At 45.3% G+C, this 60948-nt stretch overlaps 2 protein-coding genes across 2 annotated transcripts; one reads left to right on the top strand and one right to left on the bottom strand.

The window, feature by feature from the left end:
• Positions 1-4773: 4773 nt before the first annotated feature.
• Positions 4774-15626, bottom strand: CLRN2 (clarin 2). Its single transcript, XM_080797166.1, has 3 exons — positions 15095-15626; positions 9090-9269; positions 4774-6759 (listed from the first exon to the last, which is right to left on the bottom strand). The coding sequence occupies exons 1-3, from the start codon at positions 15345-15347 to the stop codon at positions 6494-6496; spliced, it is 699 nt and encodes a 232-aa protein (XP_080653292.1). The 5' UTR covers positions 15348-15626; the 3' UTR covers positions 4774-6493.
• Positions 15627-18584: 2958 nt separating this feature from the next.
• Positions 18585-37511, top strand: QDPR (quinoid dihydropteridine reductase). The gene is made up of 7 exons (XM_080796479.1): positions 18585-18774; positions 20974-21066; positions 25984-26080; positions 28942-29082; positions 32965-33073; positions 34467-34550; positions 36822-37511. Exons 1-7 carry the CDS (start codon positions 18676-18678, stop codon positions 36925-36927), a joined length of 729 nt encoding a protein of 242 aa, XP_080652605.1. The 5' UTR covers positions 18585-18675; the 3' UTR covers positions 36928-37511.
• Positions 37512-60948: the final 23437 nt, after the last annotated feature.

Below are 60948 nucleotides of genomic sequence, written 5' to 3'. Positions count from 1 at the left end.
CCCAATAGCCCAAATGAAAATGCTGAACTTAGGGCCTGGAATGGAGTAGGTGCTCCGTTTGTGATAAATCCGAACATATTACTTCCCATTAAAAATAACATTTTAGAGTGGGAAGAAATATTGGAGACTATCTTATGCAAGCTGGTTATTTTACAAATGAGAAAACTAGATTTCTGATTTTAAAACCAATAATTAGAGTAAGTACTTCTCAGGACTCTGGTGAGGCTAAAATGAGATGAGACGGGTGGTGTGTTCCGCACAAAGCCTGGCCTGTGGCATATGCTCAGTAGGGATCAAATGGTATTCCTGACAGGTGGGGACTCTCATTTGCTGACTAATTGTTGACATTGTGGTAGAAGAGAAAATGCAATTATAGGAGCAAAGGAGAGTGTGAATCCTAATTTATTTGCGAAGAATTTTGTTTATGTCATAATTACATAGGTTTCTTATGACGCTCCGCTTAGTTTAACAACCAAAACTCAAAAGGAGAAAGAGGAGGAGGAAGGGGGCAGAAGGAGGAGGAGCCACAAGAAGAGGGAGGGAAGGCGGGGGAGGGAAAAGAAGAAATCTTTCACATATCGAAATTCGTCTCAAATGGGCACAGGTCCTCAGGGTCCTGGGACCAAGATGCCTGCTCAGTGGGGAGTCTGCTTCTCCCTCTCTCTCTGCCACTCCCCCTGCTCATGCTCTCTTGCTCTCTCTCTCTCTCTCAAATAAAAAAGTAAAATCTTTAAAAAAAAGTAAAATGGGCACAGGAACTTCTCTGAGTGGCTGTTTCCAGCATCATATCTTGAGATCATGGTTTACTTTTGAGATACCTTGTGCCTTATCTAGTCTCCTTCTGTCCCTCCATGACTTCCAAAGATGTACCCCATGGATTGTATAAGTATTTGAACTCCATGTGGGTGATGGAGGTGAGCACTGCGCTTTCAGCAAGAATTTTCTAAATTATGATGCCAGTCTAACAGTGTTGACTAATAATAACACGATATTGTGCTCATTTTTTAACAGATTTTATTTATTTGACACAGAGAGAGAGCACAAGTAGCCAGAGAGGCAGGCGCTGAGCAGAGAGCCTTATGCAGGGCTCGACCCCAGGACCCCGAGATCATGACCTGAACCGAAGGCAGAGGCTTAAGCCACTGAGCCACCCAGGCGACCACTCATTTGTTTTATATCTAAACCTTATTTATTTATTTATTTATTTTTTTCAGGAATATTGTGAGATCAAGAAATTCTGGATTTGAGTAACATTGCTCTGGTAGGCAGAAAAATGTCCCCCAAAGATGTCCCAGGTTAGCTGGGTGGACCCAATAGAGTCACAAAGATCCTTATAATAAGAGGGAGGCATGAGGGTCAGAGTCATCAGAATCATCATCTGTGTGATGGAAGCAGAGGTTGGAGGGACATCATTGCTGGAAAGAGCCGGGAGCCAAGGAATGCAGGCAGCCTCTAGAAGGTGGGAAAGCAGGAAAACACACTCTCCCCTAGAGCCTCCAGAAGAAAGGCAGAAGAAGGCCCATTGAGGATTCCTGGCCTCCGAAACTTTTTTTTTTAAAGATTTTAAAATTTATTTATGAGAGAGAGAGAACACACACAAGCAGGGGGAGCAACAGACTCCCCACTGAGCAGGGAGCCCAATGCGGTACTCAATCCCAGGACCCCACGATCATGACCTGAGCCAAAGGCAGATGCTTAACCAACTGAGCCACCCAGGCAGCCTGGTCTCCAAAACTCTTCAGATAATAAATGCATGTTGTTATCAACCAGCAAGCTCGTGGCAATTTGCTTCAGTAGCAATAGGAGACTAATGCAATTGTCATTTTGGATTATGTTGGAAACTTTTGCTATAGCATGCATTGGTTCTCACTGATCACCAACTGCTGCACAGCAACCTTACAATTTAGAAAACAGTTAATTCCCCCCCACCCCCAGTGGAAGTGCAAGCTCATTACATTCTTTGGAAGTGTGAAGAACTGTTTAATTCGGGGCGCCTGGGTGGTTCAGTGGGTTAAAGCCTCTGCCTTTGGCTCAGGTCATGATCCCAGGGTCCTGGGATCGAACCCCGCATCGAGCCCCGCATCGGGCTCTCTGCTCTGCGGGGAGCCTGCTTCCTCCTCTCTCTCTTTGCCTGCCTCTCTGCCTGCTTGTGATCTCTGTCAAATAAAAAAAAAATCTTAAAAAAAGAGAACTGTTTAATTCCCTTTTCACAGGTTTCCTATTTTTCTTGAAAAAGAGAGGAGTGTGTTTGTAACATAACGCTGTTCTGATTTGACATGGAAGGGTTCTTGCTATCCAAAAGTCTTTGATTAATTGTATACTTTATTGGTATGTTTTCATTAATGAAAATCCTGTTTTATGGCCTGAGTGTTTGTGTTCTCCCCAAATCCATATGTTGAAATCCTAACCCCCAATGTGATGTATTTAAGAGTGGGGACTTTGGGTGGTTTGGGCCATGAGGGTGGAGCCCTGATGAATGAGTTTAGTGTCTTTATACGAAGGAACAAGGGTCTCTGTCTCCCTCTCTCTGCTGGCCCCCTGCAGGCCAGGACAAAGGCTCTCACCAGCTACCAGGATCTGCCAGCACTTTGATGGTCAATTTTAGCCCCAGAGCTGTGAGAAATCCATTTCTGTCGTGTAAGCCAGTTGATGGTAATTTGTTATCACAGCCCAAACGGACTGAGACATCACGTATTACCCAAATGTCACAGAGTGAACGTGAAGTAGCACTTCGTTTTGCTGATAATGAATTACTTCTCTGAAATTAGCTCAGTCGCAATGGCTTTGATCTCCCCAGTGAATATCAGTTATATACCAGTGTATGCATATGCTAGCTACCTTTAAAGGACATATGAGAATTAATCATCATTATCACACTCTAACCCGTGTTACAGAATAATGTTATGATTAACAGTTTGACTTCACATGGACTGCTAGCCTAGAAGGAGTGGGTCCTGGGAGCCCATCAGACACTTTGGTGAGCATTAGAAGACACCCCCTCTGGGTGGAAACTTTCCTGAAGTTGCAGGCCATTGCAAGCCAGGGGACCATGGGCTAGATTACAAGAGCTACCTGTTGGGCAGGGTGTAACCCTCACAGCCACATGCAGAAGCCCTGGGAAGGAGCCTTAGAGGTCTTTCAAGAAAGGTAGTCACGGTGCAGCAGGGAAACCAATGGCCTTGGCATTATGTAGATGGGGGTTGAATCCTTTCTCCATCACTTACTAATAGGGTGGCCTGAGCAAAATACTTCAGTTCTCTGGACCTAAAATTGCTCATCTGTAAAACAAAGACAAAGATACTTATTTTGGATAACTGTCAGAAGGAGGAAGAAAGTATGGAGGGTGCCTGGCCCACGCTAGATGGTGGTCATTGTCATGTAGTTTGGAATTTCTCGTTTTGTAATTGAGGAATGGAGACCTTGAAAGGGCTGGGCCTCACCTAAGGCACATTAACCTCTTTCCCTTGTTTGACCCCCAGTTGCTACCGAGGGTGACTTGAAGCATTAGGCAGGAAGTGAGTTTGGTGACTTTTTTTCTAGGTGTGGGAAAAACATAACCATTTCGATGGGCTCTGGGCCTGAGATTTTCCATTCACACCAATGATATACTTACAGCCCATTTTGGTGACTTTGAACATCAGACACTTAATTTTTAAAGAAGGAATATATTTCCCATTTAGACCGCCATTAGCAACAAGGAACCACTCAAGTCTGCAATTTGGAGGAGGGGGAATAAGAGCCTATGAATCACCTTAGTTACTTCATGAGAGGAGTGGACAGGGGTCCCCAGGACCTCATGGAACACGATGCTGTGTTTATACCAGGTCGGCGTCACCTGGTGGTCACAGTTTGAAACTTTCAAGGTGTTATAGATGCTTCTGAAGCCCTTGAAAGCTCTGGACTCAATTTCCAGGAAAATTCACAAAAGCCTGCAGTTGGACTCCCTGGAACCCACTATCTTGGTCCAGGTTAGCATCTTGATGAGGTCATTCCACTGTTAGAGGCAAAAGTGAATTTGCTCTGCCCGTGTGCCGCAGTCTGCACACCCCTGAAGCAGTGATCACGTTGAAGGCTGTGGCCGGACTAATGTTGTTAGTCCAGTGTGAATCACAGGGATTTTTGTCTGTCTGTTCTCTGCTCTACTCCCAGCCCCTAGATCAATTTCAGTACTCACTGAATGAATAAATGTACCAAGACTCAGATAGTTATCATAAATAAACTTGCCAGTCTTCTGTATGATTTATTTTTCAACTGTCAGGAGGACTTTATGATAAATTTAATAGGACATGGATATTTCCACTTGTTTTCAACTCAGCACTGCACTCTGGCACTATCTCTTGGATCCATCTCCTATCACGTTAACCACCCCTTCTAGCCCTGTGCCATCTGCATATTTGATGAGTGACATCAGTCTGGTAAACAGTGCTGTCCCTGTGTGTGGGATGGGGATAGAAGGCTGGAAGGGACAGATGGGCCCAGCAGGAAATCATGACCAATTAGAACAGAAAAGATGCCATGGAAGCCTCCAGAAGCTCAGCGTTAAGCAAAGTCAGGTGTCATTTTAGATGGAGCGAATTTAGGGAATGGGACAACTTTTACTTGGCATGAAACCAGGAGACCTGACAAAGGAGTCACCTCAGCTGGCATTGTAGGAAAGTGAATTAATGGAGTTTTATACCTGTATGAGCAAGGATTCTCCAGACAAATAGAATCAATAGGATGTGTGTGTGTGCAAAGAGAGAGAGAGACAGGCAGAGGGAAAGAGAATTTTTTAAAAAGATTTTATTTTATTTATGAGAGAGAGAGAGAGAGAGAGCATGAGCAGTGGGAGGAGCAGAGGCTGAGGGAGAAGCGCCTGCCGAGCGAGGAGCCCCATGCGGGTCTCAATCCCAGGACCCTGGGGTCATGACCTGAGCCAAAGGCAGATGCTTAACCTAATGAGCCACCCAGGCACCCCAGAGAATTTTTTGTTTACACTTGATCTTAGCCAAAAGGCCGAGAAACGATGAGAATTTTTTTTTTTAATTGGCTCACATGACTGTGGAGACTGGCAAGTCCAAAATCTGCAGGCTGGGGTGGCAGGCTGGAGACCCAAGAAGAATTGCAGTTTGAGTCCCCTGGCCGCTTGCTGGCAGAATTCCCAGTGTCTTGAGGGAGGTCAGTCTTTTTGCTAAAGCTTTCAACAGATTGGGTGAGACCCACCCACACGCTGGAGGGCAACCTCTCTTACTCAAAGTCTACTGATTGAAATGTTAATCCTGTTCAAAAAATACCTTCACAGAATCGTCTAGAATAGTGTTTGACCAAATATCTGGGTACAGTGGCCTAGCCGAGTTGGCACATATAATTAACCATCATAGTACCGCTGAAGGGAAACCCAACACAAAGCAACTGCCTTTATCTAACTGGTGAATTAGAACAACATTCTAATCTGTCTGGGTATTCTCATGTCTCTAGGCGTGCTGTGTAATTCCATCGCTTGTGCCTCCCCCTCATTGCTGACTCATCCCGAAATGCCCTTCTCCAAACCTGCTTCCTTCCCCACTGGAAAAACTCTACTCATCTTTCGAAGTTCCGATCAAATGTCAGCTCTGTGATACTTCCTTTAGTACCACATCCCATGCAGGAGAATGAATTCCTTCCCTCAGTCCTTCATGCACCTACTGTCATAACATTTATCACATTGCATTCCAACTGCTCGCCCATCCAACAGCAGATTAGCAAAGTGGTTGCAAGCATACAGTTTGGTTCCAGACTTCCTCAACTGAATTCTGGACCTCAGCAAGTTACCCGATCTCTGGATACAGTAGTTTCTTTGTCTATAAAATGGAAATAAAGTACCAACAATCTGAATTTATAGTGAGGACCCTGTATATGTAGGACTCTCAGATCAGTGTCCAGTATATAGTAACCACTAAAAAAAAAAAGGCAATTATTTTTCATTCTTAGTGTTATTGTTGCCATCTGATGCCTGTCATGTGGAAGGATTAAATGTTTCTGGAGGGCAGGGGTGTTACCATATGCCTCTTTACTTCCACCCTTCATATTGTGTGGAACAGAACAGGGGTCTATAGACATTTATTGGAGTGTTCATTACCTTATATCTGTAGAACACTCTAATCCCAGATACATATATTGATTCAAAGGTTGGCAACATATTGCCCATTTAAACCTCATCACAACCTTGCAAGGTCTTATTACCTCCATTTTACAGATGAGGAAAGTGAGAAGCAGGAATTAAGTGAATTGTCCAGTGTCCACACAGCTGGCAAGTAGCAGAGTCTCTAACTCCAAGGTCAGTGAGAGGAAAGGGCAGAGATGCCAGGAGTATGGGAAAGCTTTTTCTGGTCCAGGCACCGCCCTTCTTCTCTCCACTTTCTCCTTCTTACCTTCCAGAACAGGGGCGCTCTGGACTGCGAAGCCTGTGCGCAAAATGCGGTGTGGGTTCACACTGCAGAACTGACTTAGGAAAGGGTGTGAGCCGCAGAGGACATCAATACAGGATATCCTCAGCCGTGACCGTGGCCTCTTCGATTTTGGTCTTAATCTCCGGGAGCGGAATTTGACTGATGGCCACCACTACCAAGTTCGCAGCGTGGGCGGAGGCACTGGCCACACAGATCCAAAAGGACTCTTCGTACCGTTCCTCCACCACCACGAAGCGGAAGAGCCTCTCCTGGAAGTTGGCGATGCGCTCGGTGAGGTCGTGAAACTTGACCGCGGCCATGAAGCTGGTGATGGCCAATGCCACGACTCCACCTGCAACCCAAAACGTCACCCTCATTCAGCGCTCCTTGGTACAGCTGTACTGGCCATCTGCGAGAAGGCACTTCTGTAGCACATGCGACACGTTTGCTTTGGGTTGAAAAATTCTTAGGGTGACACAACTTTTTTTTTTTTTTTTTTTCCTCAAGCAAACTTTACCCCCACCGTGGGGATCTACCTCCGGACTCCAAGGTGAGAAGTCTTTAATCATCCTTAACCACCCTTTAATCATTCCCTTTCCATCTTAAGGGTAAGAAGAGGAAGTAAGAGAAAGAGGAGAGGAAGCAGACAGGGGAACCTGGAACGGTTCCAAACTTCACTCACTTTCCTACCTGTTGCTTCCAACCTCCGTGTTCTGGGCGGTTCTCTCTCTTCCTTTTTGCTTTTCTACTGGTTGGTTTTAATTAATATTTAAAAAACACATTTATCATGCTTTTTGCTTAGATTATTATGTCTTTGATAAAGGAAATTTTGACACCAGAGAAAGTCACAAAGATGAAAATTCAAATTCACTTTTATCCTAAAAGCTGGGTATAAATACTTTGAACATTTTAATGTGTTTCTTTACATTTCTTCCTCTTTAACAAAATTGTATTCTGAAGCTTTTACTCTGTAATGCTCTTTTTCCCCCCTTTACTTGAACATTTTTCTATATTGTTAAGTATTCTGTTATAGTACCACTTTAAACCGGTGCATAATGTGTTCTTCAAGCAACACACCTAACCAATTTAATTAAGTTTAATTGAGTATGACTTTATTTCTGGATATCTAGATTGCATCTAAATTTTGTTACTATAAAGTGCTGCAATGAACACCTTTTTATATACATCTGTGTGCTCTTTTCCAGTTATTTCCTTAGCATAAATCCCTATTTAGATTGGTTTAATTAAAAAATATTCATATTTTGGGGGTGCATGTGTGGCTCAGTTGGTAGAGCCCCACTCTTGGTTCAGCTCAGGTGGGGATCTCTGGGTCATGGGAAAAAGACCCGTCGCAAGCTTCACGCTCAGTGGGAAGTCTGCTTCTCTCCCCACCCCCTCTCTGCCCCTCCTTCTGCAATATTTAAAAAAATATATTATTTTTATGCCTTTTAACACTTTTAACACTAAAGTTTTGTTGAACTGCCTTTTTAAAATATTCTCATCAGTAGTGCTTGAGAGCGCCATCTCTCTGAAGCAATAACTTGACAGAGAGGAGCGTTTATTTAATTGTAGGACTGAGCACTTTTTACATGTCAGCCGCTAGGAGGGTTCATGCGGATGGAGCCAAGACACCTGCAGTCTGAAAGGGGCCAGCCATGTATATAAGTAATTCTATAGGATGGTCATGGTCTGCAAATGCAGGCAAATACACAGTAACTGATCTTCTGACATTATATTACGATGCATGGTAAAACAACATTATCTCTTTGTACACTTTTTGGTCACCCTGTGTAAGGTAAAGATAGGGATGGGTTATTGTCATGATGGTCCTTGACCATTTGACTGAGGTTTTCGGAAACAGCTTCATTTCTGGGAATCTTGTTATTTTTTTGCATATGGCTTTTTAAGTGCATAACTAAATGCTAAACATGAATTAAATATATATAATATAAGATATTATAATATAAAATATTATACATAAATATATAGATATACATATATCTATATCTATATATATTTGGGAGTAAAACATAATCCCAAATCAACACACACTTTTGTTTTTTGTCTCAGAAAATAGGTCATGATGGTTATAATTGATACCATGATTAAAGAAAGACAAAGGGCTTAGACTTAGTTGTACATTGGTTGGAATCCCACCTCTGCTACCTATTGTTGTGTGGCCTTGGGTAAGGCTTTTAACTTCTCTGAGCTTCAGGATCTTCGTCTGTAAATATGGGTCTAATGATACGGCCTCATAAGGAGGTTGTGAGCTTTAAATGAAAAGAGGCCTATAAAAGAGGCCAGGTGCCTCATCTTCTGTCATTTGGAAGGCTCCCTCCCACCCTCACAGCTGTGGCCTCACCTCTTCCCCTCCACCCACAGTGCCCTCTCTTCCCCCCTCCACCCCCAGCTCTCTTCTCTCTTCTCCTCTTACTCCCACCTCTCCTCTTTGCTCCAAGTCCTCAGCCACTCATGGAAGCCACCAACTTGGCTCTTTACTGTGACAGAGATTCTGCAACTTTCAGTCAAGAGGACATTCATGCCCATGAGGAAGGTTATAGATCAGGGAAGTAAAGACTGAGGTGGGCGTTCTAATTCCTGCACACCTTCCACCTACCTACTTGGAACTCAGCCTGGTGGTGGCAGTGGACATGAATTTCTCCCCCTGGGGGCCTTCCTTACCTGCAAGGACGTTCCATAGGCAGATGCCCCCGGGGCCATTGACTGCCCTATATGGAACCTGGATCATGTTGAGAATGGCAGAGCCCATGCTGACCAGAGCCAGGGTCAAGGCCAAGAAGAGGAGCAGCAGAATTGTCACATGGAGGCCTGCATTGAGTTCCTTCACCAGGTGTGGGAAGACTGGGAAGAGAAGACACAGCCAATATTTCAGTGTCAGAGCTGGGCTCAAGTTTATACAGTCCAGGCTTGCTTACCCCAAGGCTTTACTAGAGTGGAGAGAGGGCAAGGCAGCAAGGTCTGGGTTTTCAAAAAGCAGGAGACTTCTTGAGATGAACGCATGGACCCCAGATTTGCCACTTCTCATTTGGCCAATAATCCTCTCTTTCTTGCAGTGGATGCAAAATCGGAATGTGCCCTGGCTGGCAATTTAAGTTGCACTGGCTTCAAAGCCCTGGGATCTGGTGTGAGCTAATGCACACAAGCCTTGGATGGTGGCTCTTTAGCAAAGGAGGTGGGCAAGAGAGTCAGTCAAAGAGGGCCAACTGAAAAGATTTAATCTGGGTCAGAGAGTTGCTTTCATTAAATCAGACAGGTACAAGAGGTTTCAGGTACATCTGTGAAGAGTGTAGAAGGGCATAGCAGAGTGAAGCCTAGACCTGGCATCCAAAGATCTGGGTCCAAATCCCAGTTTCGCTCATTTGCCACAGGTATAAAATAGAATCCTCTGAACCCTGCCTCCCCTACCCATGTTACCAGATTGTGGAGTGGATCAAGTGAAATGCGTGGGAATAATAATAGCACTTAATAAGCCCTGGTAGGAAGCTAGGAACATCACCTTGGATCCCTTGGCAAGGTACTCATTTTTCCCCACGTATGACGGACACTTACTTTTCATGTGCACCATACTCTATTAGAATATTAATTTTCCATATTCATGTGGCAGGATAATTTAGTGAGATCTTAATTTGTATCTGTTTCCCCTATATTGCTCACCACACAGTAGCCATGAGAAGTAAATGATACAGTATGGCAGATACTGCCTGGGAAAGACTGAGTTCTCAAGATGGCGGCTGGGGCTGTTGCAGTTCTATTGTTACTCTCTGACTTAGGAAAAGTCACATGACTCCAAAGAGCCTCAGTTTGCTCATCAGTATAATGGGGTAGCAATAACTGCATATGAACTGAGGGTAACCAACATTTGCTGAGCACAGCCATGTCAAGTGCCAAACCCTTTACATCATTATGTCATTCAATGCTTGTGACAAGGATGTAAGGTAGATTTTATTAAACTGATTTCCATATAGGCTTGGGCATTAAGTCCCTTATCTTTGGACAAGGTGACTCTGAATTCTATATAAGATTATAATCCTGGATGCCATATGATATATGGAGTTAAGGTCGCGGTTTTCAGTAATCACACTGAAGAATTAAAAATGATGGAAGCTAAAGAAAGCCCGAGCATACCCCTTCTTCTGCAGCTACTCCAGGGTTTCTACTGAGCACCTCCTGGTCAAATCAGGGTCCACTTTGTGAGTTTGAACTCCCTGCTTCATCCTTTGATGTCACGATCAGCCCCTTCTTGTCCCCCCTGGGGAGCCAGGACTCAAAGCTTTCCTGGTTCCACTTCACTCCCCTGAATCCCATCCCCCTCTGGCTCTTTGCTGGTTCACCTGCCTCCTTGTAGTCACAGAAGGTTGGTGCCTCCCAAGCTTGAGAACTAAATATTGGTCCTTCTCCCTTCAAAATTCTTTCCACTGAGAAGTTTCCAGACACTCCACATTTGTATCCTAGTTCTAATCTATCTTTCTTTCCGGTTCTGTATTTCCATTTGTATTTATCTCCAGGTGGTTATCTTGTGGGCATCAGAAACTTTACCCTGAGCGTCTTTCCAAGGAATTTTTCTTGCAAGGTTTCTCTTTAACCATTGCTTCTCTCCTTTCTTAGTGTCCCTTAGGTTTTTTTTTTTTTTTCTTTTCAAATGTTCAGCCCTGCATGAGTGAATGTTGTGATAGACACAAGTCTGTCCTTGACCCGCAGCAGTACAAAACCAGCCAACACAGCGTAACTCAGCCCCAGTGAACGTTTTCAGAGAGAATCAAACCCAAGGTGCTGTGAATGGAAGTTTATATTCCCTTCTCTGGGACACCCCAGGGCAGCTGGGAAAGCTAAACGTTCTTGAACGTTGTTTTACCCAGAGCTGGTACTAAAACATCTTTTATGATTCTCGCACAATTCTGGTGCTGCAGAGAGCAGACCGTGTTAGATGAACCCCCAGGGGGCTGTCTCCTGTGGGGGCATCCCTCTGGGAAGGAAGAGGAGGGAAAGGCACATTTACTGAGTTCCTCCAGTGGACAAACAGAAAGTGCTCCTTTGCTCTGGCTTCTGGCAGAGGGAGTTTACATTCTTGTGAGCTGGGATGGCAGGGGTTTAATCAGCACTGCTGTTGAAGGGTTCAGTCTTTGTCTGTTCTCCTCGGGGCTCCTTCTACTGCAAAGCTGGTATCTGCCTCAGCTCCTTCTCCGGAAATGGTATTTGTGCTTGGGGATTCCTAAATTATGCCAGACCTACCCACTGCCACCTCACATCCTCTATTATCCATTGAACTGTGCTCTCCCTGTCATCCCCCACAAAAAAGAAAGGTTGAAGTCCTAATCTCCAGCATTTCAGAATATGACCTTATTTGGAAATAGGGTATTTAAGAGCTAATTAAGATGAGGTTGTTAAGATAGGCCCTAATCCAATGTGATTGGTGTCCTGATAAAAGGGGAAATTTGGACACACAAACACGTGGAGGGAAGACCATGTGAAGAGACACGGGGAGGATGCCATGTGAAGACTGGATGACATGGCCACAAGTCAAGAACACTCAGGGCTACCAGGAGCTGTAAGAGGCTAGGAAGGCTCCTTCTCCCATAGGTTCCAGAGGGAGCATGGCTCTGTCCACAAGCTGATTTCTGAGTTCTAGCCTCCAGAACTATGAGAATACATTTCTACTGTTTAAGTCACCCAGTTTGTCATAGTACTTTGTTACGGAAGCTCCGGGGAACTAATATACTTCTGTTTGTTGGAGTAACCACTCAGTCATTTCTAGTGGGATCTGCCCACCCTGGAACCTCGCACCCCTAGGAATCCCCGTTCACCCACCACTTCCCCACGACCCTTTGCTGGATTCTAGGAGAACAGTAAGGACTACTAGGGAGATGCCTAGCTTTGGGAAAGTCACCGGTCACAAATTCCAGAAGGAGCAACATGGTGGAAAGTAGGAAGTCTAGGATCAGACTAACCTGGGTTGGGGTCTGGTTCTAGCATTGAGGGCTCTGTGACCTTCAGCAAGTTGCTTAACCTCTCTGAGCCTTAGTTTTCTCCTAACTGGCAGGGTTGTGGAGGATTAGTGTAGCATGGGTCACAAGTTTGGTGTCTTGCACGGGAACATTCAGAACAGATGAATTTAAAAGTACTTTATTGTTGGGGCACCTGGGTGGCTCTGTGGGTTAAGCCTCTGCCTTCGGCTCAGGCCATGATCTCAGGGTCCTGGGATCAAGCCCCGAACTGAGCCCCGCATTGAGCCCTGCATTGAGCCCTGCATTGAGCCCCGCATCGGGCTCTCTCCTCAGCGGGGAGCCTGCTTCCCCCCGCACCCCCACCTGCCTCTCTGCCTTCTTGTGATCTCTCTTTCTGTCAAATAAATAAATAAAACCTTTTTTAAAAAGTACTTATTGTTGTTCATTTGACCAACGTTTTTGAGTGCCAGTGTTTTGAAGCATTCTTCTGGGGGCATGAGATCACAACGAATAAGACAAGATCCTTGCCCTCGTGGCACTACATACTAAAGGAGTGGAGACAGATAATAAATAATAAACATAACAGATAAATTATCTAGTATGTAAGAAGGCAGTTATCATGGTTATATGACACATCATGCTATATAATTACCAGGGGCTATTTTTATTATATTCCCTAAGGACTGTCTGACTACAGTCTCTGGAATCATGCTGCTTTTAATTGTCACTCCCTTGTTCAAGCTTGAGAACTTCCTTCATGAAGTTCTTTCAATTCCATTAATGATGACTATTTAAAATTGTGTCTTCTCTCCCTCAGTTGTGTATGTGTGTGTGGTTTTTTTTTCTCCTTAAAGATTTTATTTATTTGACAGAGATCACAAGTAGGCAGAGAGGCAGGCAGAGAGAGATAGGAAGGGAAGCAGGCTCCCTGCTGAGCAGAGAGCCCGATGCGGGGCTCGATCCCAGGACCCTGAGATCATGACCTGAGCCGAAGGCAGAGGCTTTAACCCACTGAGCCTCCCAGGCGCCCCGTGTGTGTGGTTTTGAAAGAATCCCAAACTTCCAAAAATTGTAAGAATGGTACGAAGGAATTTTTTTTTTTCTCCTGAACTACTGCAGATAAATTGTCTCTGCATCCCTGAGTACGTTAGGGTCTATTTTGTTCAGAAAGAGATTGCCTAACAGAACCATAGTCCCAAAATCATTGAGTTAATGCTAGCACATGACTGCCACTTAATCCTGACACTCCATTCAAGTTCCACCAATTTTCTCACCAAGTGACATCTTTTAAAGCAAACAGACCCAATGCAGAATCACCTAGTGTGTATCATTGTCATGGTCTCCTTTTGATGACCTTTATTTTTAATTCTTTATGTATATGTATTTTCCATTTGTGTGTGGGTGTGTGTAATGTTTTTAATAGAACTATTTTTCCAATACCCTTGGTCCAATTTAATTGCTGGATAAATATAAATATTCCCAGAGATTTTTTTTCCTGAATATCCGTAACAAATATGTATTTCTTTTATGTATATAAGTGATGTCAGCTCATATTACCATATTTGTTAATGGTTTTAGCTTTCTATCTTTATGTATTTTTTAAAAAAGATTTTATTTATTTATTTGACAGAGAGACAGATCACAAGTAGGCAGAGAGAGAGAGAGAGAGAGAGGGAAGAAGGCTCCCTGCTGAGCAGAGAGCCCGACGCAGGACTGGATACCAGGACCCTGGGATCATGACCTGAGCTGAAGGCAGAGGCTTTAACCCACTGAGCCACTCAGGTGCCCCTATCTTTATATATTTAATAAGATACTTAACCCTGGGCAGGATTCTAAAAACTACAATTCTGAAATATATAAATCAAATGAGTAAAAGTCCTTATCCCCTTGCATTGCATTATGTTGATGAATTATGTTTGTGTAGGACACTGTTCTCATGAGCGTTCTAGTTGATTTTAAAAACTTGCAGAATATTGACTTTTTCCTTTGTTTTTTAATTCCCAGAAGACCCTTTATAAAGCTGGGCTTGGATTTCTGCTCTATTTACACCCAGAGCAGCTCTGAGGTCAGCCTGGATGTCAGCATATGACCCTGACTACTCACGTTCATGGAGGGCAGTCAGTGTCTTGCCCCAGGGCTCCCCTCCAGGGATCACCCAACTTGGGCTCTCAACCCAAGTAGTGTGATTCCAGAGCCCGGGCACACAGCCTCTTTGCCTGTTCTCAGCCTGTGGAGGTTTTATATAAATAGAAGTGGAAACGTGCTGGGCTGGCTGAGAACACCCCAGTCACGTGGCAGGTGTCTGAAGTCTGGCTCTGCCGCTTCCTGGCTGGGGGACCTCAGGCAAGTTATATAACCTCTCCAAGTCTCAATGTAGTCCTCTGCAAAATGGAAATGTTAATAATTCCTTCTTCAGAAATTTGTTTTAAGGCTTAAAAGAGAGAAGCCATGTAAAACATTTAGCAGAATGTCTGATCCAATAAACGCTCAATATTTTAATAGTTATTTCTAATAGAGGTGAACTACAGAAGTATACAAATCCCCCTTTTTAATGTTTCTATAAGCCTCTGCAGGAAAGAAAGAAATGTTCTTGGTGCTGAACAGGAATGTCAACGTGCCTTAAGTTGAGGCAGAAGTCAAATTCCACAGTTAGACATAAGCACTCTTACAAATTAAAAAAAAAAAAGTGTCCTAAAACAGCTTGTGTGCCCCAAATATACTCACTCGTGAATTGGGACTGGCGGCCCCCGAGCCCGCACTGTCGCACTTTACATCCTCGGAAGAGCCCGTAGTAAATATCCCCAATGAACTTGACCAGCTCTGGGTCGGTGGCGTTGACCAGGTCCACTCCAGTCTGACAAAGGATTTTCCCACTCAGCCAGTGGGGCGCTGCCAGGGCAACGACAATCAGGATAAAGGAGGAGAAGCTGAGTAAAGATGCCAGCCCATACCATGCCTTCTTGAACCATCCAGGCATTCTAGTGGGTGCAGGTTATCCTGCAAGTGTCCCAAGGGCAGTGAGGGGGGTCGGCATTCTCTGGACACTCTGCAGTCTCCGGCTCCAGGGTCAGCTCTTCCAAACACGGCATTTCAGGATTTCGAGTGCATCTCCTGGTCCTCCCTCACTGCCTGCCTCCACAGCCTATGTTTACTATCAGCACATCCGGAAGTTTCTACAGAGACCGCCTTCACCTGACTCAAGTGTAGAGGAGTGTGTTACTGAGGGAAGTAACCGTATATCTCCCACTAGACTACTATTTCAACAGCGGGTTTAATTGTTCCTTTCAGGTATTTAAATAACCCTGGCGTGGACCTCTTGATGGCCAGGAAGTTATTAGCAGGCAAAAACTAGGTAGATCTGACTATAAAGAAACACTAACTATTCTCAAAAAATGCATGCAATAGAAGGAAACTGAGCATGTAAGGGTTAGCACTTGAATGCCGCCCACAACGCGTGGTGTCAAATGTCGAGCTCGGGGCTGTGTGCCTGGGCATTTCTTTCTGTGAAATGTCACTGCTGTCAGGATCTCCAGAACCGTTATTCGTACCTTGGGATGACCTCTGTTCTCAAGGCTTTTAATTGAAATGTGTAGACAAGGCTATATGATGCTTGGATTTATCACTGGGTGAATCTGCTGTGGGTAAATTGCAGCAGAAGTCAGCTTGTGGCTGGACTGGGACAGCCTGGACCCCAACACTCACATTCTTGTCCTCCAATAGCACCTCCCCCACCAAAAACCTTGTGTCATCTGAAGTGGGAAAGAAAAGTCTTTTTCTAATGTGTTAGCGAATGATCGCCTTGTCAGGGGCTTTACTTCTAATACTGAAAATTTGTGTGTGTGTGTGTTTTTTCTTTTAATATATAGCCACTAGGAATGAAATATTTCCTACTTTCTATCTTATACCATGGCTTTTCAATTTTGATTTTTAGTCTATTACTGTAAGCCAACTTGACGTCATGTGAGACTGATAACAGCAACTCTCAATAGTTTTGGGGAGTCATATTTGGCAGAAGTGGCACAGGACATTGTTTCTTTGGTCACAGAGGTCTGGAGGGGGGTTCAGGAGTTTGCATTGTTAATGGACAGGTGTTCCAGAAACCTCACTTGGAATGCAGTGAGGGGCCAGAGGGACATGGGAATGGAAACGTTAGTTTCCTTCCCTATAGTGGGGTTCACTTCTGTGGTCTCTCCATAATGAAAATAAACAAGAGTGTCTCTGAAGCTTGTGTAGAGCTTTTCCTCATACAGAAGGCTTTTACTAGATGCTTGTTCTCCCTCCCGCCCCGGCCCCCACAATGCTGCAACAAGCCTACGTGGCAGGCGAGGGTCGAGGGATGTTCTATCCTAATGATTCCTCTCATGAGAAAACTGGATGTCAGGGCTGGGGCTGGAGTTCAGGTCTTTGAAATATAGCAGCTCATCTTCATCACAATGACCCTGAAATAGCAAATGTTTTTCCGGTAATGAAGACATACAAAAGGCTGAGAAGAGGAGTTGGCATATTAATAAATGACCAATAACGTCTATTATTCTTATAGTAATGTTAAGTATGCTTTAGACCTGTGCAATACCTTTGCATCATATTTCTCCCTCAGATGATGGACCTATGTCAACTATCGGTGTTTTAGGGATTAAGCAATTATTTTTAGAATGATTATTTTAGAAAAATATGGGAAACAAATGATTCCCAATAAGCCTTTGAGATGCTGAATGGAAGTATGGTTAAGTATAACTCTACTGAGGACCTGAGTTCAAATTCCTACTACTCTGGGCAAGTGCTTGAGGCTCTGGTGCCTCAGTTTCCTAATCTGTCATGGGATTGTTGTACAAAGTAAAATGAAATAGCACATTCAGATTATGGTATACAGAAGGCATCAAATAAGTGGTGTTAACCTACTCATCTAGTCTTCTAGTAATTGTTCTTGGTAATGACGCTTCTGATAATAAATGGTGTTGCAGTTGGCATCCTGTTCTCCAAGAAGGTATTTTTGTGTGCGTTATCTGGCACAAGTGTACTGAGCAAACATCTGTGTGTCTGCTATATGCACAACACACTGAGTACAGGTGGAGGGTGACACAAACATGTATAATATTGCCAAAACAGTGGTACAAAAATTGTAGTATATTGTATTTTAAATGTTTAACACTTCACAAATTAATGCTTTTAAAACAGAAAAAAAGCCCCATGAAAATTATTACAAGAGTTCTAAAAAATATGACTACTTATGGTACAACAGGCCTTGGTCTGCTGGAGACACAGTTAAAGATGTGAGTCCAATAATGGCTCCTTGGACCTCTGTGACCATATGTAAGACCCCATTTGACAGGAATGTTAAAGGTCCACAGTGAAGCCCCACCAAATGGTACCAACTGGCCCCACCGACAGAGCCTGGCATTTTCTTTCTTGTAAACTCACAATCTCTAAGACGTGCAGTGGTGATAACAGAAGGAGTGGCAAAAGTAATTATATTAATAATGTCAATGGGCATTTATTGAGCTCCTACTACTGGCCACACACTGCTCTAAGTATTCGAGTTTTTTTTTTTTTTAGATTTTATTTATTTATTTGATAGACAGAGATCACAAGTAGGCAGAGAGAGGGGGAAGCAGGCTCCCTGCTTCAGCAGAGAGCCCTATGTGGGGCTCGATCCTAGGACTCTGAGATCATGACCCGAGCCGAAGGCAGAGGCTTTAACCCACCGAGCCACCCAGGCGCCCCAGTATTGTAGTATTATTTTAAAAACTCCTTTCCAGAACTCTAGGAGGACAGACCATTGGTATTCCCATTTCACTGAGAGGGGACTGAGGCACAGAGCAGTTAAGAAAGTTGCTTAGGGGCACTCAGCTATTAAACAGGGAAGCCAGGCCGTCGAGATTCAGAGCCTGCATTATTTATTTATTTATTTATTTATTTAAAATTATTATTATTATTATTGCCTGCACTCTTACTTAAAGGTAAAATATATACATGTTTTTGTTTGTGTCCCCAGTGGACTCTGAACATCGTGGGCGCACACCTGCTCTCCACCCTCCCCACCCTTAGCCCTGCGCCCTGCACGTCGTGGGTGCCCGGCACCTAGAGGCCGGCGGGCCGCGGGGCTCTGCTGGCGCACCTGCAGGGTGTCGGTACTCGTCCAGTGTGGCCGCGCGCTAGGCGGCAGCAGCGGGCCCCGCGCGGGGTTGGCGGCCACGCGGTCCCTCTTGGCGGGGTCGGTGGGCGGGCCGGGGCGGGGCCGAGCGATCCCGGGCGCAGGGTCGGGCTCTGGGCATTCAGAGCTTCGGGAGCCGGGCGGGAGTAGCAGGATGGCGGCGGCAGCGGGCGAGGCGCGCCGGGTTCTGGTGTATGGCGGCAGGGGCGCGCTGGGCTCAAGATGCGTGCAGGCGTTCCGGGCCCGCAACTGGGTAATTCGGCCGGGTCTCCGGCGGCGGTAGCGGGCGGGGACGCGGGTGACTGGGGAGCAGAGGGCCCTGTCGGTGCTGCCCGGTAGGGCTGACTGGACGAAGCCGGGGCCCCTGCGCGCCCCAAAACAGGAGCGCTTGCCCGTGCATGCACAGGTCTGCTGTTCCTGACTACGAGTGCGTGCTCACGCCGTGCCTTAGGTGCCGGCCTTTGCTCGGCAAGGAGGTGGGGGATGGGGCCGCTCGCTCGGTCTCCGCCGGGCCCTGAAAGTCGGGGATGGCTCCGGAGAGAATTCCAGAGGGGAATGAAGAGGAGCGGGCTTGAGGGTTCAGGGAGAGACGGTGAGAAGGACGCTCTGGAATTTGGCTGCCTGGCACGGGTTACTACCTCTAAAATCGTGAACTTACTGCTTAACGTTCTTGAACCTCAGTTTCCCCATCTGTAAAATGGGGATGTTGTTAGTAGCTGTCCCTGAGGAGGTTGTGTGGATTGAATGAGATCATATAGGTGTGGTTTTAAAGTACCTGACTCGTGGTAAGAGCTGTTGAAAGGTTAGCTATTAGTATTACTGTAATTAACCCGATAATTTAGCCAGCCTTGGACTTGGTATTTTGAAGGCTCAGCGCTGCAAATGCTGGTGGCTTCTTCGTTTTGAAAAGATTTCAACTACTTTGCATAATCGGGTAATGCTCCCTGCAGCGGGCAAGTAGGAGTGGAACTGACCTGTGGTCAGAGACCCTGACCCCAGCTGCGAGGCAGGGCTCAGCACATTCCTGGTGGAGGTCCGCCCTGTGTCTTCTCGCTGCAGCTGTCACTTGCACAAAATGTCCTGGAGTTCTGGGGAGCTTCGTCTGGGGGATTTAGTTAGTAGCCGCAGGAGCCTGGGCCAGGGTGCCCAGGAACGAGGGAGAGAGTTTCCTTCTGGTTCTGAACCTCGTATAGGACTTAGAAAGGATTCTAAATGCACCACCGGCTTCTACTCTGAACTTGGGAAGACTGTTTTGAGGCGTCTTCCAAGGTCTGCGGAGGTGAGAGTGGGAACAGGTAAGAGTGCTGGCCGCGGGCTAGGCACTGTGTTCCTACATACTCTTAATTTCATTTACTCTTCCCCAGACTTGAATATAGTGGATTCTGTTGGTGTCTGTGTATTCAAGAGGGGAGGCTTGTGGGTTCCCCTGGTTGGGGGCACTTGGCACAATCTGGCAAGCTGATTGACCTCTCACTCTGTCTCCCCTACCCTCTCTCTTCATTTCTAGGAGCCCTGGGAGGGAGGGGCTGGGATACAACCTTTTCTTTGTGTCTGTATCCCCTGTGGGTGGTGACAGAGAAGTAGTGAGTGTTCTTGAATGAATGCTGTGTTCTTCAAAGCTTGTGGTAGAGATATTTATCTGTGGGGCCTGCAGACCTTGGGTTGCTGGAACTTTCTGAGAAAGAACTGGGTGTCACCCATGCCAGGAGCTCTCGCAGTTAATTTTCACACTAACCCTGTTAATTGTTAACAATTAACAGGCATGAGAAGGGCACTAGTTTGTGGGATGAGGACCCAAAGACATTCCTCTGTGCTTGAGGACAGGGGTCTGAAAACTCTAGCCCTCCAAGGGCCGAATCTGGCCTGCCATCTGGTTTTGTACACCTCATGATCTAAGAATGTTTTCACATTTTTAAATGGTTGGGGGGGGTAGAAAAATGAAAAGAATACTATTTTGTGACATGTGAAAATTACATGAAATTCACGTTTCTGGAGTTTTAGTGCCTGAAGTTTTATCCGGACATAGCCACACCTGTTGGTTTATCTGGATTGTCTGTGGCTGCTCTGGGGTTTAAATAGCAGATCTGAGCCTTTCGACGCAGACTATACGACCAGCAAAATGTTTGGCCCTTTACAGACAAAGATTTATGTAGACCCTGGTCTAGGCGTCTCTGGAGGTAGACGGTTTGGCTTCAGAGGTGAGAGGGGAGGAGGAAGGTGAGGTGTTTGGAGGCCGATGGGCTGGGCTGGGCTGGGGCTTGGTAATGGGTAGGCTGACTGAAGCCAGATGTCCCTGTAAGGATGGCGAGAGGTCAGGAGTGAGATCCTTTCTCCAGTGGGTTTTTTTTTAAGCCTCTTACCTGTCTCCATTGCCCCCATTTCTGGGTGTGGATTTTTAATGGAATTATAGCTTAACTGTCTCTTGACCAAAGCTGTTTTCTCTTCATGCTAGTGGGTTGCCAGCATCGATGTGGTGGAGAATGAAGAAGCCAGTGCCAGTGTTGTGGTTAAAATGACAGACTCATTTACAGAGCAGGCTGACCAGGTAATTCAGAAAAGGACTCCCATGTTTGCAAGCACTGTGGTAGGGGGACCATGGAGGGGGAGGGGGAGAGTGCTTTCCACTGGTGACATGGTCTTTTTTTTTTCAACTAGTATGCTCTATTTGTGAAAGCCATTTGAACTCATTGAGGGAAATTTGGAAAAAGTAAAAACAAAACAAAAAAATACAAAGAAGATAAATTACTCATAACCCATTTCTGGTTAGCTCACTATTCACATTTTGGCCCATTTTCTTTCTTTCTTTCTTTTTTTTTTTTTTAAGATTTTATTTATTCATTTGTCAGAGAGAGAGAGCGTGCACAAGCAGGCAGAGTGGCAGGCAGAGGTGGAGAGAGAAGCAGGCTCCCCACAAAGTAAGGAGCCCAATGCGGGACTCCATCCCAGGACCCTGGAATCATGACTGAGCTGAAAGCAGCGGCTTAACCGACTGAGCCACCCAGGCGTCCCTTGGCCCATTTTCTTGTCTTTCCTATGCATACTGTATGTTTTTAGTTTCATAAGTTGAGATAATCTTGTATTTTATATTTCATGGTGAGCTATGTTTTTTTTGACTTAACATTTAAATACTTCAGATCACTTTAAAAAAAACTCTCTGGGGGTGCCTGGCTGGCACAGTGGATTAAGCCGCTGACTTCGGCTCAGGTCATAATCTCAGGGTCCTGGGATCGAACCCCACATCGGGCTCTCTGCTCAGCAGGGAGCCTGCTTTCCCACCTCTCTCTCTCTGCCTGACTCTCTGCCTATTTGTGATCTCTGTCAAATAAATAAATAAATAAATCTTAAAAAGAAAAAAAAAAAAACCCTGTCGGCTTGTGATTTTTTTTTTTAAGATTTTATTTATTTATTTGATGGACAGAGATCACAAATAGGCAGAAAGGCAGGCAGAGAGAGAGGAGGAAGCAGGCTCCCTGCTGAGCAGAGAGCTTGATGTGGGGCTCGATCCCAGGACCCTGGGACCATGACCTGAGCTGAAGGCAGAGGCTTTAACCCACTGAGCCACCCAGGCACCCCTCGGCGTGTGATTTTTAATTTCCTTAGTTTCCACTTCCTGCACATGTAAGGGTTTTGTAGTTTTTCTTTTTTACGTTATCAAGAATCCTGTGGTGAACATCTTTGTCTCCATCTCTGATTACTTAGGATGCATTCTAAAAAGTGCAGCTCCCCAGTTCAGAGCATGAATACTAACAAAAGAGGTTATTTTAAATTATAAAATGATAGCTTATTGAAAACCAGAAGTCAAACAAATATGTAAGTAAACAGTGAAATACCCGTTTCTCCCCATGATCCTGTCACTGCCTGGAAGGGACACTGTTGACAAGTTGATGGCCATCTTGGTGTATATCAGAGAAGCCCCTCAGTGGTCCAATCTTTCCTGAAGAGCTATTCCTACAAGCTGTTTGGGGGACTGTGCTGTCTGTGGTTCTCATGCTGGCGCTATAGACCACATTCCTAAGGAGATCACCACATCGTTCTTTGTGTGGTGTGCCATACTTTTGTGAGCACTCAGTGAAGCAGATGGGCAGGTGGGGATAGACCCATTTTGGAGCTTGGGAGACCGAGTTTCAGACACTTGAGTGACATGGCAAACAGGCTGGCTGGTGGTGGATAAGGAGCATGGATTTTCTTTCTTTCTTTCTTTTTTTTTTTTTTTTTAAAGATTTTGTTTACTTGACAGAGATCACAAGTAGGCAGAGAGGCAGGCAGAGAGAGAGAGGAGGAAGCAGGCTCCCCGCTGAGCAGAGAGGCTGATTCAGGGCTCCATCCCAGGACCCTGAGATCATGACCTGAGCCGAAGGCAGAGGCTTTAACCCACCAAGCCACCTGGGCACCCCGGAGCATGGATTTTCTAATAGACTTAGAGAGGCACCAGGATGGCTTCATTGGTGGAGTATCTGACTCTTGATTTCTACTCAGGTCGTGATCTCAGGGTCCTGGGATTGAGCGCCACATCAGGGGCTGAGCGGGGATCCTGCTTCTCCCTCTCCCTCTGTCTTCCACTCCCCCTGCTTCTGCTCTCTTTCTATTCTGTCAAATAAATAAATAAGATCTTAAAAAAATAAGATCTTAAAAAAAAGTGATACATGTATGATGTAGAAAATTAAGTAAAGCAAAAAGAAGGGGGGGAGTTTTAGCCCCACCATGTAGTTAATGTTTTGTAGTATTTCCTTCCAATCCATTTCTCCAAATGTATACATGTATAAGTCTAAAAAATAAAAAAAAAATAATCCAAACTGAGCATACTGTCTTGCTCATTTGCTCTTTCTACAGCATCTCTTTGACAGAGGTTAGGATGCAAAAAGCCAGCTGACTTATTCCAGAATATAGATTTTTGTTCTTACTTTTCTTGACATGATCCTAATGTTTGCTGAACCCGGTGATTACCTGTTGGCCTTAATGGGCTTAATAATAAAACCCAGCTAGGCAATGATACATGTCAGGCTCTGGTCTAAGTGCTTGATTCACTTTAACTTGCTTAATCTCTGTAACACCACAGAACAAAGTTTCTGATTGATCTCTCTTTTCAAAATGGGGAATTTGAAGCAGAGAAAGGCTCTGGCATTTGCTCAAGGTCAAACAGGCAGGAGGTGGCAGAGTTGGGATTTGAACCTGCACGGTGGGGTTTGATAGCTGCACTCTTGACTCCATGCTAAGCTGCCTCTCAGCAACGTAGCTCCATGTGAACCAAGTAATGTGAGCTAAAGTAAGTGCAAGGAAGCACCTGGGCTTGGGTATCGGCAGCTCTTCTGTGCTCACTGTCTTGTCTCTTCCTGTTAATTGCAGGTTTTTGAGGTCATGTGCGTTTTTGAAATTGTCCCCACCTGAGACTTGACAGTGCATTTTATTTTATTTATTTAATTTTTTTTTCAGAATTTTATTTATTTATTTGACAGAGATCACAAGTAGGCAGAGAGGCAGGCAGAGACAGAGGAGGAAGCAGGCTCCCTGCTGAGCAGAAAGCCTGATGCGGGGCTCGATCCCAGGACCCTGAGATCATGACCTGAGCCAAAGGCAGAGGCTTTAACCCACTGAGCCACCCAGGTGCCCCCACCCCAGTGCATTTTAAAGAGAAAGATGGAGCAACGCCTTAGTTATTTTAAGTTCAGACTTTAAAACCTTTAACCCTCCCTAACCCCCAGTCACCTAGTTGAGAATTTCTGGATAAATGGCATGACATCCAGTTTTCATTTTTAAGGCTTCAGAAGAGGAAATTCAATCCTAATATGAGTAAAATTGACCCCCGAGGCAGGAAATTCACTAGAGACAGTGAGGAGGTAAGATGTGAGAAAGGCATTAAATCTTTTTTTTCTTTTTTCTTTCTTTTTGGAGGAGAGGACAGAGGGAGAGGGAGAATCTCACATGGGGCTTGATCTCACAACCCTGAGATCATGACTTGAGCTGAAATCAAGAGTCGGGGGCTTAACCGACGGAGCCACCCAGGCACCCTAAAAGGCATTAAGTCTTTGGAAAACTATTGGGCAGAGAGTAAAATTGAAGGGGGAGGAATTTTAAAATGCACAAATGTAAAAACAAGTCAAACAGGCGCATTGTTTCTGTGGGCTACATACTTCCCTGAAGAGCAGAACATGCACAGGGCTGTGTGTATATATGGACATTGGAAGATCTCCAACGTCTGGCAGCTGGGATCTGGGCTCTTGGTAACAGGACTTGGTTTAAGAATGAGAGGCCGGGGCAGCCTGGCAACCAGCGTAACAGGAGGAAGGTCGACAAACGTAAGGCAGGATTAGGTGAGACACTCATGAGTAGAGACCAAGGGAAATTCAGGAATTTCTTTTTTTCTTTTTTTTTTTTAAAGATTTTATTTACTTATTTGACAGAGATCACAAGTAGGCAGAGAGGCAGACAGAGAGAGAGGAGGAAGCAGGCTCCCCGCTGAGCAGAGAGCCCGATGCGGGGCCCGATCCCAGGACGCTGGGATCATGACCTGAGCCGAAGGCAGCGGCCCCAACCCACTGAGCCACCCAGGCGCCCCCAGGAATTTCTTAAGAGGAAAGATGTAGGTATGGGACATTGGGAGAAGAAAGATTGGTTTCCACTGCCCAACCCTTCTCCTGGAGGCAGTGATTGGAGTCCTTAGAAATTGATGGGGAAAGAGGTGGGGGGCTGAAATGTTGCCACTGGTAACACTTGCCACTTGGGTCAGGTCATCTTAGCCATTCTAGAGAAGTGCGAAAGGGCCATGTGGCTGATGGCCAGAATTGCCTATCTTGCCAGATTTTTGTTCTGATAAATTGTAACAAAAGGACATGTGTATATTTTCAACACTTCAAAAATTTCAGAAGTAGAGAGATAAATGAACACCATGTACCTGGTATTGACCAACATTTTGCCATTGACTATTTTTATTTTTTTTAATTGAAGTATAGTTGGTTATTTTTTATTGCTCTTTTTAAAAAATATAATTTTTCACTGGCGTTTTGATTTGGAGTTGCACTTATGGGGATTTTTGTATTGAGGGGAGAAAAGAATTGATTATCTCAGATAATGTTTCTGTGATGCGTGAAGAAAGTCTGGAAAGAAATACACCAGAAGGTTAGCTGTGGGCAGTGAAGCTCTCGGTGAATTCTTTAAATTTCAAAGCCTTCTCCTAACTTTACTCCCGTTGTTTTATTCGAGGCACTCTTAGGTCCCAGCCCTTTAGGATGTTCCAGAGAAGACTCTAGATTGCTTTATAAAAATCACATTGAAGTGTCGTTGGGTTTCCTTATCCAAAATGCTTATTGTAGATTGGTCGTGCATCCAATCTTTCAAAGTGTTCATTGCCAGGTGCTGTTAACTGACTTTGAAACGAGGTGAAAAATAAACGGAGGTGTCCGTGAAGATGTTAGCCTGTTTAGGTTTTCCTGACGGTTTATGCACTTTTTTGTCCCTTTCGTTTAAGGTGACTGCTGAGGTCGGAAAGCTCTTGGGTGAGGAGAAGGTGGACGCGATCCTTTGTGTGGCTGGAGGCTGGGCTGGAGGCAACGCCAAATCCAAGTGTGAGTCCTTTTCTGCATTAATCATTCATTCCACTCTGCTCTTTGTCCAGCTGGCACGGATTGGGTCCATCCCGTGTGCCGGGCCAGATGTTTTCTGTATTTCTCCCAGAAGCTTTGCAATAGCTCTGAGAGGTAGGGATTAACCTCCCATGTGACAGATAAAGGAAAAACTTCCCATAAAAGGGGGTTAGGGGAGAGGGACGTTGAGTTTGAAGTTTAGAATGGAAGCAGAAAGAAAGCAGCATTGTGTCCACCCTAATCTTTCAGGGCCTCTTGCTGGGAACTGGAGGATATGTGAGAAATGGAGAGATCCTTCTGAAAGTCAGACTCAAAACTGTGTGTGTATTAAAGCTGAGTATAGGGGCACCTGGATGGCTCAGTCACTTGGGCGCCTGCCTGCCTTAGGCTCCCTTCGTGATCCCAGGGTACCTGCTCAGCAGAGAGTCTGCTCCTCCCTTTCCCTGCCCCTCCCCCTCCGTGGGTGCTCCGTCTCTCACTTTCTGTCACTCTCAAATAAATAAATAAAAAATGGTTACTTAAAAAAATAAAGCTGAATATGTTTTTCAACTTACTATGGAAATTTTCAAGCATACAGAGAAGTTGAAAGAACAGAAGTTGAAAGAAGTGGGGCTCCTGGGTGGCTCAGTGGGTTAAGCCTCTGCCTTCAGCTCAGGTCATGATCTCAGGGTCCTGGGATCGAACCCCACATTGGGCTCTCTGCTCAGCAGGGAGCTTGCTTCCCCCTCTCTCTCTGCCTACTTGTGATCTCTATCTGTCAAATAAATTTAAAAAAAAAAGAAGTTGAATGCACTGTGCCCTTACTTATGTATAAGTGTAGGAGGTAAATTTAATATGTATATATATTTTAGTTGAAAATATATTTTAGTTGAAAATATGAACATCTGGAAATAATAAAATATTAACGAAATTTTTATGGTTGCCTGACACAAACATTTTTAAAAACGTATTTACTGGGGCGCCTGGGTGGCTCAGTGGGTTAAAGCTTCTGCTTTTGGCTCAGGTCATGATCCCAGGGTCCTAGGATCAAGCCCCGCATCAGGCTCTCTGCTCAGCAGGGAGTCTGCTTCCCTCTCTCTCTCTGCCTGCCTCTCTGCCTACTTGTGATCTCCGTCTGTCAAATAAATAAAATCTTTAAAAAAAACCCCCAAAACATATTTACTTACTTATTTTTCTTCCTTGTTATGATTTGTGTACATATCTAGATGCAGTAATTAACATTTGCTGGACTCCCGCTCTCTTGCTTTTGGGTGTGTGTGTGTCCTGTGTGTGTATTTTTTTGTTAACCATTTGAAAGTAAGTTGACATTGTGCCACTCTATGGCATGCATCTTTAGGGAGTAAACCCATTCTCCTACATTCTCATAATACCATGGACCTCCCTAAGAAAATTAATAATAACTCTATAAGATTACTAATACTCAGGCTGTATTCAGATTCCTTAATTTATTCCAGATCTTGTATCATTGTTTTTTTTCCCCTACCTAAATATTCTAGTCAGGGTTTGTGCATTGCATTTTGTTGTTTTTAGTCCCTTAATCTAGAATTTTTTTTTTTTTTTTCTATGATAGACTTGGTGTGTTCAGGGCACTTTTCTCATAGACAGTCCTACATACTGAATTTGTCCATTTCTTTAAGGTGTCACGTACCTTGTTCCCTTGTCCATGGTATTTCCTGTGAATTTAGATCAAGAGACTTACTTAGATCCAGGTTAAATATTTTGGAGGTGAGTGTTCTTCCTGAGTGATGTGTGCTTCATGTGACATCACGTTGGGATACTTAATGAGGTCAGATCACGTCGCCACCCACGTTGATGTCAATTGGGTGCTCGGTTAAGGTGGTAGCGACAGACTGCCATTGCGAAGGTAACTTTTTTCCTGTTGGTAGTTAGTGATTGTGGGATGCTGTGTGGGCATTGTGTGTGAATGTCCTATTTCTAAGCACCTTGAGGGTCTCAAATTCCCCAAACCTAGTGGTGTTAAGTCTCCATTGATAATCTCTGCCTGAGTCAGTGGTTTTTAAATTCTATCATTCCTTCTATGTGTATCAGTCAAAGCTCTGTAAAAAGGAATTGATTCTCTGTGAAATCAGTTACATGTAAAATTGGTATTTTGTGGGGTGATCAGATTGGCAAAACACCCTCATAGCCTTTTGTGTGTTTTGGAAACAAGAATTGATGAGTTTTTTTTTTTTTTTTTGGTCTAGTCCTTTGTAGCTGGAAAATGCAGTGGCCAGGTTATCTCCTGATAACCTGCCTGATGACCCGTCCTGCTGTATCAGGAGGCCTTTCTCTCTGGCTTGTGGCTTCTTTCTCTGTTGCCTGGTGGGTGATGGAATGCACGTTAGCACTTACTCCCCACCACACTTCAGGCAAGGCCAGAGGGTGAAAATAAGCGTGAAGTGGTTGTTTTATCAGCTCTCTTTTAAAGAATCTTTAAAGCTGGCATTAAACTTTCAGCCATAAAAAATGTAGCTCTATAAAATCCCTCTTTATGTCCATGCGGTACTAGTCCCTCAGATTTTTATTCCAGGTAGAACCTGACTTAGACATACAGGTTCTTACTCTGAGTCTCTTGCCCTTTATAAAGAAGATCAATTTTTTAGTTAGAGCCAGTCTGGCTTATTAGTTAACATGTGAGGAAGCTGAGACTCGGGTAATCCTGTGGTCTGGCTTCGAACCCAAGTCTCTGACTACAGGCCCTGTGCCGTTTGGACTGGACCTTGTCGCTGGGGACTGAGAGGGGAGGAGTGACTGTTGGGGCCTCGTGACACCATGAGTGGAGCTCACCTTCCACTGTCTTCCCTGCAAATGCCGAGCTCACGTGTTTTTCTTTCTCCACTCAGCTCTCTTTAAAAACTGTGACCTGATGTGGAAGCAAAGCATGTGGACATCGACCATCTCCAGCCACCTGGCCACCAAGCACCTCAAGGAAGGAGGCCTCCTGACCTTGGCTGGTGCCAAGGCTGCTCTGGATGGGACTCCGGGTAAGCCTTCACTTCCCAGTCTGTGAAACGGGGGCACTCCTCCACTGCTCCTGGGCTGCTGGGTGCATCCCTGAGGTCAGGGACCTGGGAGCCCCTCACCCTCCAAGATGCTTTACAGCTGGGTGGAGTTGGCTCCCTTGAGGCCTGGATCTTTTTAGGGGGAGGACTCTTGACCCTTCTATGTGCATTGTCTTCATGCTGGTGTGGGGACAGAGTCCTGTAATCTGGCATTCCCACCTGCTTCCCCTATCAGAGATCCACCCTTCAAGGCGTGGTGCTGAGTTAGATACTGATCAGTTAACAAACACGGCAGAGTGTCTGTGTGTCCCTGGGAAGCAGCTCAGCCTCTGGAAACGAGGGTTGTAGGGTAAGAGAAGCCAGCTGCGGTTTCTCCACCGGAGCCGAGGGGCTTTGAACAGTTTCTTTGATGTCTTTGACCAAATTCTGCTGTAGTTTCTCTCATCGTAAGTGACGGTAATGCCACCCCGATGTGTAGCCATGATGCCTTGGAGGCATGGACTCGTGTCCGGTGCCCAGCGCCGGCCCAGCCCTCTTACAGCTGCTCTTGTCCTTTTGCGTATATTCTCACTGGACCCTGAGGTGGGTGGTTCTTCCCTTGGCTTTTGCAGGCAGGCAGACTGGAAGTTAGTGAAGTGATGGGTCATGATGGCATCAGTGAGCTGCGGATTTACTTTGAACCAAAACCCTGATCCTTTCTAAATTGTGTATCTTTTCTCCTACATCACATAGATACGAGTTTTCCTTGGCATTTTTACTTCCTCTTTGTTTCCTGGGGCTGCCGTGACAATGGACCGTGGCCTCAGGGGTTAAACACAGAAACTTACTTTCTTACAGTTCCTGGGGCTGGAAAGCCTGAGACAGAGGAGTTGGCAGGCTAGGTGTCTCCTGAGGCCTCTCTTTTTGGCTTTCAGATGGCTTCTGCTCCCTGTGTTCTCTTGTGGTCTTCCCTTTGTGTGTCTGTCCTGATCCCCTCTTCTTGTAAGGACACCAGTCACATTACTTTAGGGCCCAAAGACCTCATTGTAACTTCATGACCTCTTTAAAGACCTTGTCTCCAAATACAGTCACGTTCTGAGGTACCACAGGTTAGGATTCCAACATATGAATTTTGGGGGTACAAGTCAATCCATAACCCTCCCTTTGGGATAAGGCTGATGAAATTTAAGTGGGGTAGGGGAACAGCACAGAGAGGCAGAAAGTGTCTCCCTCTGCTACCTAAGTAAGCTCTTCTCTTAAAAAAAGGATGGGAGGTTTGTTGGGGAGGAGGTGCTTTTTAGTAAGTGGTAGAGACCTCGAGCACCTTTTTCAATTTTAATGTAAGTCACTGAAGTGTGAGGCTCTTACAAATTAACAATTTCTTGGCACTTGTTTTCATATTAGATGTTTTGGAGCCTGTGATCTTACACGCCCATGGCTCTCGCAGTAATTATAGCTCTGTAAATGTTAGATGTTAGTTTGGTTGAGATCTGATTTTTATTAAAGGTGACATAGAACAGAGGCACTAGAAAGTGAATAGAGAAATGAGTAAATAGCTTGACATTTAAAAAAGAAAACCCTATGACCAAAAGACTGATTTTTCTAGAGAACAAAACAGTCTTTTCCTTTATTTTGCCTTTTAAATATCTTTTTTATTTATAGTTTTGGATACTGGCTAAGACAGCATTGTTTTGGAACCACACTGATTGGTTTTCTGTTGTGGTTTGGCCGTTTACTGTGCAATATTTGGCAAGTTATTTAACTTATTTGAGCCTCAGTTTTGTCATCTGTAAAATGGGGATAAATAATTTTACCACTTGTATGTGGTGGTTGAGACTTGTAAATATCTTAATGGATGTAAATGGCTTAGAAAGATTAAATTATAGGGTCAGTGGTCAGTGTGAACTTTCATTATTATTTATTCCAGACTGATGTTAAAAGCCCAGCTATTTCTGCTTCATATATTAATAAGCTTGTTCATGATTAAATTCTTAGTTAGATGTTGTTAAATGTATTTGAGTCATGAGGTCTTTTAACTTTGATTCAGATCCCAGAGTAATCTGGGGAAATCTATGTATAATCGAAAAGTAAATGACGAACAGGCTTAGTGTTCCTTCAAGCACAAGAAAGATTTTTCTTTTTGTTTCTGTTTTTTTAAGAAAGGTTGTTCAAGGGGTGCCTGGGTGGCTCAGTGGGTTGGGCGTCTGCCTTCGGCTTGGGTCGTGGTCCTGGGGTCCTGGGATCGAGCCCCACATCAGGCTCCCTGCTCAGTGGGGAGCCTGCTTCTCCCTTTCCCTCTGCCGCTCCCCCTGCTTGTGCGCTCTCTCTCTCACTCTCTCTGAAATAGATTAAATAAATAAAACTTAAAAAAAAAAAAGAAAGGTGGTTCAAAATTGGAGAGTTTTCTCTTGGAAAAGTACTCAGAAAACCTCACCCTTCAGTGTCCAGGCTTATATCTGTAGCATCTCCTGGTGGATAAATGATTAGAAGGAAGGTGATCACTTGTTTACCACCTAGAGACCTGTGCTGTGTTTGGAAATCAGTCTTTAGGGACTACACTGATCATTTTAATAATTGGGAGGAAAGTGTTTATCTTCTCCGTGAATGTATCTTGCAAATGATCCCTTACCTACATTGTGTTGAATCCTGTGGAATTAAGTCGTAAGGGTCCCTGGTAGCTTGTTGGTGGTTGCTTGTTTCTTTCTTCATCGTGTTGTTTGAATGGAATGAGGAGGGGGCCCTGCACGTCTGCTGGGGCCTGCGGCTGCATGCATAAGATTCGTGTGCTAGTTAATTTTAATCTTGCAGAGTGTGTTAGATCTTTGTATCACTGTTGGTTTCCTTCCCCGGATGAGACAGAGAAGCCAGAGATGGCGAAATCTTCTTGTGCTTCTCAATAGCGCTTTGAGACCTTGACCCTCTTTTGCAATTCAGGGTTGCTGTTGGAGAGCGTCGTGATTGGTTCCTTAGCTGGGCTGTGGTCCCCACCTCCCCTGGATTTTTGATGCCTTCTCCTCTGTTAATACCTTGAACAGCATGCTTGCTGGGTTTTTTAAGAAGGCTGCTGATCTCCAGAAGAAACAGTGGTTTTTTTTGAAGGAGGAGAGTTGTTTACTTGCTTGGTTGTTGTTGGTTAGAGAGAATCTACAGCTGGGTTCTGGTGGGGGAGAGAGACCGGGTTCTTGCCACCTGTCCGTGGGACAGATGGAAACCTGACCTAGTGAAACGCATGCCTTGCTTCATTCAGCAAACATTCACCGACCTGGCGGGAGGAAGGGAAGATTAATAGATTGTGTGTATCCTTAAAACGTGAGAATTATTCAACTGCTATTCCTTATAAACAGTGAGTGGGGCACACTACTGCTGTCACTTTGACAGGAAACGTTTATTGAGCACCTGTCCTGGGCTGAACCTACAGTCAGATACTTTCTCCCCGTTTTCCAGATGGGGTAACAGGATTAGAAAGGTTTTGAAAACTTGCCTGTGATTTCTTCAGCGGTGACTGGAGGAGCTGGGACTTGAAGTTGGGCAGCCTGCGCTCCAGATGACTGTTCCGTATCGACCTCGAGCATGTATTGATCTGAGGGTTTAGACGCAGCTCTTGCCTGGCCTTTAACCTCGATGCAAGTCTGTGTGTGAGCCTGGGCATGTTTCGCATCCTGTCCGTGCCTCGGTTTGGTCAGCAGTAAAAATAAGATCGACCTCATGGTTTTTATGATAAATGTGAACTGTGGGGTGAGTTAACGGGAACACTTGAATATTATGTCCCTTTCCCTTTCTCTCTACAGGTGTCCATCCTTCTCTTCCTCCAAGACTGGCGTGATGGTCTCTGGACACACTTGTGGTGGCCACTGGTCGCTGAACTGTTTTTTCCCCCTTCCCCAGGGATGATCGGCTACGGCATGGCCAAGGGCGCTGTACACCAGCTGTGCCAGAGCCTCGCCGGGAAGAACAGCGGCATGCCTTCCGGCTCTGCAGCGGTCGCCGTGCTCCCGTAAGTGGTGGGGCTTCCCGGTCCCTACCCACCTCTGCCCCACTGCCAACAGTTGACATTTGAGTAGCTTTCCACCAGGGACTTGTGTGTGCTGTTGTCTTGGCTTCTAGAATTTGCCAGAGGCCCTGAAGATGCTTCTTCAGATGTTGGGCGTGTCCCTGGGCTGTCCAGAGTGGTTGATTGGCTGAGGGGTGGGTTTGTCTGTCTTGCCTCTTTTCTTTCTGGGTTTTTTTTTCCTTCCCTCTATCTGTCCCTCTGTTCCTCCTTATTAAACGTAGCCTACACATTTTATTTTGATAGGTATAGTTCTTTTAAGTTATAAGGTCAGTGGAAGAGAGATTGTATTTAGTGTTTGTGTGGGTGTGTTTGTGTATGGTAGGGGATGGGGTCAGAGGGAGAATGTGGGAAACTGGGAGATGCTTCTATTTGTGACCAGGAGGAGGGTCCCTAGTCAGCCGTCCCAAGGCAAGGCAGCTGCTTTGGAGGTAGAGTTCCTTCCTGCCGGAAGGATTCCAGCACCAACTGGCTTGCCTCTTGCCTGCAGTTCTAGAAAGTGGACATTGGAACCGAGAGAGTCCTGGGATTTCTGGTTCCCTTTCACTTGTGAGCTTCTGTGAGTCTGTGACCTGCTCCCAGCTGGTTTTTTTTTTTTTTTAAAGCTTTTATTTATTTATTTATTTGAGAGAGAGAGAGAGAGAGAGAGAGAGAGAGAGAATAACAGAGAGCATGAGAGATGAGAAGGTCAGAGGGAGAAGCAGACTCCCTGCTGAGCTGGGAGCCCGATGCGGGACTCTAGGATCATGACCTGAGCCAAAGACAGTTGCTTAACCAACTGAGCCACCCAGGCGCCCTCCCCCAGCTGTTTTGAATGATTCCTGAGGTCTGAATATTCTTGGGAGAGTTATGCCTGTCTGCATTCTCTTGTTGAAAATCACGAGGTTTTATAGAAAACAGCCACAAAAACGAAGGATGAGACTTTTTCCCATATTTAAGGGAATATTATTTTTAGTACCCTTAAAAAATCCCGAGAGACGAGTCTGGTACATTTTAGGGAATGGAATAAAGATAAAAGCAGCAAAGCAGTTTACTTCATAAAGACTGTACTTAAGAAATGGCAGGACTGTGTTTTAAAAAAGGCTTTTTCATTTTGTTCCTGTCTGCCTGAAGGGTGAGTCATGAAACACCTCCCTGAGTTAGGTTCAGATGTGATGTCTATAAGTGTGGAGGGCTCCCTGGCTTCCCTCTGACTGTCCTCATGGGACCTCCCTGTGTAAGTGTGGCCACCCCTGGTGCCAGAGGCTCATCGTGCATTTTCCCAGCCGAGGAGGATGGGGCGGCTGTAATTCTGAGAGCCAGCAGGTACACATGACAGCCCTGTGTCTGTGCTCTGCAGGGTGACCTTGGATACCCCAATGAACAGGAAATCCATGCCCGAGGCTGACTTCAGTTCCTGGACGCCCTTGGAGTTCCTGGTCGAGTGAGTACTGACATGATGTCATAATATGGGCAGCTGCCTGCCTCAGTTGTCCACCTTTTATAAACTGGGGGACAAGCCATGTTCTCTTAGCTATCACATGGCTCTGTGAGGTCACCAGGCCCCCGAGGGTGTGTCACACATCCCTGTGAATCTCAGAGGGGGCTTGATAGTGCTGACCTCTGAATCTCGAGCTGACTGGCCTGAGCACGTTGTCTCACTGCTCCAGGCCTCAGTTTCCCCATCTGCATAATGGAGTCCTTCATAACTGTGAGGGGGATTACATGTGGGAACACTTGGCTTGTCATGATGTTTGACCCATGCAGTAGGTGTTCTGTAAACTTCTACTCCTGTTAACATTGTCATCTCTGCTAAGGGGAGCAACGGTCTGGGGGTAAGATGCTGATCTAGGGCACATCGGGGCTCCCGTGTCTGAATTAGCGCTGAGACACAGACCTACAGAAAGTGTCCTGTGTTCCCAAATCCCATTCAGCCCTTTGTGAATTTAGGTGGCATTTGAAGATCACAGAGAAAGAGGGAGCTTTCTCACCCTGTTGTGTGTGTCTAAATCTCAGTTCCCCAAAGCCCTCCGTGTGGTAAGCACGTACTTCCTGAGCACCCACTGTGGGCCAGGTGCTGTGTTGGGCCCTGGGCAGGGAGATGGATAAGGAGCAGTCCCTGCCCTCACCGAGCTGGGGCTGACCTTCCCCCGTGGCGTCAGTATGGGCCAGGTTTGGGATGTGCTTCTGGCCTGAGGTTACATCTCATTTTCATTAAATCAAGAGATACCAGGGACTTTTATCTGATGTTTGGGACTAGTTTTAAGTAGTCCTTTTTATGTGCCAGACACCATTTTAAACCCTTAACTAATCTTATTTAATGTTCATGGCAAGTCAGTGGGGGAGGTGCTCTCATCTTTATTTAAGGTTTGGGGACTTGGAGGCCTGGGGGCTGGGGAGTAAGGAATGTGCCTAAGATCACGTAGCAGAGCTGAGATTTGAGCCAGATGGTGTGGCTGCTGAGCCCGTGGTCTTAATGGGGCCCACTGCCTCCCAGGGTTTGAATTGGGTTTTGCATTTAAGTTTCTTTTTAAAAGCCAGCACTTCCCAACGACACCCATGACCTAGAGGTTCTAGATGCAACATCTGGGGTCATGTGTGTGAATTAGAGCCAAGCCGTAGATCCACAGAGGGTGGCTGGGATAGCCCTCCTTTGTCCCAGGAATCAGGATACCATTTGTGGGATTTGAAAACTCACCTGGCAAAGTGGCATGAAATGTGCCTGGAATGTCTGGAGCTTGGTGTTCTCCCTCGTCTCCGGCAGACTAATGAGGAAGATGAAGAAATAAGATAGTTTGAAACATCTATAAGTAACACATGTGTCCTGACACATCCAGCCTCAAAACCAGTCTCCTTCAGAGACTTCCCTAAGCCCTGCCTGGCCCCAGAGAAGGGTCATGGATGTTATGTCAGGGAGTTTCAGCCGTGCTTAGGTCTTTGGGCTCATGTAATAATGGCTCTCGGCTTCTTCAGCTGTCAAGAGTGGGCCCTCGAATGACTTGACGTTAAATGTCAGCTCTGGTCAGGTTACTGATCGGCACTGAAGAATATCCCAGGACCTCCTGAGTGCTTCCCAGTTAATGAAGGTGCAGAGTCCTAGCTGGCAAATTGTCCAAGGGACCATGCACTCAATGTAAATGTTCGAAAAATTATCAGCTACTTGTCATACCTCGTGAATTTGAGGTGTCCTTTTTAATTTCTATCTTCTTAGAGGTCTTCCCAAGCAGGGTTCCCTCCCTCCACACAGAGTGTTAATTAATTCCCCCCATATCTGCATTTAATATATTGTATTTTAATAGTCTGTTTTTTGGTATCTTTGCCCATTGCCGTCTGTGTTCCATTTATCCTTAAAAAAGAAAAAAAAATGAATTTTTTTTCTTTTAAATTTCTAGGAAAGTAATAGAGTAAAATTTATCTCTTACCTCTTGGAATTAACTAGTTAAAGTTTCTTTTTAGTCACTTAAAATCACACTGCTGGATTATAAAGGATTCCAACAATGAAGAAGAGTACAAATGTACTTGAGTTAAAATCTCACGGAATCCTGCCGCTTGGAAATTTGAATGAATATTGAGATTACGGGGGTCTGGGTGTGTGTCTCTGTGGCTTTTTCCACAGCTACTGCTGCTCTCCTCTCCCTCCAAGCCACTGTTGGGAATAGAAGCATGTGTCCAGATTTTTGCTTTGAAAATGTAAAGCTGATCTTCTGTGTTCTAGAACCTTCCATGACTGGATCACAGGGAAAAACCGACCGAGCTCAGGGAGCCTGATCCAGGTGGTAACCACAGAGGGAAAGACAGAGCTCACCCCGGCGTATTTTTAAGCTTCATCTCAGTGCCTCCTCGGGACCTGCCAGACGAGTCATTTGTCTCAGCGTGGCTGTGTCCAGCCCTGTGTTTTCTGTAATCCTGTTTGTGGTACGAGATAGCGAGTCCTGTTTTTCCTCTTTCCTAATGTGCATTTTTCCTCCCCGGACAGTGTAAAATGTTTATGGGAAATAAAAAAGATACATGAGGGTAGAGGCCCGCAGATGGCCCGTCAGTCTGTGTTAGCGACGCGAGTTTAGGAGGCACTGAATGGGCCCCTCTTGTATCTGTGTCATCTCGAATTGCATTTGAGACTCGGATTCTCTGTCCCTGACAGTGGCTGGTGACCTGCCTGCCCAGTTCAGAGGTTTGTTGATACTGGGGATGTTTTGGGGGCCTGAGTTATTTTTGAATGTGACATTTATGTCGTGGATATTGTTGTTGGAGCCTCAAACTGAACTGCCTTACAACTCCTTTTGTGGTGTAACTAAAATCCCGTGGATTCTGTTCAGATACCTTTTTCCTGTACAGTTGCCAAAAGTGCAGCAGAACTACTTGTGGTCATTTGGAGTTTATCTTGCTAATAAACGCACTTCATTTATTGTGTTGTCTTCTCTAATCAGCCGCGTCTTAAATACAGATACAGATGAACGTACAGCCGTCAGGGGAAAGGGTGGACTCAAAGCCCGAGATAAGTGTTTTCTTTCTTTTTTAAAGGTTTTATTTATTTATTTGTCAGAGACAGAGCGAGAGCACAAGTAGGGGGAACCGTAGGCAGAGGGAGAGGAAGAAGCAGGCTACCCCCTGAGCAGGGAGCCCCATGTGGAGCTCGATCCCAGGACCCCGGGATCCTGACCCGAGCCGAAGGCAGACTCTGAACCGACTGAGCCACCCCAGTGCCTGTTTTTTTGATTCTTTTTTTTTTAAATTTTTTTATTTTAATAAACATATAATGTATTTTTATCCCCAGGGGTACAGGTCTGTGAATCGCCAGGTTTACACATTTCACAGCACTCATCATAGCACATACCCTCCCCAATGTCCATATCCCCACCACCCTCTCCCGTTCCCCCTCCCCCCAGCAACCCTCAGTCTGTTTTTTGAGATTGAGTCTTTTATGGTTTGTCTGTTTTTTTGATTCTTTAAAAAGATTTCTATTGAGGTAAAATTCAAATAACAAAATTAAGCATTTTAAAGCGGAAAATTCTGTAGCATTTAGTGTGTTCATGGTGCTCTTTAACCACCACCACCGTCTAGGTCCAGAATACACTCATCACCCCAAATGAAACCCCATCCCCACTGATCGGTTGCTCCTCGTTCCCTGTGTGTGCCTCCAGGCCCTGGCAACCACGAATCCGCTTCTGGTCTATGAAGTGGCCTGTTCTGGATTTGTCATGTGAGTAGAGTCCGGTAACGTGCAGCCTTTGGTACCCGGCTTCTCGCTCTGCGGGTTTTCCAGGCTCACCCATGAAGAAGCAGGTGTCCGTACCTCGTTCCTTTCTGTGGCTAACAGTATTTCTTTGTGTAGACTGCAGTTAATTTATCCACTCCTGCGTTGACACATAGTGGATGGTTTTTGCCTCTTGGCTGATGTGACTGGTGCTGCTGGGAGCATTGGTGGGGGTACCTGTTCTCCGTTCTTTTGGGTAGAGTGGGGTTGCTGGGCCATTTGGCAGTTCTGCATTTAACTATTTGAGGGGATTTTTTGGACCCTTGACGCTGTACTTTGTGGGGACCAAGGGCAAGCCACCCCAAATGGACCATTTGGGCCTGATGCATATTTTGAGCTGAGGGCAGGCAAGACCCCATGGGCTCAAAAGAAACTTGGGCCCCTCTCTTAACTACACAGAAGAATCTAAAGTGGGCATCTTTCCCAGAATAAGGGTTATTAGCAGAGAAGTTTTATCTGAATGACCCATCTGTATGACAGGGCAAACATCTAATTACCAAACATCTGCTCTTCTATTGCCTGTGAATTATATGTTTTCCCTTCAAAAACCCAGACCCCTACCCCCTGCTCCTTAGTTCGGGATGACGTATGTAGCTCATTTTGCCTGTCTTTGGAATTTCCATATCTGTGTGGATTCCCTGTACGTGTATTACTAAATTTGATACCCTGTTAATCTGTCTCGTGTCCACTTGGTTCTTAGATGAGCCTGAAGGACCTTTGAAGGGGACAGGATATTCTTGGTCCCCGACAGCTTCAAGGTGATGGTATCCAAATTGTATAGGAAAGCAGGAAAGAAGGTGGGGGCTCAGGAAGGTGGGGACTGATTTGTTCAAATCCCCCAGGGCTATGTTCTGAATGTTTATGTCCTCCCCGTCTCATTCCAAACTCGTATGCTGAAATCCTCGTGCCCAGTGCATTGGCGTTAGGAGGTGGGCCTTTGGGGGGCCCCCTTACGTATAGGTTTAGCACCCTTATAAACGTGGCTCCTGTGAGATCCCTGGCCCTTCCACCGCTGAGATCCAAATCTGTGACCCTGAAGAGGGCCCTTACCCGACCATGTCCCCGCCCTGATCTCAGACTTCAGCCTCCGGAACTGCTCGCAGTACCTGTCTGTTTACAAGTCACCCCAGCCTGTGGTGTTTTGTTGTGGTGCCCACGGCATTGCATGTCTGTTCTGGTGAACCCAAGACGGACAGTTTCCATTCTTCAAGTGAAGAAACAGCCCCATAAGTTAAGCGGCTCTCCGGCAGTATAATTAGTTTCAGGAGAGCTGATTTCGTTCCACTTGGCAGCCAGAACTTACGATTGATTATTTAGGCGTGTTTCCTTCTCTTTCCTTAGTGATGTGCAAAAAGACGAGAAGGAGCAAGGGGTGAGGAAGAGGGGATGTTTTCTTTCTGTAAGGACCTATTTTAAACTGTCCTTGCTCCCCTTCCCCCAGGGGACTTAAAAACAAGTCCTGGAAACCAGTTCCAGGTAACAAAGCCCAGGTACAAGGGTGGGTCAGGTCAGGTGGAGACACCCCATCAGTGGGGGCGCATACTGTCTCCTAGCTACCAAGGTGATGGGCTAGTTTCCATGGCTACTATGGGGTGTATTGTAATTCAGTTAGCCACCTGTGTGTGGCCAGGCCCAACCACATGGGCTTTGCTCTATAAAAGTTAGTCTGGAAAGCAGGGAGGGGTCGTCCTCTCTGTAGGGGCGTCCCCGACCGGTCTGTTTGACGGTCTGTCTGATTCTTGATGCTTGGCGCGAAATAAAGCTTTGCTTGACCTTCGCTTTGTATCAGTCTCGCTCCTTTAATCACGGACCCGTTAAATGGGCATAACACTTTCATGCTTTAGCTAACCATTCAACAAGTAATTTTTGAGTGCCTCCTACGTCATAGGCTCTGGTCTGTGACTCACAGGTGCCTGAAGGAGACAGACTTCTGTCCTTAGAGTTTCATTCTGTACATTAAACAGTGTACTAGAACCTGGATATGTGTAGACTATGTGAAAAAAGTAGAGCATGTGGGGAAAAAAAACCACGGTGGGGGCGGCGGTAGAGTGTTGGGGTGGGAGGGGCTTACAGTTTAAGGTAGGGGGTGGTATGGGCTGACTGTCCTCCCCCAAATTCCTGTGTTGAAGGCTGACCCCCCAATGCGGCTGTAATTGCAGATGGCCTCTAAAGAAGGTAATTAAGGTGAAATGAGATAATAAAGTAGGGGGAACCTGGATCCCATATAACCAGTGTCTTTATGAGAAGAGGCGTCAGAGAGCTCTCTCTGTGCTCCTGCTTTGAGGAAAAGCCGTATGAAGTGTTGGAGGCAGGAGACCTTCCCCTGTGCTATGGTCCTAGCTGGACCGAGATCAAGTTGACATGTGACAGATTAACAAGAGAAAATGAAATTTAAGGGGCATTGTTATGCCCCAATAACGGGTCCGTGATTAAAGGAGCGAGACTGATACAAAGCGAAGGTCAAGCAAAGCTTTATTTCGCGCCAAGCATCAAGAATCTAACCGAACGTTCCGGGCCGCACCTCTTACAAGAGAGGGCGACCCTTGTCTGTTTCACAGTCTAGCTTTTAAGGGCAAAGACCATGCGGTCAGGCCTGGCCACGCACAGGTGGCCAATGAGATTGTAACACACCCAGGAAACTCCACAGTGATGTTAGGTGACCAATTGAATTATAATTTACCCTAGTAGACATTTGAATCAGCCTATTACACCTTGATTAGGATTGGCGCCAAAAGGGTACCCAAAGGGCGGGGGCCCATACTCCTTGGTAGCTAGGGAGACAGTATGCAACCCCCTACTGATCGGATGTCTCCACCTGGCCTGACCCACCTTTGTATCTGGGCATTGTTACCTGGAGCTGGTTTCCGGACCCGCCTTTAAGTGAATCCCCTGGGGGAAGGGGAGCGAGGACAGTTCTAGGGCTAAACAAGGTTTTGTTTAACCTCAATGAAAGCCTCTTGACAAAATATAAACATAAAATAGGTCCTTACAGGCATAAGTACAGAGAGTCCACACAGGCAGCAAGTTCCAGAGACAACGAGGCAACAGGAAGCTTACATGAGCTAAGGAGGCGGGTAGTGCCTGGGGATACAAAGAGAAGCTCATTAGCAGGGAGAGGAGTGGAGATATCTGGGGAAACAAGGTTGCCCTTTAATGCAGTTAAGTTCTTCGGTGAAGGGGAGTGTCTGTTTTAGGCTCTCTTTTCTGATGTAAATTTAGGCAGCTGTGGGGTAGGGGAACAGAGAGCTTTTCCTGAATCTGTTGGGTTTTAACTTTTAACTCAAAACTATCTTTATGCCTAAGTGGCCAGTCTTGGGGCAGCCTGCCCTGGGCCCCTGTAGCTGATACGGCAAGAAGGTGGATGTCTGCAAACTAGGAAGAGTCCTGAGCAGAATCCTAATTGGCTAGTACCTTGATCTTGGACTTCAACCCTTCAGAAAGTAAACTGTTGGTTAGAACCCCATTGGTGGTATTCTGTTATGGCAACCAGAGCTGACTAAGGAAGACAGTGAGTGAGGACCTCATGTTAGGAGGTGACATTTGAGCACATCTTAAAGGAGGTGTAGAAGTTAGCCACTCATTTAGGTGTGTTTCTCACTTCTTAGGTGAGGGAATCAGGCAGTGCAAAGTCCCCGAGGCGGGAGTGTGCCAGGCATGGCTGAGGAGACCTTGGTGGCAGAGTGGAGTGGTGGGGAGAGTGAGGGCCAGCTATAGATGAGGCCAGAGACATGATCATGTGGAGCACAGGTTCCCAAACCATCTCGGTTCATGATGCCCTTAGTGTCTTAGTAGTTTTTCACGATGCCTTACATCAAAGGAAATACAGAACAGTGGTTTTATAAGTGGTTAGATCCTCACAACTCATTAGTCGAGTCTGACAGATATTGCCATGTTAACCTTAGAAATGGAAGCCATCCTGTGGTGCCCCTGTGAATGCACGGTGCTGTTCTAAGGTGCCTCGGGGGACAGTTCAAAAATGGCAAATGTAGGGTGGCCCATTTTCAGGACTTTGGCTTTGACCTGTGGCAGCCATTGCTGGGATTTGGAGTGAAGGAGTGACAAGATACATTTTCAAAGATTGGTTTGACTGTCGTGTTGAGGATAATTCCGAGGCTAATTGCCATCATCCAGGCAAGAGATGATAGAGCAGCTAGGGAGGGAGACGAGGGTGTGGTGGGAAGAAAGTCATAATAGCATCTATTTTAAAGGTGGACTCAACTGGCTGATTTATTGTGAGGGTGAGAGAGAGCGGAGTCACTGATGACTCTGACTTCCTACTCAGTGGAAGTCACTCAGTGACTTCCTGCTCAAGGAAGAACAAATTTGGAAGGCAGACCCCTCCCCAAGGCTAGCATCTGGACCTCTTTGGAGAAGGTATGGTTGTGCCTCATTGGATAGCACAGAAGTTTGCTGGGTGTTCTGGGCCAGTGCTGGTCTATGATCACTGGGAAGCAGAAGGTGCCCTGCCAAGATATAAGTAGACTGAGGCTGGGAAGCACGCCAACTGGGGCATCTTTGAGATTTACTGGGGATTCTGCCCATTGGGAACTGCTGAAATTCTGCAGGAAGCTATCCATGGGAGTGTTGCCAGATGTCCCCTGCAGGCACATGCATGGTGGTCATGAGGCAGGAGCGATATGGAAATGAACCAGGACCAGGAAGAGAAGCCCCTTCCTCTTGCAGTGTCCCTCCAGCATGCTCTACTGACAAACGGAACATTGCATCAACCATGCAGGAGTAATGCTTGCAAGGTTCATCTCCATTCAAGTAGAACAGGCTATTGCCTGTTATTATTAGATGTGACTTCGGAGCAGAGAGGCAATACACTGGTAACTGGCTGTTATGGACTGGATGTTTGTGTCCCCCCCAAATTCATATGTTGAGACCCACCCCACCCCCAATGTGATGATGTTAGGAGGTGGGGCCTTTGGGAGATAATTAGGATGAGATGAGGTCATCGGAGTGGGACCCGCACGATTAGTGTCCTTATGAGAGTTGTGAAAGAGCTTGCTTCTCCCCTCTGGTTGCTGCAGATGTGAGGAGACAAGGAGTAGTCAGCGTTCTGCAACTCAGAAGTGGGCTCTCACCAAAACCCGAATATACCTGCAGCTGGATCTCAGGCTTCCAGCCTCCACAACTGTGAGAAATACATTGTTGTTGTTTATAAGCCACTCAGTCCGTGCTAGTGTGATACAGCAGCCCGAACTAAGATGCTAGCAATCCATTAAATACATGTGGAGAGGAGAAGGCCAAGGACCCAGTGCTCTAAAACAGAGAATAGGGAGAGGAGATAAACTAGGCGCACTGAGAAGGAACAACCAACAAGGTAGGAGGAAAATTACAAATGTGGTGGGGCGCCTGGGTGGCTCAGTTGGTTTAGTGTCTGCCTTCAACTCAGGTCCTGGGATGGAGCCCCCGTTGGGCTCCTTGCTCAGTGGGGAGCCTGCCCCCTGTCCCTCTGCCTGCCGCTCCCCCTGCTCATGCTTTCTCCCTCTCTCTGTCAAATAAATACAATCTTAAAAAGTATAAGGATGCCTTCGTTTGAACACGGTACTTCTGCTTAAAAGATTGGTTTGACTGTTGTGTTGAGGAACTGTAGAAACCTTGAGTCTATCCTTTAATCTCTCTGTGTCTCATTCAGATGAGACATGGGAGCGTAATGGTAATGATCTCCAAGGATTAAGCAGATGAATTCATGCAAAGGGACTGGTGCATGAAAGTGCTCAGAAAGTGTTAGTCAAATAGATTAGTCTCTAATTTATCTTGAAATATGATGGGAAAACCAGAATGTCACCTTTTAAGAGCACATCATTCAGTAGTACAATTAGCTGTTAAATACCTTCTCAGGGTCAGGTTGAAAACATGCACTTAATTGGAGAACATTTACTGACCTACTATGATTTGCAAAATGCGGTATGTATTAAAAAGGTGGGTAAGAGATCTGCCTTAAGAGGCATTTGAAGACTTTTGGGGAGAGAAAGAGGAACACAAAGAGCTATCATTTACTGTTTACCTTATACTTTATCATTTATATTTATTTATTTATATAATATATAGTATATAATATATTATTTATATTTATTATAAAATTTATCATTTATTGTTTACCTTATACTTTCACTTCACAAGGGTCACGAGAGATTAAGTAATTTCCCCAAACCACATAGAGAGAAGCCAGGATTTTGCACCGAAGTCTGTGGGATTGCTCACTAAACAATAAACTTGAAATATGTTTTCATTTGATTTTCACAATAACCCTTGGTTTTGGTGCCTTGGTTTATGCATTCCCCAGATATGCTTGGGTGGCTTTGTGCCCAGAGCAGCCCTATGTAACCTGTAGTTCCTGCAGTTCCAGAACTAGCCCCTGATGCTGCTGATGCTGCTTCCCCTTGTCTGCACCACCTGGCAGAGATGCCATCCTGCACACTGGCCAGTGAGACCTACAGGGGCTGGGCTCCCGTGGTGGCGACCTGGAGGGGCCTGGTGATCACTCTGAAGGGGCTAAGTTGCCATCCCGTTGGAGTAGGGAGGAGCCTGAAGAGAGACTCTTGCTCCCTTGGATGGACTTTTCTGAGGTGCAATAATTCATTCAGTCCCTCTGAAGACATCTTGCCAGACCAAGCAGCCCACTGCCCTTTACTAAGCTGTGATTGGCCCAGGCATGCACTGCCTAGAATTGGTTCTTTTTAATATTTTATTTATTCATGTGAGAGAGAGAGTGAGAGAGATATCACGAGCAGGGGGCAGGAGCAGAAGGAGAGGGAGAAGCAGACTCCCCACTGAGCAGGGAGCTGGATGTGGGACTCCATCCCAGGACCCCGAGATCATGTCCTGAGCCGAAGGCAGATGCATCACCGACTGAGCCGCCCAGGCGCCCCGTTCTTCTTCTTTTCCTGTCTTGCTTCCTTTCCTCTTCCTGAGGTTGCATAGACCCCAAGAGAAAGTGTTAGTACAGAAACTTTTCTTCTTTAGGGAGCTCCCGTTATTATGGTATTTTTATCTATCTGTCTATCAATCATCTATCCAATCTATCTACCGATTTGCTGAGATAGAAGTCACATACCCTATAATTCACCCATTTAAAGTCTACAACTCAACAAGTGGCCTTTAGTACATTCATCAAGTTGCCAACATCACCACGATCAACTCTAGAACATTTTCATTATGCCAAAAAGAAAACCCGTACCCTTAGCCATCACCCACAAACCCTCCATCTCCTGCAGGCTGAGATCACCACTAATATACTCTCTGTCCCTATTGATTTGTTTTTTTTTTCTGGATGTTTCATATAAATGAGGTCGTGAGGTATGTGGTCTTTGTGACAGGCTTATGTTCACATGACATCTTGGCAGGGTTGATCTGTGTTGGAGAGTGCTCCAATACTTCATTTTTTTGTTACCAAATAACTTCCCATTGTATGGATTTGCCACATTTTATTTATCCATTCTTCGGTTGATAGACATTTGAGTTGTTTCCACTTTTTAGGTATTATGAATTATGCTGCTACAAATATTTGTGTACACCTTTTTCTGTGAATACGTGTTTTGCTTCTCTTGGGTATACGCCTAGGCATAAAACTGCTGGTATCGTTATGGTAACTGTATCGTTAACTGTTTTAGGAATTGCTTGTTTTCCAAAGCAGCCGCATCATTGACATTCCCAAGATGATTCCATTTGGCCATCTTGCATATCTTTGGTGAAATGTCTGCTCAAATCCTTTGCCTTTTTTAATATTGTGCTTTCATTTTTCTTATTGAGTTCTGATAGTTCTTTACATATTCTAGTACACGTCGCTTATCAGATACATGAGTTGTGAACATTTCCTCCCGTTCTGTGGGTGGTTTTTCACTTTATTGGTGGGATCCTTTGAAGCACACACTTTCTAATTGTGTTGCTGTCCAGCCAGCACATAAGCTGTCACTTCCAGCAGCTGTATTTTAGGGAATCTCGACTAAGACCCCCAATGAAGTAGGTGAGAGTCCCATTTTACTTGTAAGATGTCTAAGGGTCATAATTTCCCCAAATCACATAGAGAGAAAGCAGGTAGAGGGAAACCAGGATTTGCACCGAAGTCTGTGGGATTGCTCAGTGTATGGATGGGGTGGGACACACTCATCGTTGACTGAGTTTTCTCTTTGACATCGTGCTCCCAGCCTGTGCTGCTGGTAACAGGTGTCATGCATGGACCATCTGCTTTGTGCCTGGTGCTTCACCTACTTTTTTGGCTGCTCTTCCTCAAGCAGCCTTGAAGGGTCCACACCTTCATCCTCCAAGACAGGAGTAATCATCTTTTCCTATCTTGAGGTTCTCACTTGCTCCTTGACACAGGAGGAGGATGAGGAACGTATTTGAGAAGGGGGAGTGGCGGAAAGACTGGTAGGACCCTATGGGCCAGCAGCTGGCCACTGTACGAGTTTCTGGTGAGGTGGGCCCCCACTGCCCTGCCCTCTCTCCTTTGGTCCTGAAGAACTGATTTGTAACACCCTCTGCACGTTATCTCCTTTTGTCTGCTCTTGATTGTTGAGGAACTTAGAGGAGAGGAAGAATGAAGGTTCGGTTCTCCTTAACCCTTAACGCATCATTTCTATCTTGCATCCTCATCATTCAGGGAATGTTGAATGAGTGGACGAAAGACAGGCTTGAAGTTCACTCAGCTGCATGTTCTTCGTAATTGATGGAGTCCTATATCCACAGCGGTTGGGGAAGTCAGACTGTAATTTCTCTCTCCTGAAGCCAAAGTTCTTTTTTTTTTTTTTTTAAAGATTTATTTATTTATTTGAGAGAGAGCGAGTGAGAGAACACAAGTGTGAGCAGGGAGGAGGGGCAAAGGGACAGAATCTGCAAGCAGACACCCTGCTGAGTGAGAAGCCCAACACGGGGCTCCATCTCATGACCCCTGATCTCATGACCTGAGCTGAAATCAAGAGTCAGACAGTCAACCCACTGAGCCACCCCGGCACCCCAGAAAGCCAAAAATTTTAAACCACCTCATTTCTGCCATCTGTCAGTCTGTCCATCTCTCATCTACCCTTTGCTTTTCTCGGGCTTGCAGGGTGGGTGGTGGACTCAAGTGTACCTTGATTCCATACTTGGCCCTGCCACATAGTAGTGGTGGGACCATGAGCAATGGGGGGGTGGGGTGGGTGATGTCCTCTGGCCTCTTTTCTAAGATGAGTCCTTGCCTTTTTCTGTCCCACTCTGTGCTGCAGAGAACTACATTTCCCAGACTCCCTTACCAGCCAGCTTCCTGTAGGTTTTGGCAGTGGGGTGGGGTGGAATAAGGGTGCCCTGGTGGCAGCCAGAGGGCGGGGTACCCCTGTGCCCCCTTCCCTGCGTCAGGTGGCATTTCTGGGGGGCAATGACATCTTCAGCCATGACTGTCTCCTCCATTGCCCCAGCCTCCGGCTCTGTGGAGCTGGTTCCTGGCAGGCCAGCCCACGCAGGCTCTTCCTTTGACTCCCAGCACTGGGGGTGGCAGTGGGTTTCCACCGTTGCTAATCTTTGGGTCACCTCACCGTCCCCTGTTTGGACTCTGGATTTTTCCATCTCCCATATGGCCCATTCTTTTTATTAAATCCTCCCTGTTCGAGTAGCTTCTGTTTGCTGGCTGGACCCTGATCGAAGCAGTTTCTCCATCTGTAAATGGAAATGATAAGCTCTACCTTAAGGGGCAGCTGTGGATATTCAATAAGATGATACATGATTATTATTTATTTGTATCATTGTGCTGCAGGGGAATATGGTAGTCCTAACCTGGGAGAGTGTACATTTTGACTTGCACGTCTTTAATTTGCCCCCAGAACCACTGGGTCTCAAGTTCACAATTTCCAACTCTCTGGAAGTGGTAGCAATGTCATCCCCGGCCATTCTGGACACCTATGGGGGGCCCGGACCAGTCTGGGAGAGGCCTTCCCAGGGTGGCCACATTCTGTGGCAGGTCCCTGCTCCGGGCAGGATGGACAGTATGGTGTTGCCACTGTGAGCATTCTGACGCCGCGGCTATTGAAAAATCCTCGAACTGGTAAAAGGTTGAAGTGATGTGACCAGGGAAACTGCAGGCACGCCCTGACTCCAAAGCACAGCTCTGAGCCTCTAGGAGGCTTGAAAAGTGGGTTTGGAAGGTTCTGCTTTTAGGTCTTGGCCTACGGGAGAAAACTGGGATGGAGTCCAGATTTTTCCCCACAGGTCAGTTTCCACTGTGACATTGTATCACTTGGATTTAAAATAAATGTCATCTGGCACATTTTAGGAAAAGAAGGGGGGTGGGAACCTCCAAGGAAGCCAAAGGAAGCAGATGAATAGTAAGAGAATCCTTTTAGCCAGAGGCTTCTGCAGTCCTTGGACCAGTCTGTGCACAGGGGATTGTGGGTAGAAACCTGATGTGCTTCTAGAATGTTCTTAACAGTAAGAGCACTTCTGTATGTCCTGGGGGATACTCCTGAGTCAAACAAGTCCCTTTTTGACCTCTGTCTCAGTTTCCTAGATACATGTTTGCCCTATTTTCAGATTGAATTTCTTACTAAAATGTTTGCAAATTATTTTATCTCTGGATAAAGTAATTTGGACTGGAAATCTGGATAAGAGAACAATGAAAATATTCCACCTCCCTGGTTATCTAAGGAATGCAAACTGAAACAACGAGATAGTGGTAATAGTAGTTAACAGACAGGCAGTGACTTTTTTTTTTTTTTTTTAAAGATTTTATTTATTTTCCAGAGAGAGAGAGAGTACACACAAGCAGGCAGAGAGGCAGGCAAAGGCAGCGAGAGAAGCAGGCTCCCTGCTGAGCAAGGAGCCCCATGCGGGACTCGATCCGAGGACCCCGGGATCGTGACCCGAGCCGAAGCAGCGGCTCAACCAACTGAGCCACCCAGGCGTCCCAAGGCAGTGACTTTTAATGCATGTGGTGATGTGTCTTGTTGGACTCTGCTAGTAGGAGAGCCAGAAAGAACTTTTTTTGTAGGGTAATTTGAGGGTCTCTATCATTATTCCAAAAACTTTATACCACTTGACCTAGTAATCCCGTATAGGAAGCGCTATGGTATAATCAGAAACAAGGACGAAAGTTATAACAAATATGTTAATTCCTGCATCATGAATTACTGAAATCCCTGAAACAGCTCAAAAGACCGACCGACAGCAGAGTATTTTCACATAATCACCAATGCTAACATTTGTGGAGTACTTTCCACCCTGTGCAGGCCACGCTTGACAAAGCATTAACCAATCTTTTCAACTCCAAAGAGAAACTCCTACTTTGATGTCCCTTTTACAGTTAGAAGTATGAGGCAGAGGCAGAGGAAGAACTACTTGCCCCAAGTCACCGGGAAATAGTGAGAGCCAGGATTTGAACAGGCACTCAGACAACAGTCTGCTCTCAGCCACCGTGCTCTACCAGCCCACAAATAACGCAGAGAATTAGCATCAATTAGTTGTGCTAATAACAGGTGTAATTTATTGTCATTGCCCTTATTAAAGATCACATTTTCAAATAATGCTTAGTGATATGAGAAAATTTTCATGGTGTAATACCAAGTGAAAGTCAGGATGCATGATATACGTGATAATATCATATCATGGGACCCCCATTAAACACACCGTGCCGTATTTTGTCGATGTGAAGACACTTTGTGTATTTGTGTATTTCATCTTACCACCGATGGTGTCTCGTAGCTTAATTGGTAGCGTTCTTAGTGCCCAGAAAGTCAGGGTGTCACTTAAAACCAACAGTGTTTTAGATTCATTAAAATACTGAATACAGCGAGGTGGGAAAAACAGGATGGAAAGACACCAGAACAGCAGCGGTGAGGGGTCTCCGGGTTGCGGGTGAGGCCTTAAGTTTATATAAATGAGATGAATCTTGACCATTGGCCTCTGCCTCTGCCAGAGAAGGATGGTTGTTTCCTCTGGTTAGCAGTTAGTTAATAATTTGTCCTCATTTGTTTACTGTCCATCTTGCCTGCAGGCGATAACAAACAAAAGGCAGACTCTGTTTACTCGATAGACACTGCGTCCCACGCTATTCTATTCGGTTAGCCAGCAATCTAGCCCAGTACAGGACACAAAGTAGCAGCTGCCAGTGCTGGTTCCCTGACTGCTTCAGCCTCTTCTCTTCCCTCCTGCATCTTTGGGGCTGCGGCCAGCATAGGGCGTCTCGTGCATGCCAGGCACCATGTCAATTCTTCACTTCATTTGTTTCAGCCTCAAAATAACCTTATCCGTCATTAGTATTTTTCCATTTTACAGATGAGAACACTGAGGCACAGAGAGGAGCAGCTGCTTGCCCAGCACACAGTTCTGAGTGGTCGAACTGGGGTTCCTCACTGGGAGGATGGCTCTGCACGCTGAGCTCTCCACCAGCCTGTTGGGAGTTTTGCCCTCAGTGGTATCACCTGGACTGCAGGTTGCTCCAGGAGGTTATTTAACTGGCTGAAAAGGTCACCACTAATGGCTGATCCAGGTAAACTAAGAAGTTCATCCAAAGCTTGGGTGATGGAAAAAGGCTGGGAGTGGATGGAGCATAACATACTCCCCTCCCCTACTCTATGATCCCTGGCTTTCTCTCCCTCCCTTTTTCTCCCCTCTACCCTTTGCCTTGTCTCTATGGTCCTCCCTTCTTGAAAAGGGATAAGATTTTTTTTTTTAAAGTCAGCTCTATACCCAGTGTGGGGCTTGAACTCATGACCCCCAGATCAATAGAGTCACTTGCTCTATCGACTGAACCAGCCAGGTGCCCCAGTGAATGAAATTTTATACAGCATTGGTTGCCCTACAAAAACGTACAGAGTTAAATTCTGTATATAGAAAGTAAAGCTCATCTTAAGCTCTTCACTGAATTCCAGCTAATTCTTAGCTAAAGAAGAAATGTGGTTGAGGAGGGCTCCTGGCTTTTTTTTTTTTTTTAAGATTTTACTTAATTTGTTTGAGAGAGAGAGCAGAGTGAGAGCAGGAGCTGGGGGTGGGGTGGGGTGGGGGAAGGGCAGAGGGAAAGGAAGAAGCAGACTCCCGCTGAGCAGGGAGCCCCATGTCGGGCTGGATCCCAGGAGCCTGGGATCTCATCCTGAGCTGACGGCGGCCGCTTAACCGACTGAGCCACCCAGACGCCCTGCGCTGCCTACTCATTAGGGTCTTTGCATGAATCTTCCCACTGCCCCATGGCCCTATTATTTCCTCCTCATTTCACAGCATCACTCCGGGGCGCAGGGGGCTGGAGGTGGGGGTGGGGTAATGTCAAATTCCACATTACCAGTTTCATAGTCCTTTCCAGAATTGCGGTTTTACCTTTGTTTGCGTGATGGTGATTAATGTCTGTCCCCCAGCAGCCTTTAACTTCCATGAGATAAGAATAGCAGTGTTTGCTTGCTTTTTGTTTTTTTAAGATTTATTTATTGGGGGGGTGGAGCATATGGCGGAGGTGGGGAGGGGCAGAGGGAGATGGAGATAGAGAATCTCAGGCAGATTCCCCACGCTGGATCTCACAATCCTGAGGTGATGACCTGAGCCAAGATCAGCAGTCGGATGCCTAACCGTCTGAGCCACCTGCGCACCCCACTGTTTGTTGTTTAAACTCACCTTCATCTCTCCAACACACAGCGTGGTGTGGGGCACATTGGAGATACATATATTTGTTGAACGTGAAGAGTGCCCTGGAACAGCGGAGAAAATCACAGCCCTCCCTAGAATATATAGGTTGCTGTGACCCCCTGTAGGTATCTGCTGTCATGGCCTGGGAGCTTTGGTCCCTTGCTATGATATCGTGATTTGTAATAGAAATCCATATTTGGTCTTAATCCCTGTTTCTGGCACAGAGCTCCTAAAACCAAAAACCTCTTTCTCTATAACAGATATCTTTCATATCCATTCAAATTTGGAATTTTTGAAGTGATAAGAGCAAGACAGCTGTGTTTTGTTTGAAGTGACTTTTGGACCACACCTTAGCCTGGGGGTGGTTGCTAGGAGAACCCACCAGGTGACTGGAGGGTAGAACTTTTAGCCCCACCTCCCAAACTCCAGAGCAGGGAGATGATCTGGAGACTGAACCAACTGCAGGAGACCAATGATTTAATCAGTCATACCTATGTGGTGAAGCCACCATAAAATCCAAAAGGATGGGGTTTGGAGAGCTTCTGGAGTGGAGAACATGTGGAGATGGGGGGAGGGTGGTGCCCTCCAAGAGGGCCCAGGACCTCTGCCGCCCTTCCCCCAGACCTTGCCCTCTGCTGGTTCTGAGTTATATTCTTTGAGAGTAAACCAGTAAGTAAAATGTTCTTTTGAGTTCTGTGAGCCCCTCTAGCAAATTAATTGAACCCGAAGAGAGAATCTTGGGAACTTCCAGTCTATAGCTGGTTGGTCAAGACGCACAGGTGACATCTTGGACATGTTACTGGCAACTGCAGTGGGTAGTGTCGTGGGACCGAGCTCTTACCTCGTGGGATGTGAGGCTGTTTCACAGTAGAGAGTGTCAGAATGGAGTTGAATCAGAGGACACCCAGCTGGTGTTGGAGGATTGCTTGGTGTGGGGGAAAATACCTACATGTAATTGGTGTCAGAATCCTTATCCGCCAAACTCCTCTGGACATTCTCTTCCTTAGTCTTGTGCCACAGTGACACAAAACGGCAGCCAGAGTGGCACAGGCAGGCAGGTGCTTTGGGCCAGGGGAGAATGACTGCACTGCAGGCTCTCAGCTCTGCTGTGGTCTCTTGTCTCATGGGAGGCAATGCTTAGGGGTGGGCTCTGTGCCTCTGGTTTTCGGGAAACAGTATGGACGTCAGAATCAGTAAACTTGATATTGAATTCTTTTTATCCCTCACTCATGCTCCAGCCTAACACACTTTCTTTCACCTGTTCCCGCAATGGTCTAGCCATCCTTTTCTTCCTCCAAGAGGCTCAGACAAGCCTCACGGAGATGTTTGGGCCACGAACTGGGCTAAAAATTTGACACTTCTTTGAACGGATATGAAAGATATCTGTTGTGGGAGAAAGAGGTTTTTGGCTAATAATAATTTCATGGAAAATGCTTTTCTCTCTTTTTTTGAACTAATTTATTTCCATAATTAATTTCTAACATTTTGAAAGTACTTTTGCCACATCACTTTTTTGTGAGGATGTATTCTGTCTTCATGATCTTCCAAATCGGACTTCTTGGGAGGCCTGTGAAAGGGCTTGTGGTTTAGGTGGCCAATGGCTGGGACACAGCAGAGAGGTAAAGGAAATCTGAATCAGCATTTCAGCCCGCAGTGATCTGTGACTGCCCGCGCAGAAAAAGAAAACTGAGATGAAAGTTTTAAAAATGTCCACTTGGCGGCGCTGTCGGTTTATTTAGCTACAAACTATACCGGTGCATTATAACGACCCTTAAAAATTGATGCCCTAGACCACTTTCCACAAACACAGATCCCACAATTACAACTAAACAACTTGCAACTCAATGAATAAGTTCTGAAGCTCTAACGCACAGCAAAAGTGATTATAGTCAACAATGCTGTATTATGTACTTCAACATTGCTAAGAGTAATCTTCAATGTTCTTACCACATACACACAAAAATGATAATTATGTGATAGATAGAGGTGTTAGCAAAGATGGTGGCAATCATATTGCAATATATAAATGTATCAGGTCATCATGTCCACTTTAAAGTGATGCAATGTTATATGTCAATTATATCTCAATGAAAACAAAAATCAAAAAAGGAAAACAGCATTTGGTGTGCTTATTTGCCTGTTTTTACCTTTAGGACTGTAAAACTCGTGGATGAATGTCAGTTCTCCCAGAGATGCTGCTTAGTTCTCTTCTTTCTCTAACTTTGTTAGTCATCAAAAGGATCATCTAGGGAACTTATTAAAAATGGATTCCTGAGTTCTGGGATCGAGTCCCACATCGGGCTCCCTGCTCAGCAGGGAGTCTGCTTCTCCCTCTGACCTTCCCCCTCTCTTCTCTCTCTCTAGTTTTCCTCTCTCAGATAAATAAATAAATGAAATCTTAAAAAAACCAAAAACAAAAACAAAAACCAGGTTCCTGAAACCCTCCCCAGTTCTGAATCAGTAGTTGTGGGATGGACCCATGTCTAACTTGTTTATTTTACAACAAATCACCCTCAATCTCAGTGGTTTAAAGGAATAGTACTTATTGCACAGTTCCTGTGGGTCAGGAATTTGGGGCTGGTTAATTTGGGGGCTCTGGCTCAGGGTGTCCCATGAGATTACAGTCAGATGTCACCAGGGCTATATTCATCTGAAGGCTTGATCGGGCTGGTGCATCCACTTCCACGAGTGCTGGGAAGTTGCTTCCAGGATGAGTCCAGGACAGGAAAGGTGTGCTAGACTGGCTCAGATACATTCAGCCACAGGTGCCGTCTGGGAATGGCAGTTTTCAATGCTGGTTCTTTTGTTGGGTGCATCCCTGCTGGGGTCCTCTGACTATAGCCTCTGCCCAGCAACACTGATCATAGTTTTCTTTCTTTTTTTTTTTTTTTAAATTATTTTTTTTTTATTTTAATAAACATATAATGTATTTTTATCCCCAGGGGTACAGGTCTGTGAATCGTCTGGTTTACACATTTCACAGCACTCATCATAGCACATACCCTCCCCAATGTCCATTTCCCCACCACCCTCTCCCATCCCCCTTCCCCCCCGCAACCCTCAGTCTGTTTCTTGAGATTGAGTCTTTTATGGTTTGTCTCCCTCCCAATCCCATCTTTTCATTTTTTCTTCTCCTACCTCCCCCCAAACCCCCCCACCTTGCATCTCCACTTCCTCATATCAAAGAGATCATATGATAGTTATATTTCTCCGATTGACTTATTTCGCTAAGCATGATACCCTCTAGTTCCATCCACGTCGTCGCAAATGGCAAGATTACATGTCTTTTGATGGCTGCATAGTATTCCATTGTGTATATATACCACTTCTTCTTTATCCATTCATCTGTTGATGGACATCTAGGCGCTTTCCACAGTTTGGCTATTGTGGACATTGCTGCTATAAACATTCGGGTGCACGTGCCCCTTCGGAGCACCACGTTTGTATCTTTAGGATATATACCCAGGAGTGCAATTGCTGGGTCGTAGGGTAGCTCTATTTTCAGTTTTTTGAGGAACCTCCACACTGTTTTCCAGAGTGGTTGCACCAGCTTGCATTCCCACCAACAGTGTAGGAGGGTTCCCCTCTCTCCGCATCCTCGCCAGCATCTGTCATTTCTTGACTTGTTAATTTTAGCCATTCTGACTGGTGTGAGGTGGTATCTCATTGTGGTTTTGATTTGTATTTCCCTGATGCCGAGTGATGTGGAGCATTTTTTCATGTGTCTGTTGGCCATCTGGATGTCTTCCTTGCAGAAATGTCTGTTCATGTCCTCTGCCCATTTCTTGACTGGATTATTTGTTCTTTGGGTATTGAGTTTGATAAGCTCTTTATAGATTTTGGATACGAGCCCTTTATCTGATATGTCGTTTGCAAATATCTTCTTCCATTCTGTCAGTTGTCTTTTGGTTTTGTTAACTGTTTCCTTTGCTGTGCAAAAGCTTTTGATCTTGATGAAATCCCAATAGTTCATTTTTGCCCTTGCTTCTGTCGCCTTTGGCGATGTTCCTAGGAAGAAGTTGCTGCGGTGGAGGTCAAAGAGGTTGCTGCCTGCATTCTCCTCAAGGATTTTGATAGATTCCTTTCTCACATTGAGGTCCTTCATCCACTTTGAGTCTATTTTCGTGTGTGGTGTAAGGAAATAGTCCAATTTCATTTTTCTGCATGTGGCTGTCCAATTTTCCCAGCACCATTTGTTGAAGAGGCTGTCTTTTTTCCATTGGATATTCTTTCCTGCTTTGTCGAAGATTAGTTGACCATAGAGTTGAGGGTCTATTTCTGGGCTCTCTATTCTGTTCCATTGGTCTATATGTCTGTTTTTGTGCCAGTACCATACTGTCTTGATGATGACAGCTTTGTAATAGAGCTTGAAGTCTGGAATTGTGATACCACCGACTTTGGCTTTCTTTTTCAATATTCCTTTGGCTATTCGAGGTCTTTTCTGGTTCCATATAAATTTTAGGATTATTTGTTCTATTTCTTTAAAAAAAATGGATGGGATTTTGATAGGGATTGCATTAAATGTGTAGATTGCTTTAGGTAAAATAGACATTTTCACAATATTTGTTCTTCCAATCCATGAGCATGGAATATTTTTCCATTTCTTTGTGTCTTCCTCAATTTCTTTCATGAGTACTTTATAGTTTTCTGAGTATAAATTCTTTGCCTCTTTGGTTAGATTTATTCCTAGGTATCTTATGGTTTTGGGTACGATTGTAAATGGGACTGACTCCTCAATTTCTCTTTCTTCTGTCTTGTTGTTAGTGTAAAGAAATGCGACTGATTTCTGTGCATTGACTTTATATCCTGACACTTTACTGAATTCCTGTATAAGTTCTAGCAGTTTTGGAGTGGAGCCTTTTGGGTTTTCCACATATAGTATCATATCATCTGCAAAGAGTGATAGTTTGACTTCTTCTTTGCCGATTTGGATGCCTTTAATTTCTTTTTGTTTTCTGATTGCTGAGGCTAGGACTTCTAGTACTATATTGAACAGCAGTGGTGATAACGGACATCCCTGCCGTGTTCCTGACCTTAGCGGAAAAGCTTTCAGTTTTTCTCCATTGAGAATGATATTTGCGGTGGGTTTTTCATAGATGGCTTTGATAATGTTGAGGTATGTGCCTTCTATCCCTACACTTTGAAGAGTTTTAATCAGGAAGGGATGCTGCACTTTGTCAAACGCTTTTTCAGCATCTATTGAGAGTATCATATGGTTCTTACTCTTTCTTTTATTAATGTATTGTATCACATTGATGGATTTGCGGATGTTGAACCAACCTTGCAGCCCTGGAATAAATCCCACTTGGTCGTGGTGAATAATCCTTTTAATGTACTGCTGGATCCTATTGGCCAGTATTTTGGTGAGAATTTTCGCATCTGTGTTCATCAAGGATATTGGTCTGTAATTCTCTTTTTTGGTGGGATCCTTGTCTGGTTTTGGGATCAAGGTGATGCTGGCCTCATAGAATGAGTTTGGAAGTTTTCCTTCCATTTCTATTTTTTGGAACAGTTTCAGGAGAATAGGAATTAGTTCTTCTTTAAATGTTTGGTAGAATTCCCCTGGGAAGCCGTCTGGTCCTGGACTTTTGTTTGTTTGGAGATTTTTGATGACTGTTTCAATCTCCTTACTGGTTATGGGTCTGTTCAGGTTATCTATTTCTTCCTGGTTCAGTTGTGGTAGTTTATACATCTCTAGAAATGTATCCATTTCTTCCAGGTTGTCAAATTTGTTGCCATAGAGTTGCTCGTAGTATGTTCTTATAATTGTTTGTATTTCTTTGGTGTTGGTTGTGATCTCTCCTCTTTCATTCATGATTTTATTTATTTGCGTCCTTTCTCTTTTCTTTTTGATAAGTCTGGCCAGGGGCTTATCAATCTTATTAATTCTTTCAAAGAACCAGCTCCTAGTTTTGTTGATTTGTTCTATTGTTTTTTTAGTTTCTATTTCATTGATTTCTGCTCTGATCTTTATGATTTCTCTTCTCCTGCTGGGTTTAGGCTTTCTTTGTTGTTCTCTCTCCAGCTCCTTTAGGTGTAGGGTTAGGTTGTGTATTTGAGACCTTTCTTGTTTCTTGAGAAAGGCTTGCACTGCTATATATTTTCCTCTCAGGACTGCCTTTGTTGTGTCCCACAGATTTTGAACTGTTGTGTTTTCATTATCATTTGTTTCCATGAATTTTTTCAATTCTTCTTTAATTTCCTGGTTGACCCATTCATTTTTTAGAAGGATGCTGTTTAGTCTCCATGTATTTGCGTTCTTTCCAAATTTCCTCTTGTGATTGAGTTCGAGCTTCAGAGCATTGTGGTCTGAAAATATGCAGGGAATGATCTCGATCTTTTGGTACTGATTGAGACCTGATTTATGACCCAGGATGTGGTCTATTCTGGAGAATGTTCCATGTGCACTAGAGAAGAATGTATATTCTGTTGCTTTGGGATGGAATGTTCTGAATATATCTGTGATGTCCATCTGGTCCAGTGTGTTATTTAAGGCCTTTATTTCCTTGTTGATCTTTTGCTTAGATGAACTGTCCATTTCAGTGAGGGGAGTGTTAAAGTCCCCTGCTATTATTGTATTACTGTCGATGTATTTCTTTGATTTTGTTATTAATTGGTTTATATAGTTGGCTGCTCCCATGTTAGGGGCATAGATATTTTTTTTTTTTTTTTTTTTTTTTTTAAAGATTTTATTTATTTATTTGTCAGAGAGAGAGAGAGCGCGAGCGAGCATAGGCAGACAGAGTGGCAGAGGGAGAAGCAGGCTCCCTGAGGGGCAAGGAGCCCGATGTGGGACTCGATCCCAGGACGCTGGGATCATGACCTGAGCCGAAGGCAGCTGCTTAACCAACTGAGCCACCCAGGTGTCCCAGGGGCATAGATATTTAAGATTGTTAGATCTTCTTGTTGGACAGACCCTTTGAGTATGATATAGTGTCCTTCCTCATCTCTTATTATAGTCTTTGGCTTAAAATCTAATTGATCTGATATAAGGATTGCCACCCCAGCTTTCTTCTGATGTCCATTAGCATGGTACATTGTTTTCCACCCCCTCACTTTAAATCTGGAGGTGTCTTCGGGTCTAAAATGAGTTTCTTGTAGGCAGCATATGGATGGGTTTTGTTTTTTTATCCATTCTGATACCCTGTGTCTTTTGATTGGGGCATTTAGCCCATTAACATTCAGGGTAACTATTGAGAGATATGAATTTAGTGCCATTGTATTGCCTGTAAGATGATTGTTACTGTATATTGTTTCTGTTTCTTTCTGATCTACTCCTTTTAGGGTCTCTCTTTGCTTAGAGGACCCCTTTCAATATTTCCTGTAGAGCTGGTTTGGTGTTTGCAAATTCTTTCAGCTTTTGTTTGTCCTGGAAGCTCTTTATCTCTCCTTCTATTTTCAATGATAGCCTAGCCGGATATAGTATTCTTGGCTGCATGTTTTTCTCGTTTAGTGCTCTGAATATATCATGCCAGTTCTTTCTGGCCTGCCAGGTCTCTGTGGATAGGTCCGCTGCCAATCTAATGTTTTTACCCTTGTATGTTACAGACTTCTTTTCCCGGGCTGCTTTCAGGATTTTCTCTTTGTCGCTAAGACTTGTAAATTTTACTATCAGGTGACGAGGTGTGGACCTATTTTTATTGATTTTGAGGGGCGTTCTTAGCATCTCCTGGATTTTGATGTTTGTTCCCTTTGCCATATTAGGGAAATTCTCTCCAATAATTGTCTCCAATATACCTTCTGCTCCCCTCTCTCTTCTTCTTCTGGAATCCCAATTATTCTAATGTTGCATCGTCTTATGGTGTCACTTATCTCTCGAATCCTCTCCTCGTGTTCCAGTAGTTGTTTGTCTCTCTTTTGCTCAGCTTCTTTATTCTCTGTCATTTGGTCTTCTATGTCACTAATTCTTTCTTCTGCCTCATTTATCCTGGCAGTGAGAGCTTCCATTTTTGATTGCACCTCATGAATAGCTTTTTTGATTTCAACTTGGTTAGATTTTAGTTCTTTTATTTCTCCAGAAAGGGCTTTTATCTCTCCGGAGAGGGTTTCTCTAATATCTTCTATGCCTTTTTCGAGCCCGGCTAGAACCTTGAGAATTGTCATTCTGAACTCTAGATCTGTCATGCTACCTATGTCTGTATTGATTAGGTCTCCAGCCTTCGGTACGGCCTCTTGTTCTTTTTTTTGAGGTGAGTTTTTCCGCCTTGTCATTTTGTCCAGGTAGGATTTGCTTTCTCCTGCTGTGGAATTCCGCTGTTCTTGGTGACTGAAGTTGGTTTTGGATGGTTTCTTGTTGATCTTCTGGGGGAGGGGCCTGTTGTAGTGATTCTCAAGTGTCTTTGCCGCAGGCGGAATTGCACCGCCCTTGCCAGGGGCCGGGCTAAGTAATCCGCTTGGGTTCGCTTTCGGGAGCTTTTGTTCCCTGAGCGCTTTCCGTAGAGTTCCGGAGGACGGGAATGAAGATGGCGGCCTCCCAATCTCTCGGCCCGGAGGAGCCGAGAGCTTGGGGTTCCGCTCCTCAGTGCGCTCTCAGAGCAAAGCGCCCAATAGCCCCGCCTCCCTGGCTTGCGGTCGCGCCTCGAGGAAAGCAGTCAATTGTTGGAGCTGGAGAAAAGCGCCGGGTCGCTTTTGTCTCCGCGGCCTCCGGCCGCGCTCTGAGCCCACCCAGCCTGCGACCGGCAGAAGGTAACCCCGGGCTTAGAGCTCACTCCTCGGCTTTGTCGCTATAGCCGGCTTCCCCGCTCTAATACCTGCGAGCTCTGCGGCACTCAGACACCCCCAGTCCTTCTGTGACCCCGCGGGTCCTGGGGTTATGCTGACCCCGCCTGGGTTTCCCCCCAGTTTAGCCTCTGGAGCGATGTCTCCCAGTGGAGCCGACTTTTAAAAGTCCCGGTTTTGTGCTCCGTCGCTCCGCCGCTTGCCGGGTGCCGGCCCCTCCCCCCGGGGTCTATCTTCCCGTCGCTTTGGATTCACTTCTCCGCAGGTCCTACCTTTCAGAAAGTGA

Source organism: Martes martes (assembly GCF_963455335.1).
Source record: "Martes martes genome assembly, chromosome: 2".
Lineage (NCBI taxonomy): Eukaryota > Metazoa > Chordata > Mammalia > Carnivora > Mustelidae > Martes > Martes martes.
Note: the sequence above shows the minus strand (reverse complement) of the source record. Positions and strands in the feature narration are given on the sequence as shown.

Coding starts and splice junctions, on each gene's coding strand:
- QDPR (XM_080796479.1), top strand. CDS start 18,676: ATGGCGGCGGCAGCGGGCGAGGCGCGCCGGGTTCTGGTGTATGGCGGC. Junction 18,775..20,973: donor CGTTCCGGGCCCGCAACTGG/GTAATTCGGCCG, acceptor TCTTCATGCTAG/TGGGTTGCCAGCATCGATGT. Junction 21,067..25,983: donor TTACAGAGCAGGCTGACCAG/GTAATTCAGAAA, acceptor CTTTCGTTTAAG/GTGACTGCTGAGGTCGGAAA.
- CLRN2 (XM_080797166.1), bottom strand. CDS start 15,347: ATGCCTGGATGGTTCAAGAAGGCATGGTATGGGCTGGCATCTTTACTC. Junction 9,270..15,094: donor CCGCCAGTCCCAATTCACGA/GTGAGTATATTT, acceptor TTCTCTTCCCAG/TCTTCCCACACCTGGTGAAG. Junction 6,760..9,089: donor CCTATGGAACGTCCTTGCAG/GTAAGGAAGGCC, acceptor TTTGGGTTGCAG/GTGGAGTCGTGGCATTGGCC.